At 36.3% G+C, this 72,089-nt stretch overlaps 4 protein-coding genes across 6 annotated transcripts in view; 1 reads left to right on the top strand and 3 right to left on the bottom strand.

Moving 5' to 3' along the window:
* Nucleotides 1–26,748, top strand: part of LOC311292269 (CUGBP Elav-like family member 5) — a 202,017-nt gene extending 175,269 nt beyond the window's left edge. The window contains exons 7-12 of one of the 2 annotated variants that reach the window (XM_084411901.1): nt 2,740–2,884; nt 19,629–19,838; nt 21,400–21,492; nt 22,788–22,931; nt 23,384–23,555; nt 26,643–26,748. In XM_084411901.1, coding sequence (XP_084268027.1) covers nt 2,740–2,884; nt 19,629–19,838; nt 21,400–21,492; nt 22,788–22,931; nt 23,384–23,511 — 720 coding nt within the window. In that variant the 3' untranslated portion in view covers nt 23,512–23,555; nt 26,643–26,748. Of the gene's footprint in view, nt 1–2,739; nt 2,885–19,607; nt 19,839–21,399; nt 21,493–22,787; nt 22,932–23,383; nt 23,556–26,642 lie in introns of both variants that reach the window. The other variant, XM_084411900.1, reaches the window with a different exon arrangement.
* On the bottom strand, nt 3,288–7,343 carry LOC311292278 (uncharacterized protein). Its single transcript, XM_084411910.1, has 5 exons — nt 7,027–7,343; nt 6,728–6,759; nt 6,329–6,571; nt 5,761–5,926; nt 3,288–3,794 (listed from the first exon to the last, which is right to left on the bottom strand). The coding sequence occupies exons 3-5, from the start codon at nt 6,426–6,428 to the stop codon at nt 3,572–3,574; spliced, it is 489 nt and encodes a 162-aa protein (XP_084268036.1). The 5' UTR covers nt 6,429–6,571; nt 6,728–6,759; nt 7,027–7,343; the 3' UTR covers nt 3,288–3,571.
* Nucleotides 26,749–43,549: 16,801 nt separating the features above from the next.
* On the bottom strand, nt 43,550–52,544 carry hsd11b1lb (hydroxysteroid (11-beta) dehydrogenase 1-like b). Of its 2 annotated transcripts, XM_084412399.1 has the most exons (9): nt 52,450–52,544; nt 52,376–52,394; nt 51,443–51,558; nt 49,982–50,112; nt 49,680–49,791; nt 49,122–49,213; nt 48,948–49,041; nt 47,407–47,572; nt 43,550–44,493 (listed from the first exon to the last, which is right to left on the bottom strand). In XM_084412399.1, exons 3-9 carry the CDS (start codon nt 51,516–51,518, stop codon nt 44,307–44,309), a joined length of 858 nt encoding a protein of 285 aa, XP_084268525.1. In that variant the 5' UTR covers nt 51,519–51,558; nt 52,376–52,394; nt 52,450–52,544; the 3' UTR covers nt 43,550–44,306. The 2 variants fall into 2 exon arrangements, with proteins under 2 accessions (XP_084268525.1, XP_084268524.1); XM_084412398.1 differs by lacking the exons at nt 52,376–52,394; nt 52,450–52,544 and having other exon boundaries at nt 51,443–51,736.
* A 699-nt stretch (nt 52,545–53,243) lies between these two features.
* Nucleotides 53,244–70,620, bottom strand: LOC311292477 (spindlin-W). The gene is made up of 6 exons (XM_084412184.1): nt 70,590–70,620; nt 67,196–67,416; nt 65,739–65,780; nt 62,445–62,692; nt 59,487–59,720; nt 53,244–56,050 (listed from the first exon to the last, which is right to left on the bottom strand). Exons 3-6 carry the CDS (start codon nt 65,756–65,758, stop codon nt 55,845–55,847), a joined length of 708 nt encoding a protein of 235 aa, XP_084268310.1. The 5' UTR covers nt 65,759–65,780; nt 67,196–67,416; nt 70,590–70,620; the 3' UTR covers nt 53,244–55,844.
* Nucleotides 70,621–72,089: the final 1,469 nt, after the last annotated feature.

Raw genomic sequence — 72,089 nt, 5'->3', positions numbered from 1 at the left:
CAATAATGTATTTTTAATATATACTGTATTTTTGACCAATAAATGTAGCCTTGGTGAGCATAAGAGACTTCTCTTATATATTTATATATATATAAATTATTATTATTATTATTATTTGGAACTTGATGCACCAACTTTAAAAAAGGATTTTCTTACTAAGTATGTTCGTCTCGTTTTGCAGTTAAATATCTAAACATTCTTAAATCAAGATCCATTTACTTGAGAAGCAAAATCACTTGAGATATGTATCCGAATTTAGTGAGTTTATGCTTAAAACAATACAAAATGATCCACCAGTGGAGTCAGAAACATAAACTTAATTCATAGGGAAAGTAAGGTTATTTTTATTACGTTGCCATTGGCAGATAATTCATGTTTTAAGCAAAAAACTTTTTCTTTTCTTTTTTTGTATGGCAAGAAAATAGAAATTTGTATAGAATTTTTTATTTTTTTGCAGTGCACAAACCATCCGATTTTTGGTAATAAATGAAGTAATCTGCGTGCTATCTGCTGGATATAAACGCCACAGCTGGATCGGTTGACACATTTCTATCACGGCACGGTGAGACCGCCCAACCATTTAAACTACAGCTACGGTCTGAATGAATGGCAAAGCAAGTAATTATTGTCAGCGGTTTGGACATCTCATTTCTTCATGCACCAAACACTTCCATCTTCCCAAGCCTTCCCCCCCCCCAAGACGTGTCAGCACGTCCTCACGAACATGCACAAACACGCGTGTCACCCCGTGAGCGGCTGGAGGCTTTGCATTGAGCTGTGCCTCTCGAAGCGCCTCTACAACAGTAATTGGCCCATGATGGAGCGCTGATTGCCTCGGAGTACCTGGGGAGTTCAGCACACATTAGCATTCAATAAAATCGCAGATGCATACACAAACACACGCGCTCCTGTAAACGAGTTTATCGCTGAGGCTTTCTCCTCGTCTTTGTGTCTCAAGGCTGGACGGGAGTTTATTTGCCATGTGAATTTGGTCAGCAGCAGTGTTAGCAATTCATTTAAACTGAGCTAAAGCAGCACTACTGATATTCTGTACCACAGTTACATTTATATGGACATTTTTATAGAGTTTGATGAAATTATTAATAAACAGCGTGCCACAGATGCTGTCCACAGAGTTACGATTAAGCTGAAATGATTTGTTTTTATTATATTCTCCGCTTCTAAATGATAACCATATTCATGTACAGTATACTGTTCAGTGGATTTGCATCATACTTTTCAGAGAATACCATGGTACTTTTATGTATATGTTTGCTAATGTTTCAAATGAATGTGGATTCTGTGTTGATAACCCATCTCTTCATGGCTAAACAAAGTAACATCATTAAGAATGCATGCTAATGGTTAACCCAGTAGATCAGTGTGGTCTATATCGATGCATGTATGGATTACACTCACGTCGAGCTGCGGTCAGTGGGTGTGTGTAGTTACAAGCGTCTTCTAGAAGGCTAATTTGCATCAGTTCCACATAAACAAATACTAATGTGTGTGTGTGTGTGTATATATATATGTATATATGAAGAGTTCAGATGCAAAAGCATCTAAGTGCCATCTGAAATTTTCTTCTAGAATGATAATTTTTATCAAGCTTGTATATTTAAGTTCAATAATTTCACTTAAATGGCAATGCAAATTCACTATTAATTGTCATTTACGTAAAATTACTTAACTTAAATATACAACCTTTATAAAAATGATCATTCTAGAAGAAAATTTCAGATGGCACTTAGAGGCTTTTGCATCTGAACTCTTCATATATATATATATATATATATACATCAAAAAGAACAGCATTTACAGTATTCAAAATATAAATCTTTTCTTACAATATACATTTTTACTATCACTTTTTATCAATTTAATACATCCTTGTTGAATAGAAGTACTAATTTCTTTCAAAAAAGAAAGAAAGAAAATGACTGACTCCAAATTTTTGCATGGTAGTGTATATTGATCATGTGACACTGAAGACTGGAGTAATGATGCAGAAAACTCAGCTTTGATCACAGGAATAAATTACATTTTAAAATATATTCAAACAGAAAGTCATTATTTTAAATTGTAATAATATTTCACAAATATTACATTTTTTCTGTATTTTTGCTCAAATACATATTACTTAGCCAATATAAATGAATGCTAATAAGCAAATGTGTGTATGTAAATGCTCTGCAATGGGGTCATTTCAGGACTCCGGCACACATTAGTTACTCTACACGTCTGCTTTGTACTGTTGTGTTTTCACAGATGATTGTTGCCATAGTGACATAATTACAATAATTAGCTATGCTACAGTGCATTTGTGTTCGTTAATTCATTTTAGGAATGTCGTTTGATCCAATTTATTTGAACACCTACAGACACATGTTGGATCTCCGACAGGGTCAAGTTATTATAACTAACAAGTACAGAGAAGTGCCATGCTGCTGTTATTTTTTGTGAACAAGATGCCATGATAATATTATGTTTTTGAACATATTTCTTAAAGTACCCTGGAGGACCGTGTAAATATCATTGTACATAAATATGGGAATCTTTCAGTAGTAATTACCGTGTAAGTAAGTAAGTACCGTGGTATTACCATCACTGTCCTGCAGTGCTTTTTTGTAAAGAATACTTCATTTCCAATAAGATCAGATATGTTTTATATTTGTTTTTGTGTTTAATATAATGTAGGATGTTTTCTAACGTAAGCTCTCTGTTGTTTGATTGGTTCAGCTGATGCAGCAGCAGGCGGCGATCATGGCGGCTTCTCACGGGGGTTATTTAGCGCCCAGCGTTGCGTATCCAGCGACACAGATTCACCAGGTGGGGGCGCTCAACATGAACGGCCTGCCTCCCACCTCCATGACACCTGTTTCAGGTGAGTCTGATCACACACTCATTTACATGTCAACTTTGTTTCAGATGTTCTTCCTAAAATGTCTTACAATTTACACTGTAAAACTTTTCACTGTAAATTTACAGTAAAATACTGGCAGCTGGGTTGCCAGCCACATACTGTATTTTTACAGAACTAGTACTGTAAACAGCATTTACAGTATTGTACTGTAAAACATTGTACTGTAAATTTACAGTAAAATACTGGCAGCTGGGTTGCCAGCCACATACTGTATTTTTACAGCACTAGTACAGTAAACAGCATTTACAGTACTCCACTGTAATTACCAAATACAGTATATACCACATAATTTTACAATATTAAACTTGTCTACAGCAATAAATTGTATAGTAGTCACACTATGAAAAAGAAAACAACATTTTCTGGGTTTAAAAACATTTATTTTGGTTAAAAGCAAAGATCAGAAAATTGCCTTCTGTGAACATGTTGGCTGAATTTTTTTTAAACATAAAATGCTATTTTAACACTTAACAACAAACAGGTAACACTTAGCACTTAATTAAAGGGATAATTCACCCAAAAATTTAAATTAGCTCATGATTTACTCACCCTCAAGTCATCCTAGGTCTACATGACATTCTTCTTTCAGACGAATACAATCGGAGTTATACGGAGTTATATTAAAAAATGTCCTGGCTCTTCCAAGCTTTATAATGGAAGTGAATTGCTGTTTCTGTTTTGAAGTCCATACAAGTGCAAACGAAATTCAAAGTCTTCAAGTCCCAATTCAAAGTCTTCAAGGTTTCGCAGAAGTGAGGACACCTGTAGGCTTACAGTGTTCTTTTTTTGCACAACTTGGCCAGTTTTCTTTGAAGTTACTTGTCCTTTCTTTGTTTTTGATCCACGTTCAGGATTGATGTCAGGAAATCGTCTAAAAGGCAGAAAAGAAAGGAAAAAAAAAACAATGAAATATTATGGACTGAGTTTATATATTTTGACAAAGAGAGACAGCACAAAGGATGTGTAAATAAAAACCAGATATCGGTTTTAACGACTAAACTGTTTGGATAAAACTGAACAACATGAAAAAAAAAATGCAATGTTGGATGTTGTGATCAATAACTGATATTTTTTCTGCCCTGGTTAAAATACATCAACTCAATGTGTCTGTTTACATGTGCACTGTCAACTAACTAAACTTTTGGAAGTGGGGTTGCCAGATTTAAAGTTTTATTCTACAACTTTTAATATCATCCCCTCATCAGGTCCCATCAGAGTATCAGTGGAAAGGCAGCCATAGACTCTGTTTATATAGAGCACACATTGCCAGAATCTAGCCCAAACCTTTGTGACAGAAATAATTTAACTTTAATTGCAAGCCTTGCAATGTTTATTGCATACATGACTACATGATAATGTTAAACATGACATTTACCAGACTAAAATGCATGTTTGCACCCAAAAATGAAAATTCTGTCATTATTGCTCATCCTTAAGACTTTCGTTCATCTTCGGAACACAAATTAAGATATTTTTGATGAAATCTGGGAGGTTTCTGTCCCTCCATTGACATCAATGTCATTGCAACTGTCAAAGCCCAGAAAGGTGGTAAAAACATTGGTAAATAGTACATATAACGACAGTGGTTCAACCTTAATATTATGAAGTGACGAGAATACTTTTTGTGTGCAAAATAACCTTAAAATAACGACATTGTAGAATAATCTCTTCTTTTACATGTCATTCTCCTACACTGTTTTGTGAGGATGAGTGGGCCGGAGTGTATTAAAGGATAACTCTTACCAAAGTGCAACCTAGGGTCTTTTTGTTAATCTACCCGAGGCAAACCTTCGTTTAAAAGCATAATTAGGATGGAAACGCCACTTTTAAGTTTGACCGTATTTTCGTTTTCGGTCAAATTGCCTTTTGAATGGGAGTGCTTGTGGCACGACTATGATAGCATCAAAAATCGCTATTTTTAAAACACTAAGAAGGCTCGACACAACATGAAACTGTGCTCTCAGTATCACCAGAGACTCTAAACTCCAGCATTGAGAACATTGTTTGTGTACACAGAGTTTACTAAAAAGAAAGATTTTGAACAACTCACGGAAACTGTGTCCGCCTACATTTTGACAGTCAAAAATAGTCGATCTAATAACTTTATTCTAGAGCTGCTGTAAAGCCAAAACAATCTATGTTACTGTAATTTCCTATTATCACTGTAAAGCTGCTTTGAAACAATCTATATTAAAAGCGCTATATAAATGAAGATGACTTGACACTGTTTACACTACGTCAACAGCGTTGGAGAATGACGTGAAAGAGTAGAGATTGTTGAATAATGTCGTTATTTTGGGGTTTTTTGTGCACAAAAGGTATTCTCATCGCTTCATAATATTAAGGTTGCACCACTGTAGTTACATGGATTATTTAAACAATGTTTTTACTAGCTTTCTGGGCCTTGAAAGTTACAAAGATGTTTCTGTCTATGGCTGGTTCAGAAACCTCTCAGATTTCATCAAAAATATCTTCATTTGTGTTCTGAAGATGAATGAAGGTCTTACAGGTTTGGAACGACATGAGGGTGAATAATTAATGACAGAATTTTCACTAATCCTTCAACTGAAAACAACTTGCACTGACATATCTGAAATATGTGACTGTCACTGTTTTGTCTCAAGATGCACACCAGTAATGTTTTTTCTTTTTTATATTTTTATAAAAGCTGCTTAAATACCCTAATTTTATTAAGGCCTAGACCTGTCTTAAGCTAAGCCCAGTATGGAAACCAGGGCCATATTGTTCATACCAGTAGTCAACATAATAAATACTGTCAAGACAAGTCACAATTCAGTCTAATATTTATATGAATGGCAAATATGCTAATGACTAACCTCTGAACAAACTCAAGGTGCTGCCTCTTCCTGGTACTGCAAGCTGAAGTTATAGGAGGAGGCAAACAGCGCTGCCAGGCCAGTGATGAAGTTAGGCTGTGATCCTTTCCACGTACACCTTGACCTTCCAAACGTAATGTCCAGCACTGGTTGCTTAGAGATTGACCTGTAATTGAAAAAATAATAATAAAATGAATTAATAAATAATATTAATAATTAAAATAACTATTGTGGGTTCCACTGTGGTTCGATGTAGTTGTCTATCTATTCATAGTTCTATAAATTAAAATTTTCACCTAAAAATTTAAATTGATTAGGGTTAGAACGTTAAAACGCACTGCCATATTATTTTGCTTGTTTTAAGCATAAACTCACAAAATTTTGACATTCTTTCAGAAAACAAGACAATTTTTACTTGTCTATTAAATGCTTCTTCATGTAAGAATTTTATATATCTGGACTGGAAACAAGAAAAAAACACTAATTAAGAAAAATATATTTTGCAGTGGAGTGAGTAAATGATGGCTTTTCATTTTAGGTTTAAACTACCCCTTTAATGTTTACATACCAGGAAATAAGGTGTAGTCGGACTCTCTGGCAAGTGTAGATTGCTGGACATCAGCGTTGCAAATTCCTGAAACAGTTTTTAAAAAGGACAGAACAGCCATGATCAACAGAACCAAAACATAAAAAAATATTACAGATTAATGAGATTTGTTGAATAATCTCTACTTATCTGCTTGAAGGATAACACCGTCTAACTTCTCTTTGAATTGTTAGTTGTAGGACCATGGCATGGCAATCAGGAATACTACATTTGAAAACAGCATTAGGAACATGGATTTTCTTGTGCTAGCAAAATTATGACAACGATTCAAAAGCACGATCACAGAACTGACAGCATTTGATAGCATTTTTTTTTTTTACCACATAGACTATAACTGTAACACTACTTAAAAGTACTTACATTAGCACTGGACCGTCATCAGATTACAAAGCCTGAAACGAAAAATATATCAAAAGCAGGTCATGCAAATAACATGGTATATGTTGCCTATTATGTGAAATATTGAAGTTAACGTTAACGTTACTTGGTAAACAGGTGGAACAGAGTGAATTGTTTGCGCGGCCGCGGTAGAAAACCGCGTTTGCAAAATCAAACCAAATAAGCATTCGTGAAATCAACGTATGTTAGAAATGCGAACGCAATATATATATATATATATATATATATATATATATATATATATATATATATTGGCTTACCGTATCACTCAGTTGAACAATTTCCATCTTCTCAAACTCTAAATCCCACTAATCGTCACAGGCGCAGGTTATTCAGATGACAAATTCTTCCATCCGTCTTCATGTAAAGTTAATGTCTCCCATTTTCTGCTGCGTCACAGGCAACTAATGTTTGAAACACGAACCGAAGCTCACAAAAGCTTAAAAATTGCTCACAGATTCGCAGACACTGTTTATCTTGATAACAGGAATGATTATTCTGTTCAGTTGAATCCCGCTGACAAATCAAGTTTGCCTGTAGTAGTCTGCTCGCGTCACATTTGAACTGAATTGAGCGCGAAAGAAATCAATCCCACAATGCAGTGCTTTTACAGTATGATACTGTATTACGCATTTATCGGGTTGAAAACAGAAATGTGCTGTATATTTACAGCTGTTCTGTAAAAGATACAGCCGAATACTGTATTATGGAAATACAGTACAATTCTGTAGGAAATTCGCTGTAAATTTACAGTAAAGTTTTACAGTGTAGCAGAACCGTTCAGAACTTTAGGAATGTGACATAGTTTGTGAAACTGGTTATTCAACACAACAAATTGTAGGGTAAGAGATATTTTTATCCATTAAACAGTTTAAGTTCTTAGAAAGTGATTTTGGTAACACTTTACAAAAAGGTTCCATTGATTTATTAATATATAGCTTCTACATCATTTATTAATCTTAGTTCATGTTTATTTCAGCATTTACTAATACATTTTGTTATCATTAGTTAGTGCTGTGAACTAACATGAATGAAAACTGATCAATAGTATTTTTATTAACTAACATTTAAAGGCACAATATGTAGGATATTTGGATAAATAAATACAAATTGGTTTAAAAACCAACAAATAGGTTCTGTACTCATAAAACGAGGCATTGGAAAGTTTGTAAGTACATCAGGAGTTTATTTAAATAACACTTGCCTGATGGCTAATGCTACCGCTAACCCGGACTTCGAGGTCACTTCCGTGATTTGGGAAAAGCACGTAAAAGTCCTGGCAGAAAGCGATGCATAAGGATGTAGTCGACACCCAGTTCCAGGAATGCACTAATATTTTGTTGGTAGTACCAGTTTGCAACAATTATTAATTAACTCTAAGTTGTCAACACTTGTTGGATATACTGGCTGTCTGCCAGGACTTTTACTTGCTTTTCCCTAATCACGGAAGTGACCTCGACGTCCGGGTTAGCGGTAGCATTAGCCATCAGGCAAGTGTTATTTAAATAAACTCCTGATGTACTTACAAACTTTCCAATGCCTCGTTTTATGAGTACAGAACCTATTTGTGCTACTGTAGAAGTTTGGTACCATTCTGGGCATTATTAGTGGGGTAATTTACGAGACACAACCTTGGATCCATTAGTGCCTGCACTAAGACATTCGGCTGATTTCTCTAAATAAGCTCTAACTTTAATAATGTTCGACCAAGGGAAAAAAGGCTTCTGGGGGGGGTGTTTGACTCGAGGTCATGGTGCAAAGGACCCTAGGTTGATTTTACTCTGAAAAATCCCTTTAAATCTTGAGAAATCAGCTATTTTAACCGGCTTGTGTCATTGCGTCACCTGTCAATGATGTCATATCTGCGTTACCGTCGATTTCCGGTTTTACATCCATAGAATCCATGGAAACACCAAATATGCTTTGATATGTAATGCATTTTATTAGACAGTTGAGCAACTGTTTGTATACTTTTAACAACAGAAAACTAATAATTTATATATATACAGGGGTGCACATAACTTTTTTGGTCTGGTTCTCAAGGGAGCACCTGGAGATACTGCTTGATGTCACACTTTACACGGCACATACAAGCTGTCGTCATCACTTTCCTCCTGAATGATCTCCTCACTATCTTCTTTTCTCTCTAACATGATAGATAAAGATGATGATGTTTTTTTTTTTATTAACATTAATGACACTGAAAACAGCAGGAATATTAGGCTGCTGTCACTTTAAGACCGAATGCACTGATCAAATATACTGACATGCATCCGGTTTCTTTTTCAACTGTTCACTTATGACATAACCGAGCAAATATTTGCCGGGACAGGTATTTTGACATCATTTTGTATGTAATGTGTCCGTTCAACTAGCCTGGAAATCCAGACCTAAATCTGAATGATTAATGGTCTGGCATCGACTAATGAAAATCGGCCAGCTAGAGGGGCCGGCACCAAGCATGCATTTGAAAATCTCACTGCACGCAATTGGATAACACTACGATCAATCAACAACAAGCCCCATACGCTTAGCTAACAGCGGAGCTAACTGGTAGATTAGACTCTTGCCGTATCCGGTCGGCAAAACAGCAAAAACGCCCTTCTTGCAAAGGAACGATTCGAGCGGCGTCTTCTATTCCTCTTTTAGATAAAAAGCCAAGTCTAACTCGTTCATTGTAGCAGCCAAAGCCGTTTCAAACAACTGGTGTTCATCCAGCCATCTTGCAATGTTGACTAATGACTTCGACGTCACAGCGCTGTCGTCTTCTGTTTAGCTCGCCTCTGGCCCGCCTATATCAGATAACCCGATGTGATTGGTGCAGCTCGGATACAAGGGCATATTTAATGAGCATCATTACTCGACGCCAGAGTAAACTCGCTGAGCAAATTCAACTTGTGCTCTCGCAAGAACTCTGGATTTCCAGGGTACCGTTCAAGCGCAAGTAAACGTGAAAGAGGATTCAATTTGGTGTTCAAGCGCTGTCTGAAACAGAGAACAGTACGCGAGTCCCGATAAACACGTCCAAATGATAAACTTTGACTCTACGATGATTAAACTTAGCAGTTAATACACGTGTGTGCCGAACCTTGGGGTCTAACACGATTAGTCTTATTGTTCGAATATTTAGTTTTCTTGATTTACCGTGAGTAATATATTTGCATCATGCCTCAGAGACAAACACTTTTTCAAGTGGCTAACATCGCATAATCAGAAAGAGCTTTTTTAGTAACAGTAATTACTTTTCTCTCCCATACAATATATTTTAAAACTAATTGCATGTCATTTAGCAACACAAGTCATCCAGCTTTTATTAATATAATATTCTAATACCGATCTAGCTTACTGCAGCGTGCTACAAATTATAACATAACTGTCAACACACTCAAATGTATTTTAGTATGATTGTTTTAACCAAGTAAAACAGTGCTGCGTTACCCCACAATTTGAATTAGTCAAATGAAGTGACCTGTATAAGTAATAATTCAGCACTCGCGGCTGTTTCATCTGAATGAGATAAAATAATGTGAATTCAAGTAATCAAACGTAACTGCTACAGAGTTGAAGTTCAGGGAAGAAGGAGGTGGGAACTGGCAAAGTTTAACAACACTTTAATCGTAAAATAAACATAAACAACAAAACGACTGTGGCATATAAGCATAATAAAAGCTCTGGGGTACTCGAGACCGGTGTGTCGCGCAGGCGTCTCTCATTAGCATTCGCTCCAGTGTCCTCGTTCCACTCCCACGGCTCTCGGCCCCGCCCTGCTTCACACCACAGTAACGGTAATAAAACTATAATAATACATTAGCTCACTCATGAACTTGATTTCTGTTGAGATGAAGATGACAACTCCCATGATCCCATACTCATTTACGGTGTCATCAAGCTACGCCTTTGTTATTGTTTTGAATAAGAGACCTCTAGTGGCGAAACTTACATACTGTGCCTTGAACAAAGATGAATAAATGCTGTAGGAAATATATTGCTCAGCAAATTAGACCTTATTACCGTGATTTCTTTAAAAGTACATTTGGTAACACTTTATTTTACAGTGTCCTTGTTATATATGTTACATGTACTTACCATAGTAATAACAGTAAATTATGCATAATTACATGCAACTAACCCTCAACCAAATCCTAATCCTACCCGTTTCCTATCGTTTTTGGTTACACTTCATTTTAAGGTGTCATTGTTACAGTGTAATTAAATAATTAAGTACTGAGTAATATTAAGCAACTACATGTACTTACTATAGGGTTAGGGTAGGATTAGGATTTGTTTGAGGGATATTGCATGTAATTCTGTTATTATTATGGTAAATGCATGTAACATATGTAACAAGGACACCGTAAAATAAAGTGTTAACTCGTTTTTTTGTGTGTTTTTTTTACAGTGTAGTGAAGTCACCTCTGTGAAACTAGTATACGCTGCATTTTTGTTACATTAGGTCAGTTTACTGCTAGTAAATATTCATGATTTACACTTCGTTTGTACATCAAACCGCATCTCACGTCGAATATCAGCTTTCACCTGATCAGTGTCATGGACTGGAACACGCTAGAGATTCCTATTGATCCGTAGGAATCGATGACCTGGATGTGAAGCACATCTCACGGATGCGTTTCAGATGGTGACCGCTGGTCCCGCACACACACACACACACACAGCTGCAGGCTCTCGCTCTTTTTAGCAGACGTTTAAAAAGGAGATACAGGATAGTCCGCTGGGTCCAACATGAAAACAAGCTCTTGAATTTGAGAAGCATTTAAAATCCATCCGCTGGTCATGATTTAGACTGCAGCTGTTTCTGGAATTGAGGTTCAGAAGATACATTGCAAGTTTATTTTGACCATTTTTTAGGAGTAAATAAGCATATACAGTTGACCTTAAAGCTAACACACATGTACTAATACTCCAGTTTTGATTTCATATGGTCTTTAATTATGTTCATGGAGCTCCCAAACAGGCACGTGGGTTTTAAGCGGCCACATTTGTTCGAGTCTCCTGTAATTGCACGCTGTTGGAAATGCCAGGACTTTGAGTGACAACCGTAATCATCTCACGCTCGAGCGATCTGTGCCCACACAGAACAGATGCTTTCATCTGTGCAGAGGATGACCTTTAGTCTGGGTGCTGTTCTGGGCTCAGGGTTTGCCTTTCATATCCTAATGAAACTAATGATGTGACCAGCAGGAAGTTGATCTGAGACCAGTGCGCTCTGATGCTTTATGCAAATGTGTCCGGGGTCACTTCCCCTCCGACAAACAGCTACTGATCACAATTAACTGAGTTTAAATCCCTCTCTTCCCCTCTTGCCTTGATTTATTCAAACTTAGCGTAGATTTGTATAATTCATATAATTCTAATTATACTGATAGTATATGATATCAATATTAAAGTTATGTAATATTACAATATCTAATATTATATAGTAGTAATATTAATATTATTTGAAGTTTTATATATATATATATATATATATATATATATATACAGACAGAGAGAGAGAGAGTATATATATAGATATATATATATATATATAGAGAGAGAGAGAGAGAGAGAGAGAGAGAGTATATATAGAGAGAGAGAGAGAAAGAGTATATATATAGAGAGAGAGAAAGAGTATAGAGAGAGAGAGAAAGAGTATATATATATAGAGAGAGAGAGAGAGAGAGAGAGAGAAAGAGTATATATATATATATAGAGAGCATGAGTGTATATATATATATATATATATATATATATATATATATATATATATATATATATAAATGCTACTGTAATGCATACATGCAGGCCCTATATATGCAGCTTTCATGGTGTGTGTAGCGTGTCTTGAGTTATAATACACAATGTTTCTCCTCACTGACCACATCAGATACTACTGTAGGTGAACACACACACACATTTATATACACAATAACACCATACACTCGCCCAGCATCCACTCTCCTATTGATTTGATTTTTACTCTGACCGCCTATTGACCTTTGTAGCTTCTAAACTGTGTGTGTGTGTGTGTGTGTGTGTGTGTGTGTGTGTGTGTGTGTGTGTGTGTGTGTGTGTGTGTGTGTGTGTGTGTGTGTGTGTGTGTGTGTGTGTGTGTGTGTGTGTGTGTGTGTGTGTGCAGTATCTTGGAGTCTCTGGAACAGACAGTAGTAGACATGGCAGACTAATTTATCATTGCTGCATGGGACCACAATGCACAAAGCACTGCAAAAGAGACAAAAGCTCTCCTGGGCCATGCTGTCCCACACACACTCCGTGCACATGCAGATTCCTGCTCCATAAAGAGTAAATATTTGGCTACAGCTGTGCTGTGATGTGACTTTCTGCAACATTAAAAGCAAATACAGTCATTACCTGTTTAGCTAGCAGTACGTACACAATACCCTGAGCATCGAGTTTTATAGGGCAGAATTTCACTGCTTCTTTTTTTTTTTTCATCTAGTCTTGCGACATGAGAAGACTTTTGACTGTCAGCATAAAATTTTGTCCTATTTGCAGCTTTTTCGGTCTAAGAACTGCACTCTACAGAAGTCTTTGCCCAAGTGACTTAATTAAGTTGCATGATTATCATAGGTGTATAAAAAAAACGGCGAGTCCGAATCCACTTTTGCTACAGTAGTTTGACGACGGGTAAAATGGTTGGTGCGCCCGGCGCATGGTCTAAAAGGGTTGTCCCTATTCTCTTAATGAGTAATAGGTGTGTTTTTGAACGTAACGTGCAATAAACCAATCAGAGTCTCATATCCGATTCCCTTTAAAAGCCAGTTGCGCTCGCGCCATGGCGGATTCGCTATTTACATGACGGAACTTGCAAGCGGAAAAACTGAACGAGGAAACGGATCTGCGTGTGCGCGAGGTTAAAGCGCGTAAGCAGACCTTCTACGGGACAAAGTGTGCGCACGTTGCGGATCCGCCTATAGGCGCATATTACAAACGCACTCTTTAAATAACAAAAAATAATAATAATTCTCCATTGACTTTAGACAACGTGGCGCAGGACGTGAAAATGATATACGTCAGGCTTAAACTAGCAAAAAAACACTTGTGTCACGCCTGGCGCTGCATTGTGCCGGATGTATGGTAGGGCCCAATGTCTCTGTTTTATTTTTTTCATACAATGGAATTCAGTGCGGTCCCATGTTATTTTGGACCCCATTGACTTTTAAGCTATTTGAACAGCTGAGACCTTCTTCAAAATATCTTCTTTCATGTTTTACAGAAGTATGAAAGTCATACAGGTTTGGAACAACATGAAGGTGACTGTTGTTATTGTTAACTAAAACTAAAACTATTAAAATTCTATATTAACAAAGGACAGTTGGCCCTGTTTTTACGACTTTGCAGAGTGAAGCATTATTTATATACTATTTTAGTGTCCATGTTTTGAATTAGCTTTTTATATATATATATTTTAATTTTTGTTTAAGTTTTAGTAATTTTGTAATGGGATTTTTTTATTTTTTTTATTAGTTATTAAATATTTCTATTCAGCTTTATTTCAGTTTTCGAAATTGTAGTACTTCAAATACTTCTTTATTTCTGTTAGTTGACAGTAAGTAAAATCATTTCTTATTTACATTTAATTTTTTTTCTTTCTTTTTTTTAATAAAAAGAAGGAATTTTCTGTATTAATTTTCACTGGTGTTTAATCATATTTTGAATCATGCATTTCTTTATGTTTCTTTACAGATATTTTTCTCACGGTGTAAAATAACACTAATTAAGTAAAAAACAGCCGGCAAGTCTCTGTATAGTAGCATGTGCTGGTCGTGTGTTTTGAAGAAAATGAGCACATAGTGTGTGTGTGTTTGTGGTAAAGGCCCTCGAATGAATCTCTAACTCTGCTGGTTGAATTTCATGTTTCACATAAGCGTAAAAGAGTAGCTCTTTCCTTTCAGAAGTCTGATTTATCTCAGTGTTTCACTGAGCGTGTGAATTCACGTTCAGTTCCTGTCAGGTGTTTGGATGTGAGAGCCGCTCTGTGTTATTAACACTCTCTGACTCACTGTCACACATTTCTCTCTACTCCTCCTTTATCACTTTCCTTTTCTCAATCCCGCTGGAAAATCCAGCTAAAACCAGACTGGCGATGGCTGCACTGCGTAGCACTGCATAATAACCGGTTTCTAGCTGACCAGGGCTTGTCATTAACTCCTTTAATGACCTTGTTTGAGATCCATCAATCAGAGAAGTTTCGGGGAATAAAGCTTCGTAGATGACGTAATCAAATGAGACGCTATAACAAGTTTGTATTTCTGTATTTTCAACAATGTACACAACCATTTAAACATTTGAGGTCATTAAGATTTTATAATGTTTTTGAAAGAAGTCTAAGGCTGCATTATTTGTTTAAAAATACGGTAAACACTGTAAATTTGAGAAATGTTATTACAATTTAAAAATAACTGTTTTCTATCGTAATATATTGTAAAATGTAATGTATTCCTGTGATCAAAGCAGAATTTTCAGCATCATTACTCCAGTCTTCAGTGTCACATGATCCTTCAGAAATCATTCTAATATGATGATTTGCTGCTCGAGAAACATTTATGATTATTATTAATGATGAAATGAGTTGTGCTTCATATTTTTGTGGAATACATGATGCATTTCTGTCAGGATTTAAAAAATATATATATAAATATAAATGTATTGCACTTTTGATCAATATAATGCATCCTTGCTGAACGAAAGAAATTATTTATGTAAGAAAATCATACTGACCCCCCTCTGATTTATCTTATATTCAATTGATCAAACAAAATAATATTGCTTTTTTTTTTTTTTTTTACAATTTCTTCAGACCCCTCAGGCTATTTGAGAAGGATCTCTAGTTTAAGAAATTCTAAGCCAGCCAGGATCTATAATATTCCTTATAATGACCTGATTTTTCCTGCAGGACCCTTAATCAAGATGATCTGCGAGTTTAACCAGGCCCAAACGCCTGAGATACTCAGAGACTTAGGGCCCTATCTTACAGCCGGCGCAATGCAGCGCCAAGCGCGACGCAAGTGTTTTTTGCTAGTTTCAGCCCGACGCAGTTATCATTTTCACGTCCTGCGCCACGTTGTTTAAATAGCAAATGCATTTGCGCGCCCATGGGCGTGCTGGTCTGACAACGAGGTGTGTTCTGGCGCATTGTTGGCGCGACTGCACCATTGACCAACTGAACCCTGGTCTAAAGTCAGTGGCGCAATATTATTATTTTTGTTATTTAAAGAGCGCGTTAGTAATGTAGTAATCCACAACGCTCTGCTTATTAAACACACAGGGACGCGCAGCAGCACACAAACATGCCAAATATATATAAAATACAAGGATTACAATGTAAAAGATTATTATTGTGTACATAAAGATATGGTGGAATCCGGCTTGTCCCGTAGATGTTCTGCTTGCGCACCTTTACCTCGCGCACGAGTAGATCCGCTTGCGCTCTGGAGACGCGGTCGGTCTTTCCACTATCATATTCCATCATGTAAATAGCGAATCCGCCATGGCGCGAGCACAACTGGCATTTAAAGGTAGGGTAGGTAATAATTTTTCTAAAAAAAAAACATTCCAAATTTGTTTAAACTGTCTTTATATACCAATACATAATTAAAATGTAAGTACTCTGAAAAAGAAAATATAAAAATCGAGTGACTGTAGACCTTTTAATCTGCAATAAACACAGCTCATTATTTCCATTCACTCCCACCCCCTCCCTTCTGAGCTCCTTCCAAAGCCACGCCCCCAAAACACATGAACGCGCAACGCCAAACGCTCAGGCTGGAACAAGACGCATTTATTCCCTGAGACGAGTGGAGAGGAAGGAGCGCAGTACATACAGTGACATCATGTCAGAATCACATGTAATAAAATACCTAACTTTATCACTATGAATATAAACAAATAAGATTTCTTTTAGTACTCACTATCAAGCTAGCATATCGATACTGGTAAAGTTTCATTCGGTAACGAGCTATATTTATAAGGCAAAACTAAAAACAGGTTGCATTGATACACGTTTTTCCATTACCATCAGTTACACTGTGATGAAGGTGAATTTCGTGTAAGATTCATAACATATACGGTGTTTTGCATGTAAGAGTTTCCATGATGAAAACATTGTTGACTCTAATGAAGACTAACGTACACTCCGAGTCCGGAGACAAGTACCGCATCGTCGGTTCGAGGACAGGTCCGGGGTTGAGGGCGAAGCAGAGGAGGTCGTTCAAGAGTGCGGGCAGGGTCCGAGGAAGTAGTTTTTGCCTTGTTTGCCTTCGCTGACTGCATGCAGGTGCTTTGAGCTGAATATTTCCGGGAACGGTGACATGTGATGAGTGCACGCAGGGCAGCGCGCGCAGTGGGGCTCGGGCACGAGACATGAAGGCATCTGATTGGTTCTTTACATTCGCACCGAATGGCAGTGATTGGTCAGAGTTTTTACTGTCCTGCAGCTGCTACAGAGGTCTGATTTTTTTCATTCCTTTTTCTAAACACATAATGTATTGACTACTATCAGGATGGAAGGACCATTTCACCCAGTATAAAAAAAAGTGTTTCTGAACAGGATTACCTACCCTACCTTTAAAGGGAATGGGAGATGAGACTCTGATTGGTTTATTGTAAATCCCCAAAACACACCCATTACTCATTAAGAGAATAGAGATAACCCTTTTAGACCATGCGCCGGGAGCGCTGACCATTTTTCCCGTCGTTAAACTAGCAAAGGTGGATTCGGACTCGCCCTAAGTGAACTTGCGCGCAGACCATGCGCTTTGATCGTTAAAATAGGGCCCTTAAACCAGTTTGGACTAGAAACCGGCTACTATGTTCCAAAATACAGCTATCATTTTAAGCTGGTTATTCTCTCTGGATTTTCCAGCAATAAAAAGGAGTGTTACGTAAGACCAGACAGCACAGAAATACATGATGTGTTTGATTTAACTCGGACTCGGATGCTTTTTTCTTTCTATTCGACTGTAGATCAGACATTAAAGAGCCCAGTCCTCAGAGAGACCAACACACACCCTTCAAAGTCTACAAACCACACTGAACACTACACAAAACACAACAGTCAGGAGAGATGATGATGTTTCTCTGGCTCTCTTTGTATTTCTGTGTGATTTCATCATGAGTGCTGTATATCCAGTTTAACACCTGAAACAACTTCTCTGTTCCTTATGCAAAACAGAAGCTCTGACATTCTGAAAACATTAAGTGTTTCACAGAAGAAATGTAGTAAATTATAACATAAAGGTTCATTTTCAAGTGAACTATTCCTTTTCCGAGCACCTGCTATATCACAGTTTGACTGACAGTAAAGTTGAAGCGTGTTGATTTGTTCAGTATTAGACACAGCCAGCAGCACGTCAGACATATTCAGAATCACGCTTTTTTGTTTGTGAGGCTTTGCGTTATTGTGTTGAAACCTGTAAATTACCTGAAGGAATATTAAGCACATGTACAGTAGTAGACTTGCACTACCGTTCAAAAGTTTGGGGTTGGTGACATGTTTCTGAAAGAAGTTTTTTCTTCTCACCAAGGCTACATTTATTTGATTAAAAATACAGTAAAAACTGTAATATTGTGAAATACTACAATTTAAGATAACTGAGAAGATTATATTTGAGTATATTTTAAAATGTAATTTATTCCTGTGATTCAAAGCTGAATTTTCAGCATCATTACTCCAGTCTTCGGTGTCACATGATCCTTCAGAAATCACTCTAATATGATGATTTGATGATCAAGAAACATTTATTATTATTAGCAATGTTGAAAACACTTTTCTTTTCTTTCTTTTTTTGGTCCCCATGAGAAAAACAGTTTATACTAAGCGATGTTTAAAAAAATATATATATATGCAGAATATGCAGTAAAAACAAATCATTATATCTATGGAAAGTCCCCATAAACCATGAAAACCCAACATGTGTGTATTTGTGTATAGGTGTGGCTTTACTTGTGAGGGCCAAATGTCCTCACTTATGTACTAAAGTATTATGACAACCAACTAGTGAGGACATTTTCCTGGTCCGCACAATTTAAAAAGGCTTATAAATTGGCCAAAACGTGTTTGTATTTAGATCTAGTGTTTTGCACATGTTTCTGTGATGAAGGGCTTGGGTTTGGCAATAGAAAATATCATAATCTGATCAATGGAAATCAATGTCCTCACTAATATAGTGAAACATATTAAACGTGTGTATGTGTGTGCGTGCGTGCGTGTGTGTGTGTGTGTGTCTACTTGTACATATCGTTGTGAGGACTGGTTTGCGTTTTAGACCATTGGAGTGAGGACAAAGAGAGTAAAGTGAGGACATTTTGGCCAGTCCTCACTTTCTGAGAGCCTTTAAAGGCCTGTTTGAGGGTCAAGACTTGGTTTTAGGGATAAGGTTATAATGAGGTTAAGGGTCGGTTTAGGGTCAGGGTTCGGGTTAGGCTCTTAGTTGTGATGGGTAAGGTTAGGGTAAGCGGTTAGAGATTGCATTGTGTCAATGAATGTCCTCATAAAGATAGATGTACAAGAATGTGTGTGTGTGTGTGTGTGCGTGCGTGTGCCTGAGTGTGTGCAATTCACTTAGAATTCCGTCTGAACACGTGTGTGTGTGTAGAAACCCCAGATCATGACTGAATTTGCCCTCAGGCACAAACTGGTGTTACATCCACAGTGTGCAGAATCAATATCAGCTGTCAGCACATTCTGACATGGAATCAATTACGATGTAGAATCAATGTGGAAAAGTGAGTTGAAACAGCAAAATATCATTAAAACTGCCGTAATTAAAAGTGATTGCAGCCTGTGAAGTTCAGTTTCAACATGACGCTAGTCTCGGATCAGTGATGTTTGTGTCCGTCTCAGGTCTGAGCTCTCCTCCAGCTAATCTGGGCTCCTCTGGCGTCCCGAGCATCGTGACTCCCATAGTTAACGGATTCAGCGGGATCCCTCACCAACCCAACGGTCATCCAGTCGAGGCCATGTACACCAACGGCCTGCAGTCGTACTCCACCCAGAGCCCGAGCGCAGCCGACACGCTTCAGCAGGCCTTCACCGGCGTCCAGCAATACACAGGTGCGCACACACTTTTGTGTTTAGGAGATCTCACTTATGTTTCATCTAAGAGTCAATATTTCCCCTAAAATTCCATTGAACTCAAAAGAGTCAATAGTTGTCATCCAGTAAGAGTAAAGAGCTAAAAAAAACTAATTTGGAGCGGCTCTGCTCATTTGACGAGTTCATATTGACTTTTGATTGCAGACTTTATCTTTGCGAGTTTGAGACATTGCTGAGATCTCTTCTGAAACTCTAGAGGAGACACGTGTGAGCTCTCTTTCTCAGGAGAAACATCTAAGACTCTCAGTTTGTTCTCCAGTTAATCTCAATGTCTAGGAGAAACAGGGTTCGTACAAGGTGCTTGAAGTACTTGAATTTGTCCTGGAAAACCCTTGAAAACAGCGATATTTATGAAAAGGTACACTCTCAGAAAAAAAGGTACAAAAGCTGTCAGTGTGGCGGTACCTTTTCAAAAGGTACACCTTTGTACCTAAAGAGTGCATATTAGTCCCTCAAAGGTACATATTGGTACCAAACGTGTACATATTAGTACCTAAATGGTATATATTAGAACCCTTTTGAAGGGCACTGTCCCAGTGACAGCTTTTGTACCTTTTTTTCTGAGAGTGTATACTTGAATTATTAAAAGACATGTGAAATTATTGCTTACTTTTATTGATAAAACAATCTTTTCACACAAAATCAACGCTGCAGTCATTTCGCATGGCTGTGAGCGCGATATTGCTCATAAATATCCACGGATATGATAGTGTTTTCATTCTTCGGGTCAATCATATATTCACTGGAGAAAAAAATCTGCTTTTTTTTTTTTATTTGAAAGAAAATAAAGATATTCTTTGATAAATTAGATCTCTGATTGTAGTCCTTGAACACCAAGAAAGTAGCGCTTGAAAAGTCCTTGGATTTTATTTTACAGTATCTGTACGAACCCTGGAGAAACAATCGAGGTATTTGAGATATTACAATGTTTAGATATTGTGTTTGAGATTTAGTGTATCTTTATGTTGAGATCTCGTCTGAAACTGGGGTCTTATTCTCAGGAGACTCTCTAGTTGTTCTCCATTTAATGTCATAGTTGTCCAGGAGAAACCATAGATATTATGTTTGAAATATCATGACCTGAGCACAGTTTGAGACATTTCTTCAGAAACATTTGCTCTCCATTTAATCTGCTTTTTAGCAGAATCAACTGAGATGTTATGGAGATCTGATTTGTGTGGGTTTTTTTTCATTCCATAGAGTAGATACACACAAATGTCACTTTCATAGAAAAAAAATAACTTTGCTCATGGAGTGTTATTGCTGGTAGGTGACTTTGCTGTGATTGAAACCTCAGGTTGTATTCGAATTTCCTAGATATTACATCTATCATACGGATGCCTAGAGATCTGTCATTTTAAATCAGTTTGATATATGATGAACATGCTTTCAGATTTCATTGCACTGTGATCCTGTCATATTTCATTAGCATATAAAGGTTAACCTTCGTCTTGTCCTTATTCTTGCCTCATCTGTCCCTCTCTCTCTCTCTCTCGTATGATTACGCTTATGACTTCAGCCATATATCCTGCCACAACACTGACCCCTATAGGTCAGACACTGCCACAGCCTGCTCAGATCATCCAGCAACAGCAGCAGCAGCAGCGGGAAGGTTCGTGACGGATATCCTTCATTCATTTCACTAAACTACAATGAGCCAATGAAATTCAGATCAGCATCGAAGGGTCAACCGCTTTCCTGTGTAGATTTTAGAATCTTCATTTTTAGTTAGGGGAGAGCGGGGCACAAAGTAACGCTTTTTGACTTTCTCAGTTTGTGTAAATCTACTTAGGGTTCAGAGTATTTATTTTTTCCCACATTAATTTCCCACATGTCTAGTACAATTATGTGGTTTTGTTTTAATAATACAGTGTATACTTTTTTTCTTGATATACCCAGGAAGTGAAATGTGACAACATGCCCCATAGGTGGGGCTCATTGTAACATGACCATATGACAGCTTAAAATGCTATCCGATCTAATCAAACAAACATACAAGACAAACTAAAATATTTTCTCAATAAAATACAATTGATAACTTTTTCATATAAAATAATGCAATTTTTTAATAATTAAATATAAACTCATTTTTGCGTTTTGACTACGAACACTGGAAAACACAGCTATACAACATAGTTCAAAACATATTAATAATTAGTCATTTCTGAACATTGACTCTCAGTCTTTATTCACCTTTTTCTCATGTTTTCTCAATAGAATTCATAAAAGTATAGAATAGAATAGCATATTTCTAATAGGGGCACATTGTAACGCAGTGTGACAACATGCCCCACCTGCACAAAAACCCGGCTAGAGTCTTCTGCTAGCGAAGCATTAAAGAACCATATCAACTGTTAAATAATATATTGGAGATTAAAATAATATCAGATTTGTCTCATTTTAAATAAACACAAAAAATAGAGATGAAAAATTAACTTAAGTAAGAAATTTACTTTTGCTACGGTTTAATAAATGTCTACGGATATCTTCCAAAAAAAAAAATAGAATTTTGGTGGAATTTTTTCTCTATATAGTGTTGATATGGCAACTAGTAAATACACTAAGTTTCGTCATGCTAGCATGTGTGGAAGTATTTACAACAAGTGTGTTCCAACTAGCCCTGTTACTTTGTGCCCCGCTCTCCCCTACATCACCATCAGGTGTTTCCTGATTGGCTCGTCACATTTGAACTGTGTAAATGTCACAAATCCTAAAAGATGAAAAGAAAATCTCAGTGGAGCATGTTATGATTTAATTGTGTTTCCTGTGTAAAATGCATTGGTTGCCTATTTCACTGATGCACTAAATAAATAATAAATCGCACAGCTAAGTCATATGTTTCATTTGTGTTTGAAATACAAGTTCATGTTAGCCACAGCGTATGGAATATGTGCGTGTCTGTTTCAGGTCCGGAGGGCTGCAACTTGTTCATCTATCACCTGCCGCAGGAGTTCGGTGATAATGAGCTGATGCAGATGTTTCTTCCGTTCGGATCCGTCATCTCGTCAAAGGTGTTCATGGATCGAGCCACCAATCAGAGCAAATGTTTCGGTCAGACACTGCTCCTGCTTTCAAACACACTCTAGATCTATATATGTACCTCTTTCTGATCAATACTGGCATTATCCAATACTGGCATTTTATACTTTTTTTTATTTTTTATTTTAAATATACAGTTGCTTATATTTTTGTTTTGTTACCATGCAGAGTTCTGTTTATTAAAACAATAAAAACACACATATGGCTTCCTGTATAAACACCTAATGTTAGACTATCATGCGTGCATTGTGTTTTAAACCATGCATTATGTTTCAGTTAGCATATTATCAGCCAATTGGCAATTAACCCCTTTGATTTGCATGCCAAAGCCATTTTTTTAATGCATTCAGTGTTTGCCAAATCATTTTTTTTGGACCCAGGGTGCCAGGGCCTCTGTGTGTGTGTGTGTGTGTGCGTATACACATAATCGGCACAGTCTCATCCAGACTCTATCTTCTCTGCAGGCTTCGTGAGCTTTGATAACCCCGCCAGCGCTCAGGCTGCCATCCAGTCCATGAACGGCTTCCAGATCGGCATGAAACGCTTGAAAGTGCAGCTGAAACGGCCGAAGGACGCCAGTCGTCCGTACTGACCACAACCAGGGATGCACACGTGCACTCTCAGCCATTAGGAGAGGTAGGACACAACACACGGATCAAAAAGTCAATATTTTAATGATGGATGCCAGAGCTGTCCATCATAACATGTTTGGCTTTCTTGACTCATTCTGAGTATTTCATCCCTCTTTTGCAATAAATTAGTTATGCTGATCCAAGTAGGCTCAGTCTGTCTTAAAAATATTTTGTTCTCCAGTTGTGCATTGGCTTAAAAAAAAAAAAAAAAAAACATTAATAATTGTTTATTTTAATGCTTATTTTATGATAGTCTTTTCTCTAAAGGAAAGGTCAGTTTAAGTTGCTTTTGTTAATTTACAGACATGTTAACGTTTTGTCTAGATAGTGATGATTTTGAGAAGCATGCTTCTCAATATCTCACGCAGAATTGCGTGAAATAAAGTCTCATTTGCGTGTTATAAAGTCAGAATTGCGTGAAATAAAGTCTCATTTGCGTGTTATAAAGTCAGAATTGCGAGATACAAAGTCAGAATTGCGTGAAATAAAGTCTCATTTTTCTCGCAATTGCGACTTTATATCACGCAATTCTGACTTTATAACACGCAAATGAGACTTTATAACACGCAAATGAGACTTTATTTCATGCAATTCTGACTTTGTATCTCGCAATTGCGAGTTTATATCTCGCAGTTCTGACATATTTTCTCAGAATTGTGAGATTGAGGCCCGGTTTCACAGACAGGGCTTAGACTAAGCCAGGATTAGACCATAGATCAATTAGGACATTTAAGTAATTTTTATAAACATGCTTAGAAAAAAAACATTACCGATGTGCATCTTAAAACTAAAAAGGCACTGATAAATTTTTAAGATCAGTCAGTGCAAGTTTATTTCAGTGGAAACAGCTCAGACTTACATTTTAGTCTAGGACTAGTCTTAAGCCCTGTCTGTGAAACCAGGGGATAAAGTCCAATTCTAAGGGGAAAAAAAAGACGGACTTTTTTTTTTTTTTTTACCTCATAATAGTTTATCTCACAATTCTGACTTTATATCTCCCAATTGCTTATTATAAAGTCAGAATTGCGTGATATAAAGTCGCAATTGCGAGAAAAAAAGTCAGAATTCTGACTTTATAAGACGCAATTGCGACTTTATTTCACGCAATTATGACTTTATATCTCAAAATTCTGAGAAATAAAGTCAGAATTGCGAGATGTAAACTCGTAATTGTGAGATAAAAAGTCGCAATTATCTCTTAAAATGTTTTATTCTGTGGCGGAAACAAGCTTCCATAGCAAACAGATAATATCAGGCCTTATTTTTTTATTTCGAACAGTAGAATTTTTCTCAATACAATATTGTATTCCGAGTATTAAACAGGTACATATCCTTTCTAGTATATACATTATAAATCATAATTGAAAACTAATACGGCATACAAACTGATACAATACAAATTAATATTCAGTTATCATAACTGTAATAATATTTTGTTTTATAATATACAAAATCATACATTTATAATGTATAATGTTTTTGACAGCAATCTTTCTTTTTTTTTACAAAAAATAAAATAAAATTATTGTTGTTGTTGTTTTTATACTTTGTTGTTGTTTTTATAAGTTTTGAGTATAAGGGTGTGTTCACACTTGTAGTTCGGTTTGCTTGGTTTGTTTTGTCCGGACCAAAACCAAATACATTTAGTCCTGGTGCGCTTAGTGTTCACATTGACATTTTAACACCGAACCTAAAGCTACTGAACGTCATAGAGATGCGTTCACAATCTGATTGGTCGGCTTTTATGATGTATATGTGACCCTGGACCACAAAACCAGTCACATGGGTCAATTTTCTTAAATTGAGATTTATACATCATCTGAAAACTGAATAAATAATCTTTCCATTGATGTGTGGTTTGTTAGGATAGGACATTATTTGGCCGAGATACAACTATTGAACATCTGGAATCTGAGGGTGCAAAAAAATCGTCTTTAAAGTTGTCCATTTATGTTCGCGATTGTGCTGCATTCACTCACAAAAATAAATGTTTTATATATTTACGGTTGGAAATGTACAAAATATCTTCATGGAACATGATCTTTACTTAATATCCTAATGATTTTTGGCATAAAAGAAAAATCGATCATTTTGACCCACACAATGTATTGTTGGCTATTGCCACAAATATACCCGTGCGACATCATGTGACTGGTGACGTGATCCAGGGTCACATATTTCGCGACAGAAACAATGCTGTGTTCTGGGCTAAATGTGTGTAGCTACATATGATGGTATTCTGACCAGCTGAGAACTCATTTCTCACCACAAACGAACCGCTCCAGTGTTCGTTTGAAAGCGAACCGAGACCAGCTTTTGGGCCAAGTCTCGGTCCGCTTGTTTGGTTCGCTTTTGGAGCGCACCCGAGTGCGACTGCTGCATTCACACCAGCCCAGATGATGTGAAAGCACCCTAAAATGTGTAAAGGCGTCAGGAATCCCTCCGTCACACAAACCAAGATCTGCGGTGAGGAGACGCGCTTCTGATGCCTGAACTGAACTGTGATGAGCAACATCACGACTATGATGAGACAAAACAGGTGTGCTTGAGCATTCTGTCCTTTTTAGTGTCTCATCTTCCTGTTTTTGGTGCGTTTGCATGTCTTTGGTCCGTGTTGCGTTCATATATCAGTCGAACAGCACCAGAGTTAGTTTGGAAGCGGATCGAGACTCGAGTTTGGTGTCACCAGGGTTTAGATGGTATTCACACTTATTCAAATGAAGCGCACTAACAGAGCAGTCGCACCAGGGTTCGTTTTAATCCAACCAAACACGCCAAGTGTGAACACATCCTAAAAGAGTGTGCTGAATGAAGTCATCTTTCCTTTAAAGCCGCAAACGTCTCCGATAAACTCTCCCGGCAAACAGTCCAATGTTTTGTGGATGATGCAATCTATCAGCGCACCTGCATCATGTCATCTCTCCGAATCCTTCCATCATGTTGAATGTGATGTCAAGAGTTTTAGCTTCCCACGGCTCTCGCTGTGACTGATGGCTCCTGGTTCCACATCCAGGTATCAAGCTGTCAAAGCCCGTCTCCCGAGTCAAACTCATCTGACATCTCTCTCTCTCTCTCTCTTTCTCTCTGCCAGGTTTTGAACAGTTGTAGTCTTGACGTTTTGACGGATGGAAACTTTTCTTGAAAAACTAACACACGAAAAAAAAAAAAAAACGACACAAAAAAAACACACGAAGATGCAAACAAAGGGAGTTTTGAGAAGCATATCGGATTTAACGAAAGCGTGTGTTTCCACAGCGATGAAAGACTGGCGTGCCGGGGGCGAAGACGAGGACGAAAACAAATAAACTGGAAAATGCTATATACCGAACACTTTGAAAGAACAGTGCATGGCTGGGACTGGTAGAGTTACTAAAGCAAAAGACGGATCCATGCACATATCAAGAGACAGTCGTAGCTTTTATTTGCGAGGAATAATGAGGGTTTAACGGTACAAATGTGTATATGACACTGACGCAGTATAACTCTCTCTCTATCTCTCTCTCTCTATCTCTCTCTCTCTCTCTCTCTCTCCCAGAGGACCAAATCTTTTTAATCTCTGTCGGTACCGTAACCATGTACAAAATTACCACCGATCGATTATCTTACGCTACATACATGCTACTTCATATAATATGCCAATTAAGAGTTAGACACAATTAATTCAGGGTGTATAGTGTAGGTATACGGGGGACTTGAGGTGTGTTTTATTGAAAACCTTTTGCGAAAAACCTAGTTTCCGGGTGCAAAAGCGTCTAAAGGACTTTGATAGATGATGTTTAGTGGGGTATTTTAGGCTATTGTTATAGACTATGAAGTGTGTTGATATTGAATTGGGCTGTTCATCTCCACGTCTCGTTTCAGAAAGCTGCCGGCTGGAGAAAAAGGGCATTTGATCCTTCGCGATATCATTTAACTCATGCACATACTGTAAACAAAATGACCACAGCGAACATATACAGTAACCAGATATTTTTGCCAAACAACAGCTCTTGTTTCTGAGCTTCACAGTTTCACAAGGAAATATCTCTCTAGTGATATTTTCCCATGCACCACCAGAACACCCAGTGGCTGCTTTTAACACTGTATCTGAGGATTTCATAAAGTCTCAATGATCTTTGGATTGTTATTGACCTTATCATGTTAGCTTTTATAATTATTAGGGCCAGAGCACCGATGGTGTGAGGACCCTCTTGGAATTGCTCCGTTTATTATTATTATTATTATTACATTTTTTATTTGTCAGCTCACCGAGTGCACTGCAAGGCTTACGTTAAAATTACTCTGTTTATTTTATTGTACTTTTTTGTCAGATTACCAAAGTACACACAGCAAGATGTAATTAACATTACTCACATTATTTTATTTTATTTATTTTATTTTATTTATCAGCTTACCAAGTACACAGAGCAAGATGTAATTAACATTACTCTCATTATTTTATTTTATTTTATTTTATTTATCAGCTTACCAAGTACACACAGCAAGATGTAATTAACATTACTCTCATTATTTTATTTTTTATTTATTTTATTTATTTTATTTATTTTATTTTATTTTATTTATTTTATTTATTTTATTTATTTTATTTATTTTATTTTATTTTATTTTATTTTATTTTATTTATCAGCTTACCAAGTACACACAGCAAGATGTAATTAACATTACTCTCATTATTTTATTTATTTTATTTATTTTATTTATTTTATTTATTTTATTTATTTTATTTATCAGCTTACCAAGTACACACAGCAAGATGTAATTAACATTCTCTCATTATTTTATTTTATTTTATTTTATTTGACTTTATTTTATTTTATTTTATTTAATTTAATTTTATTTTATTTATCAGCTTACCAAGTACACACAGCAAGATTTAATTAACATTACTCACATTATTTTATTTTATTTATTTTATTTATTTTGTTTATTTTATTTATTTTATTTATCAGCTTACCAAGTACACACAGCAAGATGTAATTAACATTCTCTCATTATTTAATTTAATTTAATTTAATTTAATTTAATTTAATTTAATTTAATTTTATTTTATTTTATTTTATTTTATTTATCAGCTTACCAAGTACACACAGCAAGATTTAATTAACATTACTCACATTATTTTATTTTATTTATTTTATTTATCAGCTTACCAAGTGCACAGCAAGGCTTACATTAACATTACTTTTATTTTTTATTTTTTATTTATTTTTTTTACATTTATTATTACATACATTATTTATAATAAAATAAAATTACACAGCAAGTCATACTTTAACATTACTGTCAATTTATCCGTTTGTTTTATTTTATTAGACTTTGCTACATTGTATATTAGCTTACTTACCGCTAACGTGCGCGTTGCATCAAATAATGCATAGTGCTGAACATACAGCGATCACTATTTACAACTATTGAACTGAATTGTTGCTCTAGTTACTTCTGTCCTAAACATGTGAAAACATCTGAAGATACCTGAGGCTTTACTGAATCCTCCAAAACGAGGTAAAACAGCCGGAGAAAGATGTTTCTGCAGTGATGTTTCCACTGTGAAAAACGGGCTGTTTTGAGATAGAATTCAGGAAAATCTTTCGTTTAGAAACAGCCTAAAATCGTGCCATAGTTAAGCTTTGAATTTGTTTCAGTGGCTTACACTGATATGCTGTTTGCCAGAAGGGCCTTCTAGAACATTTATATTAGACAAATCAAACCATTTTACAGCGTAAAACACAGCACACGGAGATATCACGTCTCGGAAAACCACGAGAGACACTTTTAAAGACAGTAGTTCTCTTCTATTCATGCTTTATTCAGGTATTTCATGCGTTATTACACTTAAATGAACTTCGTAATTGCTCATAGTTACACTGTATTGTGCATGCCTATGTAAACGTAGTACTAATGTAGAGCCAGGCCACAGTTACGGCCTAAACGGCCAAGAAAAACGAGAGAAGTGATGTAAAGGAACAAAAAATGTATGAAAAATAGTGTTTAGAGGTGAAACCATATAGAAACAAACCAGCGAGGCCACATCCCCACCTGCGAAACATGCTAACATTTATTTGAAGTCAACATGAAATCCAAATGGACCCTGTTTACTTTCTTCATACACGTTTCTGGTGGTATTTTGAATGATTCACCAGTGCACACAACTGCAAAAATCCCAAAAGATCAAATTAAATGGCGAACCCCACATTTCATGTTCTCTAGGAAGTAAGATTAAACCTAAAATAGGTTGCAAAAGCCCCGTCATGTTGACTTTCACTGTTAAAACTGTTTGGACCAAACCCATTTCATCAGATTTCTTTCTGTCTTCACACGATCAGTCAGCCGTGCAAATGTGCCACGTGCCACACAAGCGCAATTTCCTCCAATCAAAACAAGTCATTTGCTCTGTGCAGTCGGACCATTAATATTTTGTCAGGAAAAGAGAGCTGCCGCTCGTCTAGGAGTCAAAGCTGAAATGACTGGACAACTTTACAGGTCAAACACGGTACGTGATTTAATATTAAGGCAGAAATGAGCAAAGTTTTGCAGGATGGATGATGTGACTGATGTGTCAACGCAAAACATCAAACTGTTATGACAGGTTTCCCTTCAGGAATGGATTCCCTTCACCAAAACATGTTTAACATCATTTTAATTATATATATATATATGAAGAGTTCAGAAGTGCCATCTGAAATTTTCTTCTAGAATGATCATTTTTATCAAGTTCAGTAATTTCACTTAAATGGCAATTAATAGGTCATTTTCATTGCCATTTAAGTGAAATTATTGAACTTAAATATACGAGCTTCATAAAAATGATCATTCTAGATGAAAATTTCATTCTTCATATATATATATATATTTGAGATGTTTGACATTATTTTCATGACAATTTAGCACATTTTCCTGCCAGGCAAATTTTCTTTACCGTAAAGCAAAAATCATCTCATCGTTATTATTATAATTGTCGAGATTTATAATTAATACCATTTTCAGTTAGATTCGTATTACTGTAACAATATCCAAAATAAAACGTTAAAATAGCTGTAATAAAATGCTGTTTAATTTAAATCAGAATAAATTAGCAACAAATATAATAATGATGTATAAATACTTGACTTTGAATTAAAATTTGATTATTCACAATCGTAATGTTTTATTATGTTAATGAGAATCTGGGAGGGAAATGGCCTTATTTGCCATGAAAATTGTCCAAAAAGGCACACACACACACACACAAAAAAAAGTTTTCTTTTTTCATCCATAATGCAGAATGGATCATAAAAACTAGGCCTCACACACACACACACACAAATGCACAGATAATAGTTGCACAAACATTACTGTGGCTCAAGCGGGACGCCTGCCATCTGTCTGTCAGAGCTGAAATTAGTAATCAGGGACAGAGCAGGTTTTCAATTAAACACCAATCAGATGATCACAGTGGAAGGTGACTATATAATCAGCATTCAAGGGCACTTCTGTTCACTTCCATTCAGTCAGTTTTTAACACTGTGAAATTGAACTGTTCAAGTGATATCATCATTCTGAGACTGGACCCAGTGAATCACGGATGTGTTTGGAAGAGTGTATAGCGTACTCTTCTTGCAGTGTGTCTGTGTGCTGTTCTTTTCTGTCTCTGCTACATTCGTCGAATGCACAGTATGCAACAAGGTAATACCCTAGCAACCGCACCGCAGCCCATTAAATTCACACCCTAGCAACCACCATTTTCACAGATTGACACAGTGGTGTGCATTACGCAGTATACTAGTATTCTATTCTGAACACTGCAAAAATTATTTCCTCACTCAGTATTTTTGTCTTGGTTTCCAGTACAAATATTCTTAAATCAAGATACATTTCCTTGAGAAGCAAAATGACTTAAGATATTAAATTTAAAAAAAATTGCGTTTTTGCGTAAAACAATTTTTTTTTTTTTAAGCATAAACACACTAAATTTAGATACATTTTTCATGAAAGCAAAACTTAATATCTGAAAGGTGCTGTATGACTGTGCTAAATCATAAAAATACCATACACTCTCAGAAAGTACATAATTGTACCTTTAGGGGTACAATGGCTTGTCACTGGGGCTGTACCCTCATATTGTACCTTAACCTTTAAAAGAAACAGTACATATATGTACCTTTTAATGATTTTTGACCCTCAAAAAGGTACATATGTGTACCTTGAGGTCCAATAATAAGCCCTATGGGGTACGTTAGTGTAAATTGTACCTTGGGGGGGCAGAAATGGACTCCTACTGTACCCCTATGTGTATGGTAACTAAATAAAATAAATGATTAAAACCCTAAATTAAATTGTTCATCATATAAACCGCTCAATTCATATGGATTAGTTTTACGATCTCTTTATGAACTTTTTGAAGCGTCAAAGTCGTAGTTGCGTAGCTGTCAATGGAGGGACAGAAATCCTCAGATTTCATCAAAAAGGACTTAATTTGTGTTCTGAAGACGAACGAAAGTCTTACGGGTTTGGAACGACATGAGGGTGAGTGATTAATGACAGAATTAAACATTTTGGGTGAACTATCCCTTTAAGTAATTTTGCTTCTCAAGTCGCTAAATGTATCTTGATTTAAGAATGTTTAGATATTTGTAGGCTACTGGAAAATATAGGATATAAAATACGAAATAAATAAAAAATCAACCACAGAGCATTCCTAGCCGCGCGGCAGCCGTTCCACGCAGTGGCACATGTGTCTGGATGTTTCTAAACCTGTGGCTCATACTAACATACATGCTGTACAAACGTGAATTCTCATGCTCTATTTCAATTTTTATTCTATTTATTGCCAAAAAAAAAGAAAAAAAAGAAGAGAAAACTAGTTCTTTCATAGCTTGCCCTGCCTATAGTTCTTTAAATCACTCTTTGTGCATGCTAATTGCTAGAGACGTAGAGAGACATTTTTATAGTAAAAGACATAGAAAACATAAAACTGCACCATTTTTTTTTTGGTTTTGGTTTTCAGCCAATACCTCCACGGGTAACAGCCGAAGCTTCAAGGCTACTTAGCGGAGGTAACGGTTTAGAGTTTTTAACGTGTTATCATGCAGTAAGGATATCATGGAAACATAGCGCTGCGCAGAGCGTCCAAACCAACACCGTGTGTTTGGACTCGCTGGACGTGCTCTTCAGGGTTTGGGCTATTTTGGGAGTATGTTTTACAAACTGTGTTTTTTTTTTTTCTTGTTTTGTTTTTTTATTCATATGATGTTACTACCTGAACTAAGCCATGTCCTCTTCCTTCATACTCCCCATCTACTGCCATAGTCCTCTGCTAGAGCCAACGCTGCATACAGTATCAAAACACACAAACCTCAAGCTTTCAATCCATGTTTGCTTTCTTTCCTGCATTTTTTTGATAGAATGATTTGTTCCAGTCAATACTCGGAATGTTTTGTACAGAAGAAAATGGTTTGATTTAGGATGTTATAGATTAATCTACTGGAATGATATTCCTATGAATGGTTGGACTCTTTATATAAATATATACGTCAAGTTATTGAATGCATAGGGATGGGCTCATGAAATCTGTCTTCTGTATTTGTTGGGAATATTGATAGCACAGAACGCTTCTTTCAGGTACAATGGGGATTCATGCAAAAGCTCCCGCGCGTTTTCAGTCACGACTGATCCGGGATCAGCTCTACGTATGAGAACAACACAAGACCTGGATCGCGACGGAAAACAACTCGGGTCGGCTTTGCTATATGGACGATTGTGTTATATCTTAGGGTTTCTTAGCACAATATACAAACAGATGTAAGCTAAATAATGAATCTATGTTTAAATGCTATGGAGGGAAGTGTGGGACACAACCAGATGTTCCCGTAACATCTGCACGACGAGTTTAAGAGGTGTAAAGGAGCAAACCTTCCTATTGGTTTCATTTCTGAAGAACAACAGACCAGTTTTGTCCCATTATCTTCCCTCTTGAACTTGCTGCTTTGACAATTAAATGTGTAAAAGGTTTTAATTACGGTGTTCTATTTATTGTTTCGGTCATTAATTTATTTGATTATTTTTATTATTAGAATTTGATCATTTGCATTTGTTTATTTATATATTTATGTATGAACTCTTAAGTTTATCATTTCTGACATAATGTGTATAAATGATGCTTATTGGGGCTTTTTCTGTCTTTCTTCTTTTTTCAATTTTACAATAAAAATGATAAATGCTTACCAGCACTCTCAAATCATTCATTGTATAAATATGATCAATAAATCATGACAACATATGTAAGTTCTACGAGATTCGACACGATTTCAGTTTAAAGGGGTGGTTGATTATGATTTCACTTTTCTAACTTTAGTTAGTGTGTAATGTTGCTGTTTGAGCATAAACAACATCTGCAAAGTTGCGACGCTCAAAGTTCAAAGCAAAGGGAGATATTTGCTTTTACAGAAATCGCTTTTTAAGGACTACAACAAACGGCTGGTAGAGACTACACAACATTCCTCCCGGGTTAGTGACATCACAAACCCTAGAATTTACATAAACCCCGCCCCCGGAACACGATTTATAGATTATCATGACAGAATATGCTAATCAATGACTAGAAGATAACTACACATCAGCTACATAAATTCGTTAACTAACCATTCAGAAACGTCCTGTTGCATTCTACATGTTGTCACTTCTTCTTGAGTCTCTCCATCATTGTCTGAATCCGGTTTGAACATAAAAGGTTAAAAGTTTGTGAAATTTTCAGTGCATGTCTGTGTGAGGTAAAAGAACAAGAGCTCTTGAAGCTCCGCCCCCTGTGCCGGGAGCAGCAGCTCATTTAAATTTAAAGGAACAGACACAAAACGGTCCGTTTTTGCTCACCCTCAAAAATGGACAATTTTAACATGCTATATAAAAATATCTGTGGGGTATTTTGAGCCAAAACTTCACATACAGACTCTGGGCATGGGCGTCGGAAGAAAAAAAAAAGTGGGTGGGTCCTCCCCCAGAAAAATGTTTACTGGAGTAAATACCATTTCATGTATTCTGGTGCCTTTTAATTAAAACAAGTAAACTAAACTCCACTTCACGTTGGGCGGTTATTTGCCTCCACGTCGTGCATTAAATGCACAGCTATCCGTGGATTATCCCCCTAATACCATGGTCATGGTCACAACTTAAAGCTGTTATTGATGTTTGCAACGCAATATTTGACTGGAAGGGTACAACGGGCGGTTACTTTCGTCAGTTGCGGCTCGTTGAGAAATATAATGTAGCGATTCAGCGGAAATGGAGTTTAATTTATTAGGGAATTCCTCAAGTGGGATGGATTTGACTGACGGCGCTATGAAAAGACAAATGCGCTGAATCAGAGACGGTAAAAGTAAGTGGGTCCAATATCACTGGTCTTAAAAAGTGGGTGGGTCTTGTCCCACCCATATACAATGGTTCTGACGCCCATGACTCTGGGGACATCAGAGATTTATTTTACATCTTGTGAAAAGGGCATTATACCACCCCTTTAACATAATTTAAAGGGGATGTAGAATTCAGAAACTCTTGTTATTGGCGACACCGGTGGCCGTTATGTGAACGGCCTCACTTTTCTTTTTCTTTTCTTTTTTGCTCACTGCTCACTTACAAGAGACTGAACTGAATGTGATTCAATGACCCGATATATTCACGGCTCATTTCTTTTTTGTTCTTTGCTTAAAAGTAAAAAGAAGATGGAAATACCTTTGCACTTTGCAGCGATATAGGAACATCTAGACGCCGTCAACGGTACGTTCAGATGAACAGGCCTTATATGTGCTGCACACTTTCCTCTCAACAAAATAAACACTCAACAAAAATGACAGAGCGTTAAAGAAAGCATCTGATCGTATCGATGTGGAACATGTTTGCACCATTCCTGCGATTCTCCGGCATCATGTCGACAGATGAGGTATCTAAAGTTATACACTGTTATGATAGTTTGATTATAAAGTAGGCTATATTTGAGACAATTATACATCTATCTATGTGAGACTATAGTTTGAATTAATCCCTTTTTTTTGTGCATGATACACTGACATTATAGTACAAAATGTCTCTTTCGTTTCGGCATTATCCTGAACAGTGTAAGCATTTGTATTGTGTCGTTGAACGGAAGAGAGGCTCTCGCGAGCGCGTGTAAACATCACATCTTTTTGATTTTCCCGGCAAAAACGACCCTCCTTCACATAAAAATCATTCTGCATGCTTTCATAGACAACATTGGAAGTCGGGGATGGTCTCGTTTTTTTAATTTTCGTTACAAGCTGCTCACACATTTGGCAATAAAAAGCGATTAAAGGAACATTCTATCGCCCCTTAAAGTTGATGTGACTTGTACAAACAATTTAATTACTGTAGCCTACTTAAAATTTTAAGCCAGCACCTGAACTTTTTTAGTGTTGTGTCGATGCAGTCGCCATGTAGACATATAGCAAAACAATGGAATAAATTATGTTTGAAAGCTTTTAAAGAATTAACAGTCAAACAAAGAAACACATCCTGATTAGAATTATGGGGGGCATTTTGTTTAGATAGCTAAATATGTAATACAAGAGAACTTTAAAATTAAACATTACATATTTTTTTCATCAGGATGTCAGCCAGTTTGCATGCACACAATAATCAATATTAATAAATGTTAATAGGTATGTGGGATATTATTACACAAAAAAAAAATCTAATTCCGCCTAAAATATCGTAATTTAAATATTTTTATTTATTTATATTTTGTCTCTTCTGTGCACCGCCATAATGCTGTATATAATTTTTTTTTAAATTAGTTTAACCTTTACAGACATAATTTTTGAAAATGTGACAAATTGACACATTGACTACAAACCAGATTCTCTTGTAATGTTAAGACATTATGTTTAGACACTGGCCTTGTATGTACAAAAATACTGGTGTATAATGTTGTGTGGGGTCATGATATTTGCTATAAGGACATTTTTAGCTATTTTTATTCTGAAAAATTAATTAATATCATATAATAATATATTGTGTGTAACCGTTTAAATGGTTATAGCACAATTATGCGTTTAAGAGATTTTGTGTCATTATTATGTGTGCAAATCACAACTTTGGCAATTCTTATTTGTTCCACAGAAGAAGAAAAAAGTCATGCAGGTTTGGAAGGACATGAGGGTGAGTAAATGATGACAGGTTTTTATTTTGGGGTGAAACATTTAAAGAGATGAAGTTCGAGATGACCTCTGCCCGTTACTCCACGTTTATCCAATGAAAGAACGTGTTCCTTTCCTTTCAATGTGGCAGATATCAAACAGCAGTGACTCTTAAATACATTTAATGAAGAAACTGATGTGGAGGATGACTGAAAGCATCAGTTCATCTTTATTACTGTCAGTTAATGAGAATCAATCTCACTCTCATCTCATCTGAACTCTCTCAGGGTCACACATTATGAATTAGGGATTATCATAATGAATTGTCTTAATATGACCCTTTCTTAGCAGAAGGTGAAAGTCTTGACATGAGTTAAAAGTTTGAGGGCTCGGTCTGCAAGCGATATGAGAGAAAAATACGACTGAGAGCGATAAACAGACAGATTGATTGTGTCGGAGCGTGAAGGACAAGCATCTCGTCTGCCGAGCCCTTATAAATCCTGTCTGTGGAGTAAAACAACATCTGAAGTTTAATAAGTTTGACTCCGTGACAGATCCGTTGTTCTTAGATGTTTCTCCTGAGAGAAAGAGAGTTTCAGAAGAGATCTCAACACTGTCTCAATAGAAGCATTGCTTACGCACATGTAAAATAACATGATCATCAAACATTAAACCGCATATAACTCAGAACTGACTGAGAAGCTTTGATGGACTTGATCTACTCCATCTGTGTTTTGATCATCGCTCTCAATCCTGAAACTTACCCAAGTTGGAACATAGTAGTGCAAAAATAATATATAGTGAACTATAAGTCATGTTCACTTAAAGAAAACATACAAGTACACTGAAAAAATGATTAGTTGAATTTAATAAAAAAAAATTATCGTAAGTGGTTGCATTCAATAAATTTTACCTACATTTAAACAAATGCATTAAGTTGAACTTAATACATTTTAGTTCAACTTAATGCATTTGTTTAAATGTAGGTAAAATCAATGGAATGCAACCACTTACGATACATTTTTTTAATTAAATTCAACGAATAATTTTTTCAGTGTATATACTTGCAGTATAAAACTACTAAACTAGTAGTTTACTGAGAGTATACTTCAAAGTGTACTTTCATACACTAAAAAATGTGTTTGACTAGTAAGCTATCAGTATACCCATAAGTTCACATTTAGTTGAGGTACAAACGAAAAACTTAGTTGCGCAGCCTACTCAAAGTTTACTAGTGTTATACTTAACGTATCCATACTTTATACACTAAAAAGTGGGCCAATTTAGTTCTAAGTAGTATTGAAACGGGACACTTGCAAGTCTAGTACATTGATATTAGTATACTTGCATAAAGTATACGGTTCCACTTTATTTTGACTGTCCACTTTAGACGTTCTACTAAGTGACTTTGCAACTACATGTCAACTAACTCTCATTAGAGTATTAGTAGGCAGTAGTAGACTGTCAGTAGACTGTTAGGTGTTAGGGTTCGGGTTAGTAGAATATATGTAACTTATAGTCAGTGGAATATATGTTGGGGGACCAACAAAATAAAGTGTTAGCAAATATTAAGCAGACAGTCTACTATACTCTAATGACAGAACTTGACATGTAGCTGCAAAGTTACTTATAGTGAGTAGAACGTCTAAAGTGGACTATCGAAATAAAGTGTTACCAAGTATACTTAAACTTTACTAAAGTATACTTAATAAAATGAACTTTTTTTGCACTTTGATGGATCTCTGCTCAGATGAAGTGTTCATTTGCTCATCGCTGGTTTGCTGATCTCTCATCGGCTACTTCATCCTGAATCAACAAAAACTGTGGTTTGGACAACAGAGATCCCACTAACAGCCGTTAGATCAGAATCAATCTCTCTGCGAAGAACTTCCTCTCCCCTCTTGCTATTCTTTATCATTCGTGAAGAGATTGTTTAAATGAGACATCGATCCGTTTACGAGCTCTTTATCAGGGACATACCATACGAGGTCATGACCTCCAGATGTCTGACTAGTAATGAAACGTTACTCTAAACATATATAGCCTATATGAATACAGGTTTGTCCTTAAACCAGCCGCGCCTAATCACAGAAAAGTTTATACGGGGAGGCAAATATACTACAGCCATTTATAAGATTTAATATTTCAGCTGACGTGAAATTAGTAGCACAAATCTAAGAGGAGCCACATTCAGTTCTGCCTGAAAATATCTCATGATGTAAATCCTGACACGTCCTTGAGCAAGAAATACTAGCGGTGACAGGATAAAAAATATAATTCCCAACTCATTGATTTCCTTTGGTCACAAATCTTTTACCCTATAGCGCCACCCTGTGGTTGACTGTGCAATTTAATGTTCTTATATTCTATATAACTACACATAAAGAGTATTTGGACACTTAAATCACTCAAATTCTGCAGGATCTTTTCTCTCCTCTGGCTTTTATTTGTACTTTTTATTTAACTGGTGTTTTGGTGATCTTTTCAGTGGTCGTATATTGTCAAATGTTTACTTGCAAAGTGTGTTTGTGCATCTTTCTTTGCCATAACCACACTTTCTTTTATAATTTGTATGTAATGCAATGATGCAGACATTTTGAAGCAAGGCTTTAAAGGGATAGTTCACCCAAAAATTAAAAATCTGTCATCATTTGCTCGCCGTTCTGTTGTTCCAAACATGTATGTGTCCAAACACAAAATAAGATATTTTGCAGAAAGAAATACAGGTTGAGGTTAAGTAAATGATGACAAATGTTGAATTTTTAGGCGAACTATCCCTTTAAGTGTCCAGATATGGTTTGATAGTTAAAATAGTTTTGGGGCAACTGTAGCCTATAATAATTATTTTCTTAACATTGCTAATTTCATCAATTCGTCTCTATAATGAGCACTGAATGCATTTGAAAGACAAAGTATTTTATTTGATTGTATTTTAATCTATTTATCATGATGTTTAACGCTACTCTCTTTTTTTTTTTAATGGAGTGATGTACATGTTTTCCTGTGCTGTTGAACAGTGTGGTTTATTGCATTGCTGATTGTGAAATTTGGCAACATCATCACACTTGGCAGAGAACTCTTGGATGAGGTGAGGTCACCATGGCAACGCGGGAGCAGTTGTGACGCACAGGGACCCTCTGTCACGTGTTCTGATCGCAGTTCCCGCGCCCGTCCACTAGAGGCAGTTGCGATCTCATCAACCTGATGCTGACAGACATTTAAAAGTAGATATGTTCTTCTGTCTGTGTGTGTGTTTTTAGAATAGCAGATGTTTTGTCCAGTGGCTGATTTATCATATTTCCACACAAGCCGTTACTATTATGTTGTCATGCATATTCTTGTGCATTCAGTTCAGTGCTAGTCAATGTGTGAAAGCAACAAAAACACACTGGGAGATGATGGTGAGTAAAACAAAACTCAACATTCAAAAGGTGTTTCAAAAATATACATTCATACAGAAATTTGTACTGCAGAACCCTTATGAAAAGTAAGTCGCTTTTAGAAAAGTTTGAGTAGTATAAGTAGCCTATACTTCATGTAGTTAGTTTACTAATATTAATGTACTAGAAGTATACTTGTAAGTGTACTGTTTCAATACTACTTGTGACTAAATTGGCCCACTTTTTAATGTAGCCTATAAAAGTATCCTTTTAACTTTAAGTGTAACAGTACTAAACTTTGAGTACACAACTAGTTTCACAACTACATTTGTACTGCAACTACTACAAGTTAATTTATAGTTAAACAACTATGAGTTTACTAGTCAAATACTTGTAGCAATTTTTTTAGTTTATGAAAGTACACTTTGAAGTATACTCTCATTAAATGACTAGTTTAGTAGTTTTATACTGCAAGTATGCAAGTTTTCTTTAAAGGAATACTTCACCGATTAGCGTTAAGCTTTGTATCAGTAGAAACCCGGTAGTATTTTCGAGTGACCGTGCTTCCCTCCCTCATGTCCCCCTGAGACGAGAGATTTCTGTATTGTGTGTCGGGAAAAAAAAACTCAGATGACGCAAAAATCTTCATTTAGCTCATCAGAGGCTCTTTTGTCCAGAGGCGAGAGACTCCAGCCAGTAGGAGGAGCTCGTCCCGCATGTGTTCAACCCGCCCATAGGGGGATCTCACGATAAAACGCCGTCTTTTCAGTTTTGAGTCGACTAGTAGCCTAGCTGTATCATTTCTCCCGATACTGCCCTCTGTAACCGGTAGGCGTGGCTTGGGAGTGTCCTCGTAGGGACGCGAAGCAAGTGCATTCTGGGAGTTGTAGTCTTTCATCCACATGAGCCAAAAATACATTTTCTGGCTTTTCTCAGTCTAGAAGGCACCAACTCCTAAAATAATTTCACATTTCTACAACATAAATGACCCAATTTTCCAGCGGTGAAATATCCCTTTAAGTTAAGTCCATCAACACCATCAAAGCTTCACAGTTGTGTCCTCCTCATGGGTTCAACATTTCATTCAGTAACATTAGGTTTTTGATTTATATGCTGTTTAGTGTTTGATGATTGATACTCGCGTTGTTTTACATTTGCGTAAGCAATCTTCTATCGCTTGTTTCTGCTGCTTCTTCACCTGTTTTGATCAGGAGATTCTGTACTAAAAGATGCGTGATAGCGCCCCCTAACAGAGAAACATGAATTGGCGGAAAATTGAGTTGTGGAAAGAGTAAATTCTTCTCAGAATTAGGAACACATCTGTTTTCTTTATAAATCAATATTTTCAAACAATGTCGGTTTTTAGACAGTATGTAAAACTGTGTGACACAAAGTATTTAATAGGCTACATACTACAAGCCAAATATTCTTAGAATACTTAATTATACTTTTAATTAGGAAAAGATTGAGTACAAGTATAGGCCAAATATACTTAGACCTTTCTGTCAGTAAAAGTCAAGTATACTTAAGTGCAACTTTAAGTATATTTGTGACCCTGGACCACAAAACCAGTTACATGGGTCAATTTTTTTGAGATTATGATATGATAAACTGAATAAATAAGCTGTCCATTGATGTGTGGTTTGTTAGGATAGGGCAATATTTGGCCTTATACGACTATTTGAAAATCTGGAATCTGAGGATGCAAAAAAATCAAAACATTTGAAAATCTCCTTTAAAGTTGTTCATTTATGTTCGCGATTGTGCTGCATTCACTCACAAAAATAAATGTTTTATATATTTTATGGTAGGAAATTTACAAAATATCTTAATGGAACATGATCTTTACTTAATATCCGAATGTTTTTTGGCATAAAAGAAAAATCGATCATTTTGACCCATGTATTGTTGGCTATTGCCACAAATATACCCGTGCGACTTATGACTGGTTTTGTGATCCAGAGTCACATTTGTGAGAAATACATACAAAGTAGACTGAAAGTATTTTTTGTTTAAAAGAAGTATACTAACACCACACTTAAATTAACTTCTTTTTCGCAAGGGAATGTCATTAGAAACCAGAGCCGGACAGTAACGGAGTACATTTACTTGAGTACAGTACTTAAGTACAATTTTGAGGGATCTGTACTTTACTCGAGTATCATTTTTGGGGAGTACTCATGACTTTACTCAAGTACATTTGAGAGGCAAATATTGTACTCTTTACTCCACTACATTTCTATCCATAACCGTGAGTACCCGTTACTTCTTCTAAAAAAAACTAAATCTCGGAAACCCTCAATTTGTTGTTTCCCTCTCAAACGTGATTGGATTGTGCAGGCGCCACTGATTGGGACAGCCTATCAGCAATCACCTTCAGCTTTCCGCCAAAGTCAACTCCATGGTCAGATTTAGATAAGAGACGAAACCATGGACGAAACAATGGATGAAGACGCAGCAGGTCCATCCCGGGAATGTGCCAACCTGTGGCCCCACCTCACCAGACTATTTCAATTTTCTGAACAAGTTAGTTTTCGCTTCAAGTGTTTGCTGTGCTTACCAATGTAAGCACTGTGGCAGTAGTAATGCAATATTTAGAAAATGTACTCTTGTACTCTTGATACTCAAGTACTTTTAAAAACAAGTACTTCAGTACTTTTACTTAAGTAGACTGTAGTACTTTTACTTGTACTTGAGTAAAATTTACCAAGGGGTATCTGTACTTTTACTCAAGTAATGAAGCTGTGTACTCTGTCCGCCTCTGTTAGAAACCAAATTGCTGAAAGTCTGTTCATATGTAAATTCCCGCTCGCTGACGCTCTTATCTGCGTTCCCACAGTTCTGTAGATCTACTGACCTTGAAAGTTTTTCCCAGGTCAAAAGAGCAGAAATAAAACAGAAGTGTTGAAATACAGCAGCTGAGCGCATAAAATCAAGTAGAATCCAGTCAATATGCCATTTATATATTCTATATGCTATCTGTCATTTGCTTTTTAACAATTTTGTAGCTTAATGTTATCAGCGACTGACAGACGATGACAATGCAACACATTGACTTTTAATGGTTTTGACCTTGCCGTCGTGGCTGCTCATTAACTATGTGACCCTGTAAGTTTAACACATGTAATGTTTGTATTATGATTACACTTTTAAAACTTTGATATTGGCACAGAGCAACCAGAAAAATCATTTAATGGTTTGAGACTTTCAGATATTTAATTATAAATTATACAAATGGAAAATAATTTTCCCAATTGAGTCTCTGTGAATAAGCAAGTGTTTAATTTGAGATTTCACATGCTTCAGTGGTTTTGACAAACTCATGCTCAGAGTCCCACGGCATTATGGGAAACGGTTTGGGTCTCCATTTAATTTTGTATTTTAGGAGAAAAAAATATCCACACGTAGGAAAAATCTTTTTATGTTTTTGCAAAGCCCACAGGTCTGATGTTAATACTTCAGCATTTGTTTTAACAGAAAGACTGCGGATACAGACACAGAATCACAGACTGACGTCGTGTTTAATTAGTTACACACACACACACTTTAATATCACTGGAAGTGTAAAATCCCAAATGCATAGAGTCTTGGTACAAAAATTAATTGAAAATGTCAGACAAATAAATACAAAAACATTTTAATAATTAAGCAGTGGCTCTCTCAGAAGTCTAAGAATTTTTTTTTCCATAATTGTAATTAAAAGCATTTTGTTCATCTTGTGCTGAATGATATTTAGGTAACACTTTTTCTATTAGGTCTCATATTAATATCAGTTAATGCATCAACTAACATGAACTAATAATGAGCAATACATTTAAAAGCCTTTGTTAATGTTAGTTAATAAAAAATGTTTATGTTCATGTTCACAGTGCATTAACTAATGTTTACAGATACAACTTTTGATCTTAAACACGTTGAGATTAACGAAGATTAATAAATACTGTAGTAAGTATTGTTCAATGTTAGTTCATGTGATAGTATGTAAATGTTAACTAATGAAATCTTATTTCTGTAACTGATTTTATGATGAATTGGTTGTATTTTACTATTATTTACAAGGATTTTGCTTGTATTTTGGGTCTATAAATTGGGGTACAAAATACAATACAATTAATACAAATAATGATTCAAAGATTTTTCAATTTCCTAAACGCACTTACGACGTAAAAGTCGACTCAAGTGTGCATACATCATTCACTCCTCACTATATGGAATAATAGAAAATCCCGTGAATGTCTGAGTTGTGCACATGTATTAGTCTTTGTTGTCCATGCTGAGGCCTGACAGCACGAGATCTTTCAGGAAGGGGAAGACGTTGTTGATCAAGCAGGTGAAATAGTGGAACCAGGGGTAGAAGGCCTCTTTCTGACGGGACGCCCCGGCTTTGATGATGCTCAGAGCCGCTTCGCTCGCAGGATAGGGCGCCATCGTGGTGAATCCTCTGAGAGAGATTCGAGAGAGAACAGTTATGGGGGATTCTCATGAAAACACGTCCAGGTCATTTTCATCACTTAAGCAAGTTGCTATGGATTAAAAGCATCAAGCAAACACTTTAATGAAGCGATACAATAGTGGCCAAAAGTGATGTTCGAGGGGGGGTGTTTGTTTTTATCACCCTACAAGTGAACCTTAAAAATATTAGGGAAATACTAAACTTGGTTAAGGCATTCATCTGACAAAATTATTTGGGAAAATGCAAACTACAGCTACAGGTTTTATTTGACTATGCCTATTTAAGAAAAAAAAGCATTCATTCACTTTAACATAATCAGTCATTACTATTTCATTGGTTCTCTCTTGGTTTTGCATGTGTTCATAATTTGGCCAAAAATTATGTCTGCATTAATTTGGCATGTTTTATTGCAGTATCACAAATAAAACAATCAACTCCAATTATGTTTTATGTTTATGTTTATGCATTATGTTTACAAAATCTAACCAATCTTTAGAGTCAAGATGCAAATTTCCCTTGGCTGAACTCGGCCACTATTGTATTTTGTACAGTATTTAATTTATTTTAATTTTTTTAAGAAATAAATACTTTTATTCAGCAAGGATGCCTTAAATTTTTCAAAAGTGACAGTAAAGACATTTATACTGTTACAAAAGATTAGTCAAAGAATGCTGAAAAAAAAAGTATAATTTTTATTCACCAAATAATATGAAGCAACAGCACAACTGTTAATAATCAGAAATGTGTCTTGAGCAGCAAATCATCATATTAGAATGATTTCTGAAGGATCATGTGACACTTAAGACTGGAGTAATGAGTAATAAGAAGTGAGCAGCATGTAAAAAATATATATTTTTGAGAAAATCATGTTCATGTGTGGCTAGAAAAAACAACAACAACAAACGGAGTCACTGAAATGGGGCCATCAGACACATACTAAACATTTGCAAATTGACGTGCTTCGGTTGTGTCAGTGTGTGTGAAGTTGCTACAATGTAAAAAAATATATGATCAATAAGTTATGACAACATATGTTTTTACATTGCTTTAACTAAGTTATACAAGATCAACTCATTTTTTAAACTCGGTTTAGTGTAATTAAAGTTTAAATGAATTAAACATCCAAGTTGAGTGTACTTAAAAATGTAAGTCATAGCAACTTTTTTTTTTTTTTTTTTGTGTAGAATCATCATAGAATTCATGATCCATGAACAGATCAACAAAGTAACAAGATAAATGTGCCGAGGACAAACTGCAAATGAATTCATAACCGGCTTCCTAAATGTATCTTGAGTGATGTACAGAACAGAATGGAAACATTGATTGCATTTTGGACCACAACAATGTCCTCGAAACGTTTGGACAGAACAAATATTTAAAAAAAAAAACTTATAAAAAAAACTGTAACACACTTTATAATAAGGTCCCTTTAGTTAACATTAGCTGATGCATAACCTAACATTTATCATTGTTACCATTTATCTATCATTAACAGATCCATTAAATTGACAGATGCAACATTTGATTTAAATGTATTGTGTTGAAATTAACATCAAAATAAATGCTTTTTCAAGTATTTTTTCATAGTTTATGTTAAATAATGCATGTTAACAAATGGAACCTTTTTGCAAAGTGTTACTAAAAAAAACTTGAACTAGTCATTTTAAACATACTAAACTGCATTAGAACCAAAGTGGTACTTTTTTCTTTGTCACATCTTGTTTTGGTTTTGTTTCAAGTCTGTCATGTGATCCCCTAGTCTAGTCATGTGATCCTGCCATGTGTTCCCTTGTCTTTATGTGTCATGTTCTGATTGGTTCATTGTCTTGATTGTGCACAAAGAGTCTTGTGTGTATTTAAGCCCTCATGTTTGCCTTGTTACTTTGTCAAGTATTGTGTTTCCTGTAACCACTGTTGGGTGAGTTTGTGTTTGTTCAAGCCATGTAAAAGCCAAGTCAAGTCTTTGTTTTATGTTTGCTTGGTTTTGGAAATAAAGCTGCACATGGGTTCTCTAAGCTTGCCTTCAGTGGACTTCTTACCCGTCTTAATGTGATCTTTGTCAAACAATTGAGCTAAAATGTGTACTATTTTTAATATATAAATCATTGTAAATATATAATAGAAATAAAATGTTTTGCATGTCAATAAATCATTCTTACCATTTTAAAGAAAAGATGTCCCATAAAATAGTACATGATGATTATTAAAATAAAAACTCTTATGAAAATTACCATTAACCTGATGTAACACTGTAACAGCAAACTGTAAATTCAGCATTTGTTAAATATGAGATATGAGATACTGCTTGCTGTATGATAGAAATGTTGATTCAAGAAAATGGTTGCAAGATCCTAACCAATTATGAATTACTTGATGAAGGTGATGATCATTAAAAGGGATGTTTTCTTCAAGTTTGCAATATCTGACCCTGGACCACAAAACCAGTCACACGGGTCAATAAAAAAAAAAAAAAAAGCTTTATACATCATCTGAAAGCTTAATAAATAATATTTCCATTGATGTGTGGTTTGTTAGGATAGGACAATATTTGGCAGAGAATATCTGGAATCTGAGGGTGCACAAAAATCTAAACATTGAGAAAATCTCCTTTAAAATTGTGCATTTATGTTCGCGATTGTGCTGCATTCACTCACAAAAATAAATGTTTTATATATTTACAGTAGGAAATTTACAAAATATCTTCATGGAACATGATCTTTACTTAATATCCTAATGATTTTGGGCATAAAAGAAAAATCCATAATTTCGACCCATGCAATGTATTGTTGGCTATTGCCACAAATATACCCGTGCGACATGTGACTGCTTTTGTGATCCAGGGTCACATATCAGAAGTGCTAGATTTAGTCAGTGTCATCAGTTCTGCAGTGGGAAACTAACCTGATCTTATTCATGGCCGACTCTGTGTCGATCAGTCCGAGGATCATGATGGACACCGACACGTTGCTCTTCTGGATTGCCAGTTCACTCTGCATCGCTCCGAAGAATCCGTTCATCGCAAACTTAGTAGAGGTGTACGGAGCCACAAACGGACTCGCCAGCTTACCTGGATCAGAGAGGAAAACAGCGTTAACCTTTAGTCATGTATAACTGTATGCGACTGACAACAACAAACACCTTTACACAAAGAAATGAATCCCAGTTCACAGGTGTGATTGTGTTCAGAAACCAGTAGCGGCCTTTGCTGTGTTTCAACAGTTTCACTTTAAGGGGCCTACATTTGTGCCACAAAAATTAATAAAAATGCCCCAAAAATTCAAGATACGGGGCAAAAATATCTCTGTGTGAGTCTTAATTTTAATATATATAAAGGATATAGTTACACGAGCTAAAGTTCAGCACGTTTGCAAATGTCATAATTGATTTTATACAACAATTCACTAAACATGAAGTTACTATTAGGTGACAAAAGAAGCAAGTCTGATTTCACAGTACTCATAAAAGAGCAGGAAAGAAGTACCCGGATGAGCTGAGACTTACGGTGAGATTCTGGAGTGTGCATAAGATGGACACTTTACAATCCCATAAGGCCATGGGAGCGGATTTGCGAATGGCGGTGAAGCGACACAACTGATGCTGATGACAACAACATGTCGATTGTAGTACGTCCAGATTACATTCACACTATAAACATACTTTTTTAGCTGTCGTGAAGTAATTACTTGTTCAAAATACGTACCTAGGGGAGACCGGGGACAGTTGCAACAAGTCTTATTCCTCCAATCAGAAACAAGCTAGAGTGATGACACTCACACTGCACATGCACAGTTAGACCCTCCCCCACCGAGAAGACAGAAGACATATTCAACATCTGCTGCTGCATTTATTGAGGTATGAAAGTACATGTATTTTTGTCATACTGCCCTGACATTTTGTATGAATTAATCAAAACTCACTTAGTTTGAATTATTGTATTGTTGACTTCTAATTGACATGGTTAGCATGCGTCAAAGTCAGTGTGTCTAGCAGGCGAATGATGTTCTGTCGTGGCTGATAGGGTTGGGGACGGTTGCAACAAGTTATAAATTGCATGTTTAATAAAACAGTTTGTTGCATTGCAAATTGTTCAGTTCTTCCTGTCTGACACTGAAACATGGAGAGATTGAATAGCATCTGTAACGCCTGCACACTGAATCTATGTAGGCCTATGTTCTACACATAAACAAACAAAACTCAATAACTGTTATTTGATAAATAAATAAATAATACTATAATATTATAGTAGGCCTAAAACAGTTAATATTTTCAGAATTCTATGCTCATTGAATTCACAGTTAATGAATGAAATGTAAGGTATTTTTAACATGTTGCAACCGTCCCCTGGGTTGGTTCATCCGAATTGCAAAGGCTGTCTCTGCCCAAATCATAGACTAGAAAAGTGCTTTTATAACTAGATTAATATTAACTAAAGTTAGACTCGCCTGCCATTGAGGAAACTACGATGATGGAGCCAGCGGATGTTTCCAGCACAGGAAGAGCTGCCGCTGTCATCTGTGTGTAACTCACAAAGTTCACCTGCAACGAGTCAGATCAGTGTGAACAGAGAAGGGAGAACTCCACAGGAGGCGACAGAAGCCGTTCTCTCAGTGCTTGACCTGCATGAGTGACCTGACGTGATCGGCGTCTCTGTTCCAGAACTCAACGTTCGTGTTTCCGACATGATTCAACACTAGGAAGTCCAGTCCTCCTGCAGGACAGAAACACACGACATGCACTACCAGTCATTAAATAAGGGTTTTATATTCTTATACTCACAAAGGCTGCATTTATTTGCTCAAAAATACAGGAAAAATTATAATATTGTGAAATATTATTACCATTTCAAAGAACTGTTTTTATATATATTTTAAAATGTAATTTATTCCTGTGATCAAAGCTGAATTTTCAGCATCATTACTCCAGTCTTCAGTGTCACATGATCCTTCAGAAATCATTCTAATATGATGATTTGCTGCTCAGTTATTATCAATTTATTGTTTATATTCAAATAGAGAATGGTTATTTTATAAATTGTAATAATATTTCACAATATTACTGTTTTTTTTTTACAAATAAATGCAGACTTTGTGAGACTTCTTACAAAAACATATTTAAAAAAAATCTTAATTATTGATAGTGTATATTATTGCATAATATATTGAATCATTTCTCACCCAGTTTTTCCACAGCGTATTTGACGACTCTCTCGGGGTCAGCGGGGTCAGACATGTCTCCGGTCATATACATCATCTTCTGCGCGCCCAGTTTCACACACTTCTGCGCCACCTGGACACCCACAGGACGGACTTTCATTAAAGCTCATTAAAGCCTTTGCTTCCATACAAAATGTCATTTATTGCTACCCTTAAAAGTCTAAAACTTCACAGCCTTACAGCCTCTGCATTACTTTCAACAAATAATAATATGGGCATCTACTGATTAAAGTCCATAAGAAAACGAAAAACGTTGAACTGACCTTTTTTAAAGCCTCTAATCGTCTCGCAGTGATGATGATCTGAGCCCCAAACTTGGCGTAATGGTAGGCCATCTGCTCCCCGATCCCTGAACTGGCCCCTGTGATCAACACTCGGGCCCCGCGAACTGACTCTGTGCTCAACAACACACGGCTCTCAGTGAAACTCTCAACCAACCCACCGCTTCATCTTCATCACAAGATTTATTAAGGCTTGAACTCCCAAGAAGGTTAAAACAAAGTTAGGACCAAATGAACTAAAGGCTATGTCTCATATTTGATACATGCATTTCTAAGGCCTCTAAATCATCAACATGATCAAAATGCTGAAACCCTGTTGCACACACGCTAAAAAAGAAAGAAAATATAAACTATCAATCAGACGACAGAAGGCAAGTAAAAGCCTTTTAGTATAGGCCTAACTGTAAAAGCGTCCACCTTCAGCTCGTGGTTCAAGTGTCTTTCTGATGTTAAATCTGCACTGATTTTTATAAAGTACCTTTTATATAGGCTAGTAATATTTCAAGATGAACACTTACTAGACTGAAGCAACTTCATTTGATTATCGTGATTTTACAAAAAATCATTTAAAAGTTTGAGTATCAAATATGATCCATCAGGCTTTTATTTGTTCATCTCTCGTTGTATTGAATTGCATTACATATGAGCTTTTGATCATAAAACTAAGCATTTAAATATCATCTTACTAAGACATATTATAGGGAGATATAGTGATGACAGATATGTATATGTGGTTTATGTCAATGATATACTGTTATAAAGATCTCATTGATTTACATTACAAGCTATCAGAAGTTTGGGCGTCCTCCATATTCTCACTATATCATAAGCCATATAAAAGCCTGATGAATCAAATATGATACTCAACAAAAACACTTATACTTGTATATTTATAAATTTCTTATATTTTGTTAGAAGGTTTGATAGACTACCATTTAAAAATATATAGATTTATCTGAATATTAGTCAATATGTCAGGCTTTAGGGTAAAAAGTTACTAATTTCCTTTTAATTATATATATTAGCCTACATAAAGACAGCTTTAATTCTGTTTTTTTATTTATTATTTTGTACCTACAAAAGTTATAATCTCTAGATCATCAGGGCACACTATTTTCACCAAGGTTATGCGAGTTACATAACTGTAATAAATGAGTCTGCCAACAGTTTTCATGACTTTAGCTAGTTAATGAACTAGTGAATACTTGCAAACGTTTTGAGTTTAAGATTGGTAACAAAGCCTGCGCTAAACCATCTTAAAAATATAATAATGCCTTTGGAAAATGCAAAGCTTTCTTCATATTTATTCTCGGTTTTCATTCTGCTTTTACATGCATAAACTGCCCTCACACATATCGGGATTTCTCAAAGTAGGCGACTGTATGAGTTATGCTTTAATAATAATAAAAAGAGTATATATTATTGTAAATCTGTTGTCCTGACCTGGATCAAACGTATCTCTCCACATGTAGGCCACGAGGGCAGCGCTCAGCAGAAAAAAGCTCAAATACAGCTTCATTTTCACTGGTATCCTCGATCAGAAGCTTGATGTCTGGATCCTGTGCGAGAGCATTGAGAAATGTGTTACAGATCCCGAACAGAGTCATAAACCGTGCCTGATCACCCAATCACCCTGAACCTGAGTCTGGATCATGATGACCGACGGTTCAGGAGGCTGAAGGTCTCTCAGTCAGTGTTGTTTACTTTTACAAGCAGATGAAAGAAGAAAAAATCTAAACTGCGCTATTGTTCTGTGTGACATCATTTAAATAGCTTTGTCTGAACTGTAAATGTTTTAGCTCAGATTATTTTGAGTTAGTGCACTGGATTAAAATCAGGGTTTTATCGTTTACTGAAACCATTAAAACATTTCGTTAATCGAATAAAGCTTAAATAAAATAAAACCAATATTAGTTGAAAAGCTAATGAAAAGCTAAATGAAAATTTGAAGTGTTACCTTGGCAATAAACTTTAAGTTGAAGCACTAAAATTATTAACAAAAAAAAAAAAAAAAAACGAAATAGCAATATTAAAAAATAATGAAATTACTAAATATTAAACTAAAAGGAACATAAAAGCTTATTTAAACATTAATAAAACTACAATAACACTGGGTCAATCTCAGGACAATCTGAAGATACAACAATTCTGCTTTATCAAATCATAAATAAAATTACGCAATTACAATTAAGTTACGCCTTCCACAAACAATATAGTCATTAACCGAAATAATCTTTTCAAGTACATTTATTATATGTTGTTGTATGTATAAAAATGTTTGTAATGTTTGTAAGGCTTTCGAATCTTATGAACTATGAAATAGCCTAAAACATTAAATAAATTGTGCAATAAAATACAGACCTATCTGGTAATTACCTGTCCCCCAACCCTAAACCTTTCCTTAAGCGTACCTCTAAAAATAAAAATATATACTGTAGTTTCATAACAACCAGGATGACTTAAGGCATCTGGTGATCTTATTAGATCATGCCTTATCACCACGTGGTGATAGTGAAGATTAAAAATGCAAGGAAAGTGAAGAAGGAGCCCTAGTACTAACCCTCGTGATAGTCTTCCGTGACGTAATGGCGCTTCGAATTTTGGGTAGAAGTCTGGTTTGGCAAAAGCCGGAAGTAAATTCTTCTTTTTTTTTCAATCATTTTTCCCATATGGGATTTTTAAATAGTCTTTGTTAAAGAGTTATAAGCCATGAACCAAGCCAATCAGCTACGAGGTGAATCACAACACTGCAAACTTTGATTTAAAGCAAAACGTTTTTGAAAATCTGACAAGGCAAGACTGTGTACTTAACGGCTTTAGTGAGGGAAAGAACTACAATCCCATCAAAATGTTTTAGTATTTTGATTTTTGACAGTGTAGACTAGAGAGATTGACTCGATTACATCATTTGCAGTGCTTCATGGGAGTGGGCGGAGTTAAAGAGTTATTTTGGCTTTTTTATTGTGGAATTTTCTGTACAGCATCATGGGTAATGTAGTTTTTCACCAGGAATTCCACTGTTAAACAATTCTTTTAAAAACAAGCTGAAATAATGTGGGCTTCAACAGAAGCAAATACCATCCATTAACAACCTCGTAGATTACAGTATTTCTGTCTTTAGAGGTTTATAAATTATCATTCAAAATCAATTTCTCTATGGAAAAAAAAATGGGTGGGGAAAGAGTTAAACATAGTGAGTTACAAGTAAAAAGTCAATAAACAGCAAAACACCACCAACAATTTTCAGTGCAAAAAATATCTCTTTTATTATTTACGATAACATCAAACAAACAGACAGGATGAATATGTCACCTACTGAAACGTAACTTTGGTAAAAAAAAAAAAAAAAAAAAGCAGCAAAAGATTAAACAGATTAAATAGAAGAACCAGAGGAACCGGCAGAAGCTCGCGGACCACACAATAAAACACATTTACAAAGAAGCCAGAAAGAGAATTACTCGTTCACAGTTAGGAGAAAGAAAAACCGCAGAAGCCGGTTGAGGCTCGTCGTGAAACCTTGAACTTTTCCAACGGCTTGAAATCATCCAAGATTTGTCTACACGGGGAAAGCAGAAATATAGTACAAGTGTTTTTAAAGCACAACGGAGAATATACAGAAAATATTCCACCTGATGTCATCATGGCAAACAGACCGGAAACTCAATCCATATCCACAGCTGAAAGTTCAACAAGTCATTTAGAGAAATGTGCATTTCACTGAACAATACTTTCCCCTAATCCCAAAGAGGGCTGCCCAAAAGATTTACTGGCGTCAGGACAAACGAACAATTTATCTTCTCCAAAAAAAATAAATTAAACATGCTGTGTGTTTTTTTGATAATGACATACTGAATATCTAACAAGAAGAAAACTACACAATAAACAACTGATGAATCTGAGCGAAGCGCTAATGTACTGAAAACAATTCATAAACCTTCGGTCCGTCCGAGAGATGATGATAACCACATGCAAACCACAGCAGGAAAATGAGTTAAGATCAGCAAACACACCCAATCAGAGAGCAGCGCTGAACATCCAACATTTACATATCAAATCCTCATGTTTACATTACATTTACATAACCAAATTAATTTATGTACAGGTCTTTTGAGAGAAGTGGTTAAATTGGGTGTGATCGAATTAAATTCATTTGCAAAAAAAATGCAATTAAAAAAATTAATAGTGTTAGATTTAAACCATAAAAAAATGATAGAATTTGCATAAAAATGAAGTAGATTCTTGGCAAACTATGGCCATTTTAATGCAAAATTTTGTTTCGACGCTTTCAAGCAATTTTCCCCTGTATATTTCATTTTGGTGATGCCAATCAGTAAGACACTCCATGTATAATTGACTCATTTTGTAAAATCTTTGACTTCCTGCGAGACACATTGGAGAATGCTTAACAGTGTAAGAATAAAGTGCAAAAACTACAAGCAAAAAAAAAAAAAGGCCAAATCAGCTACATGAACTTGCTCATGTGCAGTGTTTACAACAAACCGTGACGCAATGCCAAAAAAATAGCCACAAAAGACATTTAAAGTTTTGCTGTTTTATCACTTTAAAAGTGCTGTGATGATAAAGCTCGTCGTGCACAAGGGGAAACGTATCCCCAAGTCAAGTAAAAGAACAAAACTGACGCAAGGTGAAATTGAGCTTCTCATCATTTAAGACCTGCCTTTATTTCACAGTGGAGGCAATGGAGAAGATGTTTAGATGTTTGTAGAGGTCTAACAGCTCTATCCAGCCCGCTGGATTGGACTCGTGTTTTACTAAACCCAACGTCAAATCAGACCGATCTTGTTTTTGCAATAACTGATTGTTAATCAATTAGAAACATAATTCAAACTGCTGTGCATTGTCATATCTAACTGCATTGGTCATCTTCCTACAATCAAAAAAGGAGACTGGTTTCATTTTTGCTATGCCTGACATTCAAAATCGCAGCTGTAGTTCGTGGCTTGGTGTTAGAAACAAGTGCTATGCAGTCAACAAAAAAAACGAAGGTGTAACACAGATGATTTCACACGGGACAAATCGGGCAACCCTATCCGTAGAGCGTTTTACAGTGTGACGCCGCAATACAGGACCTGACGATGTCACTTTAGTCATTTAATACTCGTCTGAGGTTAAATCGCTCAAGAAAACCATTTCCAAAACAGTGCTTCCTCTATGCTACATCTGTTCAAAACCAGATATAGTCCTAGTTTAATGCCTTTACTGACTGGAGTTTCGCTTTTAAAAATCCAAAAACCATCTTTTAAAGGTGGCCGAAAGCAGAAACACGTCCGTCTCGTTGCATATCTGATCTGATTTTGGGGGGAAATCGCAACTAAAAGAGCGACACAATGCCAACTCAAAGGTTTCAACTGCATTTCTGGGAGCAAACGTTTGTTATGAAGCATATTAGTTCTATAAATAGATCAGTTCGACAGTTTCATTTGTAATCAAATGTCTCTCTGATGTTACAGTCTTTTTTTTTTTTTACCAGAACTATTTACAATTCAAAACCAAGAACCTCCTTCGCAGTCTCGCGAGACCGAACATTCATACACAAGTCTCGAAAAACGAGACTGACCTTTTTCCAGGGTTTACGGCTGAATCGAAGATATTCCATGGGATTATAAACACCAAATGATGCCCAACTCGCACGTATAAATACACTTGTTTTGATATGACAAATTGTGGACAATGGCATCAACTCAAAATAACAAACCCTGTACACGTACGCTTCATTCAGTCCCTCCTCGCATGGCAGACTGTACAACGAGAGGCGATGATACTTAAGCTACGAAGAGGTGAAGCGGTGGGTTTGTTTCGGGTTTCTTTGTTTTGTCTGTTTCTTTTAGGTGGTCTTGACCAGGTCGTACACGTGGATGTGGAAATCGTCATCGTATTTGATGTAGTAGACAGACGGCTTGGCGGGAACTTGATAGATGACGAGGCCTGTTCTCTTTACTCCTTTATCCGTCACATACTCCACCTGCTTACCCACAAGGCTCTCGGTTTCCTCGCCGGGCTTCCTGTCTGCGGGCAGCAAGTGTTTATTCTCTGCGGAAACAAAGAAATGGAGACCGTAAACTGAAACTTCACTTCATTGCACAATGAGTCGGAATTAATGATTGAATTCAACCTACCTATTTTATTAATAGAATAGAATAAATGGTATACAAAAATTGGTTTTTAAGGTGACATTGTTACAGTGTAATTATATATTTAAGTACTGAGTAATATTAATTAACTACATGTACTCACTATAGGGTTAGGGTAGGATTAGGGATTGTTTGAGGGTTAGTTGCATGTAGTTATGCATAATTTACTGTTATTACTATGGTAAGTACATAATATGTAACAAGGACACTGTAAAGTAAAGTGTTACCCAATAAATATGCATGTTATTAATTTAAATATTTGTATTTTAGATAATTATATACAGAACTTCAAATGTTTGTAAAAGAAGTCTCTTATGCTCACCATAACTGCCTTTATTTGATCAAAAACACAGTGAGAACTACAGTAATATTATAATAATTGTTCATATTTGAATATGTTCAAATGTAATTTATTCCTGTGATTCAAAGCTGAATTACTCCAGTCTTCAGTGTCACATGATCCTTCAGAAATCATCCTAATATGCTGATTTGCCGCTCAAGAAACATTTCCTATCATTTGTTTCAGGATTCTATGGTGAATAGAAAGCTCAAAAAGAACAGCATTCATCATCAAGGTAGAGATAATGAGGTGGCTGATAATGTAGAAACTGACAGACCGTAGAGAAATCGAGCCAGATAGATAAAGATAAAAGATCTCTCAGGCCCTGTGTACACCTGGTGTGTGTTTTGGTCGATCGGATCACAAGCGGACGACACTAAATACAGTTATAAACGAGGTCTAAAACGTTTTGAGATTGTCCACTTTCGACCACTTCCAGAGGTAGTGGAAAATGCATTTGATCAGATTGCTTTTGTAGTGTAAACTCTCATGTGGTCGAATGTGTTTGAACAGACACAAAAGACCGTCTACTCTCCTTCTACTGAACTAATGCATAACATTATGTGAAGCGCTCTAGCCAGACGAGATTTAATCTGTCAGCTGGAGACCCAAGTTTGGTTTGAAGACGAAAAACATACCAAGCACAATGTTCTCTCATCATTCCTGATTACTAACACACACTCGGGCTGGTCTTACGGCTGTCAGAGCAGAAACTAAAGCTGATGCTCTCCGTGTGTTTTTCCATCATCTTCGATCGTGTTCATATATAATTGCATGAGCTTATTTCATCCATTAGATCAAAAGATTAAAAAAAATAAAAAATAAAAACCTTCCCCGTCCATAGACCCTCTCCTCGAAGAAATCAGGGACAGAAGTGGTTGAAAGTAGGGCTGAACGATACATCGAATTTTCATCGTCATCGCGATATGAACTCGCGCGATGAACACATTGCAACAGACAGCCTGACACCATGAATAAATGCCTTGTTCAGATTACAAGATTTTTGTGTCTGTTAAGATAGTCACGGTGTCAGATTACACGATTTTGACTACTAAAATCTTGTTGTGTGTGGACAAGAAACATGTCAGACTACACTTTGCTTTCCGACCAGTCATCACGTGCCGTCGCACGCACGCACACACACACACACACACACTCTCCCTCGCTCGCTCACTCGCTCACACACACACACACACACTCTCCCTCGCTCACTCAGTCACGCTCACACACACACACTCACTGTTGCTCGCACTCTCACTCACTTACTCAACCCGTCCTGGAGGGCCGTTAAAAAATTAAACATGCTAGTCTTTCTGTCGTGAAGCATCACAGACGCGACGTAGGTTGTCGCCCACTATGACACACTATACGAGATGAAACGATCGAATCTTGCGTCCCGACGCCCGTTGTCGTTTACGAATCCCCACGACACCCTACGTCAAATGGATCGTGCCAAAATCGTGTAATCTAAATCAGGCAGGTAATAAACGTTTGACCTATCATCACGCAAAGAACCTATTAAAGTACTAAGACATGGGAACAGTATAGCTAACATTCAAATTTGAATATTTATCGCAAGTCATATCGTCATCGCAATATTAAACAATGTTATCGCACATCGCACATAGGCCTGTCACGATAACAAATTTTGCTGGACGATAAATTGTCCAAGAAATTATCGCGATAAACGATAATATTGTCGTTCTGAGACCATTTTCATTTAATATAATTATAATGGCATAATAATGCAGGTACACCTTTTCAAAGATCTATAAACTTTTATTTCTAAAGAATATTAAACATTGAAAACGGAAAACATTTTAAATATCCAAAAAAATGAACAAAACAACCAAAAACAATAAAAGCAATGGACTCTTAGTGTCTGTTAACAAAATAAATGTCTGTTAATAAATAAAATGGATGTAAACAAAATTGCACTTCAAAAAATATTAAACATTAGGCTTTAGACATTAGGCATAAATAGTGATACATTCCATAACAGGCAAAACTGACAGTTAGGACCTTTGTTAACAAAACAAAAAAAGCCTCAACAAGCCATATCGCACAATTTTGCACTGTTACTCCTGTTACTTTGTCCTCCTGTTACTTTGTCAAGTGATTGTGTACTGTCGGGAAGACGGAGACGCGCTTTATTGTGTGTATATGCTACGCACTGAAAATACTTGGTTAGGATTAGGGGTGAGGAGTGCGTGCGTATTACACGCCATAAAGAGCGTATCATATGCACGCAAAAACTATTTTTGGCGTATAAATGGCACGAGAAATAACATTCGTGGTATAGATACGCATTTTCATGTGATCGGGCTCGCTGTCGCAACTCACAACTAGCGTCTTCTCTCTCTCCCGGCAGTCGCCGCAAACAGTCCCGCCGGCGCTTTCCCATACAAAGACCATGTGACTGACAAGAGAGTTCACTCCTCCTATACGCTAAAGAACCGAGAGTGGTCATCCAGTCTCTTTGGTAGAGACTGAGAGAGAGAGACGAGGAAAACAAACAAGCATGCAAATGGAATTATCGCGGCCGGAAAAATTATCGAGCTAATTTTTTTTTATCGTGCGATTAATTGACTTATCGACTATCGCGACAGGCCTAATCGCACATCACCTCATATCGTGCAGCCCTAGTTGAAAGTGGACAAAAGAGACGGATTAAAACACCAGGTGTAAACAGGAATGTGTCTCCCTCGTCTACTTGTGATCCAATCGACCAATATGCATCTTAATACCAGATGTAAACAGGACCTAAGAGATGCTTCATAGAGTCACAGAACCAAAAAAAAACAATCTTGGTTTTGAAGCATTGCTCTGTAAGGCAGAGCAGCAATTTAAACGTGTCTGCTAGTGCTAATTGCATAAATTTGAATGTAACACTTTCTAGTATCATAATATAAAGTTTGAAATTCATCAAGCAAAAAGGTGAGTAATATCAGATGGAAATACAGTAAGGTTTTATTAAAAACATCAGCTTATTTACCCGCTTCAGGTAAAATCCGGAGGTCTCCGTCTTTGTAGTCGTCCCAGAGCTGGTACATGTAGAGCACAGGGTCTTTCTCGTATGTGATGTAGTACCAGTTGGTCATGATGGGCGCTCGGGACAGGACCATCCCCCTCCACTCGTTCTTCTCACCGTCCTCCTTCTCAAACAGATGCTCCACGGCTTTTCCCACCAGCTCCTCTGCGTCATGAGGAACCTTGATCTTGTTGTTCACTACGAAGGGTTAGGAAACACAGCAAAATGACAAAAAGAGGTTGTGTGTTACAGTGATTTTACACTTGTTAACAGCTCTTGTGGCTTAAAAGCTCTGAAATCTGACTGGGATTGAATGAACCATGTTCAATCACACTGAAATACGCAACGCATGTAATTGGTTGAATTAATGCAACTATAAAGCCTTCCTGTAGCTCAAACAGTAGAGCGTTGGCGCTTGCGACGCCAAGGTCATGGGTTCGATTCCCAAGGAAAGAAAGAAGTGATAAGAATGTAAATGTGTACCTTGAAATGCAATGCAAGTCGCTTTGGATAAAAGCATCTGCCAAATGCATAAATGTAAATGTATAAACAGCAATATGATCAAAGTTACTGTACCTACACAGTTCAAATGTCTGGGGTCGATAAAATATTTTTATTGATTTCTCTAGAAAATGTGTTACATGGTATAAAAAGGAGGGAAATAAAGTGAAATGTATTCCTGTGATGGCAAAGCTAAATTTTCAGCAGCAAAAAAACAGCATTTATTTATTAAGTGAAATAGGAATCTTTTATAACATATAAATGTCTTTACTACTGAAAGTATTAAATTTCTTCAAAAAAAAAAATCTAACAACTATTCTTTCACTATGCAAAATAGTTAATTAGACTAAGATATAATCGTTTTTTATAAACTAAAGCTGTGCAAAACAAACAGGCACCAAAATTCTTGTCACAATATTTCATATTCATCCTTTTCTAGATGAACCCTCATTTACTTTGCAACATATGGTGCTGTTTTCATATATTCTCAATTGTGACGGCGTAAATCTATGCATACAAAACAGTGCCATTTGAGTATCACCATGATGCGATTATACTTTTTATTAATAAAAACTGAATGAATCAGTGAAAACCGTTTTAGTTTCAGTAAAGTAAAATAACCCTGATACGATAATCATTCTCCATCATTATTCCAACCACAAACATCATCAAAAACAAATGTCTTCCAATTCAGTCTTTTTCATTGTGTGCTTTAGTAGTCAGTTCATTTATTTTCCCTTCTGTCTATTTTAACTTTATAATGATTACTGGGGAACAGATGTGCACATCATTGCATACAGGAAAAAAAAAACCCTACAGGGGCTGCACGATATATCCTTTTATCATCGATATTGCAATAAAGATAGTCACATTGCAGGATGTGCGAAGTCAAGTATAGGAATCGTAGTTGAACCGTATGGACCAGGCACCGCGGTTCGAAACGCACGTGATTCTCGGATTAATTGCAGTTTAACCATCATAGAGCAAAGTTTGCTGGTGTTGTAGGTCCTGTCAGTTTAAACACTATCTGAGTGAAAGAAGACGCGAAAGAGAACTGGGAACACCGAATTCAGTTCTCTTTCTCATTTTTTTGTGCATGAAAGGACACACAAAATGCCCATCTCGGCTAGTATCCTCATAATAAACAGTCACTTATGGCTTATGTAATAATATGTAAGGATTGCTCAATTCAATTTGATAGAATTTACTATTAATTGAAATGCGTAAATCGTAAAAAAAAGGGCTTATTTTAATTTATTTTTGTGCATATGCAGACTTTCATCTCTCTTGTAAGCATAATGCAATTTATAAGCATTTATAGTTTTATTGTCCAACCTAAAAGTATGTTGGATAATATACACAGGCTATACTGTTGAAACATTATGTTTCATAAACATTTTTTTAATATTTTCTATATATTTTGCACTTCAGTCATGTGTCATACGACGAATATATTATAATAATATAATATATAAGGATATATGGCAGAATTATTGTTATATTCATACTTATGAAAGAATATACTCCAAATAATTTGCATTTAAAATCTTAGTTGTGATTATAACCAAGATTTTGGTTGTGATTTTAACACAGTTGATGTCAAAACTCACTTCTCAGGTTTGTCTTAAAGCAAATTAAAAACTCCACATAGACATAAACAACATTAAAAACTTAACAGACCACCTAAACCGAGCGCTGGGTTTGGTGGGGGGTAATTGAGAATGAATGGGGGGAAAGTCACATGAGAGGAGGCAATGCCTCCATCGCGCTATGATTGGATATGATCGTTATGATTGGTTCGCGCGATAAATCCCGCCTCTTGTTTTTGTGAGTGTTCTCGAATCGGCCTGAATGAAGATAATGATGGCATTAACAACTGAGAAAGAAAACGGATGCGTATTATTACATTAGATACATGCATTCGGTCTTAAAGTCAATAATGCTAATCAAACAACTAAATACAAAGAGAAAATCACTTTTGTAGCTTTATATAGTAAAGAATATGCAGTGTTATTTTACATTTGATTATTCCATTTCTGTACCTGAATACTGTAAACATAAAGCACTGTTTATTTCATTTGTATCTTTGTTATACTGTGTCTATGAATCGATGTTTTAATTTGTTTATTATTTTCTATGCAGATTCACTCCCCTACAAAATTATAGAATGATTAATTATTTCCAAACAGAGCTATTCAAGTCATCTGTTGAAATTATTTTCACAGACATTTTTTTTTGTGTGTGTATATCATGATAAATATCCTTATCTGGATATCCAGTTTCTCATACCGTGACATTTTGGTCATGCATACACTCACAGAGTTGTTTTAGTTGCCGTTCATGCACTATAAATACTGCTCATCCTTGCACATGTGCTACTTCCTGTTTCCTGTTTGCAGCACAACAGATCCACCTACTCACCCACTTTCTCAGTGAGAACTTGCAGGTTGGAGACTCTCTCATCTTTAAAGAGCTCGATGCCATAGACGCAGTCGAAGCCGTCGTACTTGACCATGAACAGGGAGGAGTTGACGCTGAGGCGGTCCAGCACGGTGCCCTTCCACTTGGTCAGCGCGCCCTTCTCCCTCCAGCTGTGTTGGATGCGTCGGCCCAGCAGGTTGTTGGGATCTGGAGTGAGACTGTCGCTCAGCTCGCCACTGCTGCGCTTCCTGACGAGAGGAGAAAAACAGATTTTATATTGCACAGCATTCTCTCTTAGATGATATCAAATGCGTATGGCTCACGTGACAGATACACATACTGTACGTTAATCTAAAGTGGTATTAATATGAGTATCAGCAGTCTAAAAATGATGCATGATTTAAAACTGTTGGTAAAACTACAATAAGGTTTCATTAGTAAACGTGAACTATGAATGAACAGCATTTATTAATCTAAATGAATGTGAAATTCAACGTTTACTGATACATTATTAAAATCATATGTTGCATTTGTTAACATTAGTTCATGCACTGTGAAATAACGTGAACAAAGAATGAACGACTTTTAGTCAAAGATTAATAAATACTGTAACAAATGTATTACTCGTTGTTAGTTCATGTTAGTTACTGCATTAACTAATGAAACCTTATTGTTAAGTGTTTCCAAAATTTGATAAAGAATGAAATACAATTTTTGCATGATTTAAAGTACACTACACTAATTGTATATTTTGAAAGAAATTATTATTCATCAAGGATGCATTAAATTGATCAAAAATGCCAGTAAAGACACTTATGTAAGGGATAATGTATAGCGAGGTGGTTGTTATAGCGAATAACAACCCCCGACAGGCTGAACGGGACCCCGACGCGAAGCGGAGGCTTATTACCTACAAAATAAATAAATAATTTGACACAAAATATTGATTTAAAAACGATTGTATTGTAATAAAATGTTATAACGCAGCCTTGGTGAGCAGAAGAGACTTCTTTCAAAAACATTTAAAAAATCGTACCGAATCCAAACAGTAGTGTACAAAAAAAGAAAAAATTTCATAATCTTTCATCAATATGTAATAACTTGCTAAGCCCTCCAATTTTTCAACCACCTTGATCTATTCTGACCTGCAACAGCCACTTTTCACAATCCAACCAATTCCAAAACAACTCCTGCCCTGTATTTTTCTTTAATATCCTATTTCACTCAGAAACACATCAGATTACCAAAATAAAATGGGTTCACACGGACTCTACAGGCGCCTAATAGAAATTGGGAGTAAAAAGTTGACTGTGACTGAACACACAGAAAGGACTAAAGGCGACTGCCAACTAACATGTGTGTTCTGCGGCTGTGTGTAAGTAAATATCAGCATATATATATACATCGTTCAAAAAGAGAAACAAAAACTGGGACTGCAGATATACAAACCGTAAACAAAGCAGCGCTGTTGAATATCAATCACGCTGATCACTTTCCTTCCAGTCGGCTCATGTTATTATGAACATTTTCGTGCATTGGTATGCTCAAGTAAGATTGATGTCTGTGCCGTCTTGACTTCTAGGCTTTTCATCGCTTTCACTGACTCGTTCGCTAAGGTTAAGCTCACACTACAGGACTGTAAAGACTACATGAATCACTGTGGCGCTCACACTACACACAACAAGGCTTCTTGTCATCTGTCGTCGTCTTGTCGAAAACGAAAATACGGTCAAACTTAAAAGTGGCGTTTCCATTCTAATTATGCTTTTACACGAAAGTTTGATTCGGGTAGATTAACAAAGAGAGCCTAGGTTCAATTTTGGCGAGAGTTACCCTTTAAGCCCCGATCTTTACGAGTTGTGTGCGCGTCACTGAGAAACATGGCGGAATACCACAATACTTAAAGGTATTTAGCAGTGATATTGCTTGACTTTTCTATTTACAGCAAAGTAAGCTAATTGCCTGCACAGAATATGATGGCATTATTATACAATGTAATATGTAACGATAAAGTTTGCACGTGGCTTCATAAATTAATTAAAAACATAAAAAGAAAAGCACACTTGAAGCACTTTGTTCTTTCTTTGTTCTTCATTTTCTAGAACTAGAGTTTAAGAAACTTGCTCTATTTTTGTGTAATTAATTAAGAGAAAGTGCCGGATGCCGTCATAAACACGACTTCCCACCTCGTAAGTACGAACTTCCCAGGAGGACTTGAACGCACCAATACTCAACGAGCATCAGTGACCTCAACGTGCGCCGTTTTGGACGTTTTTCGTCGCAGACTTTGGAAATCTATCCGTGATAGCAACATCCAGTTAAAAGTCATGTAGTGTGAGCTTGCCTTAAGCTGAACAGCCAATTAGAGTCATCGCTCTCTCTCAACGATGAAGCCAATGCCAACGGATGCCTATTTAACATGCTCAATCGGCCTAAAAAAGGGGTCCGACTAAAGCCAACGACGCAAAAAAACTGGGCCGACCCAATGGTCAGTAAAACTACCAACCACTAACAACCGACTATAGTTCAGCCGAGTGCATGAGTTCAGTCAGAGCTCAGTTTAATAATTCACTTCTACTGGGGAATGTCTGTCACTCAACAATTCTAGCATTGAAAACACATTCCTGGAAATATCACAGCTTAATCCGGCCTGACACCGAAATATTCTTTCCAGCCTAGTCCTGTTGATAATCTGATATGAGCGATGATGTGCACAATCATTATTAGTCAAGATCGACCGATGTGGGCAGATTCTGAAACAAATTTCTGGAGAGCAACGTTTTATATAACACAGTTTAATTACAGCAAATGAGATGTATACTTGAACGCTTATTAGTCAATGGCTGAAAGTCAATGTGCCTTATCCACTGATAAGGCTATAAGTAGTTTGTGGAAGTGATATGAGACTATAACTGACACTTAATCTGTGAACCAGCCAACTGGTTATTAGTGATAATGTCAAAATAACCAAATATTATAATATATAACTCAACACAATCAAATATATGTGATTTAGACTGATCTGCTAATGAATCAGAACTGATTCAACCAATTCACTGAAAAGAAATCAACTCAAGAGAACGATTCACCCACATATTGCACATCACTATGGCAGTGATGGTAAACCATTGCACTTCCATATTTATAATGGTAAAATTAATGTACTATGGTATTTACAAGTTGCATTAATTTTGGTATCCCTTCAATATCATCATATACCAAAGTATCATGGTATCATCGGTCTGATACCATCATTGTTCAATGTTAAAGTGTGTTTATATTAGATTTACTCACCTGCCCCTTTTCTTGGACATGTTTCCAAAACCTCAAGCACGTCTAGAAGAGAAAAATGACAAGACTTATAAGTAAACCAATAGGTTTGCTTGTCTTCTGGCAAGACACTACAAGTAAAAGTTGTAGTCAGTTTTGGGCTATTTTGCTTTCAGACTACTGGAAAGAAAACATCCAAAATGCACACTGAAGTGCTTGTTTTATTATTCTTTTTTACACTTATTTGCGTCTAAAGATTTCAATTACAATAGATATCTTTAAAGGCCGTTTCTCAAAATTATTTTCAGAAATCTCCACTTTTGCAGCACTTGCATACACCAAACATTTAGTCTTATTTTATTCCTAACTAAATTCAGAATTTGTTTTTATTTTACACAGAGTTTTATTTGTAAAACATTTGCCTGATTTATTTTATTTCTAAAGACATGGAGTACATTTTTATTGGAGTGATATTCAATAATCGCTTCTGTAAAACTATGTCAACAAAATGAAAAAAAAAATGAAAATAATTTTTGAATGTTTCAAGGTTTAGATTTCTGTTCTGGAGATGTATGTTAATAATCAGATAATACCTCATTTGCATATTTAAACATAACTTTTCAGAAATCATGTGATACAAAGCAACTGGACTGTGATTAATCAAATGGGGAAGTGTGGTGATAGCTGTTAATTTTAATAGGTTTTTTTTTCTGGCTTTATTGTAATATCATAAGATATAATTTAGGGCTAAGAGCAATAATACATATGGCACAACTGCAGATATTACTTTCATTTCTGCATTTAGAAACTGATGGGAGTGTCAACATATGGAGGTTGTCGACCACATGGTTTTGACAGCTCCATTCAGTCCTTAAGCCAAATCTGCAACATTGTTCATGTTACAATGCTTCAAGTCTTGTTAATCAGGTGTGACCTGTGCATGTTACATATGTAACGCCACGTTATCTTTTGTTATTTTATAGCATTGCCATATTAATCTGGCCTCTGATTGGACAATGACTCAACAGCGCCCGTGTTGCATAATTACATCGAATCTGCGGCATGTATTCAGGTGTTTATGGTTTAATATCGCGTTAAGTTGATGTGAAACCCACGTAGAACATGAGACGTCCACAATATTGCGGCATAGGCTAATAGAGGCCGGTTTATTTTTCATGCCTTAATGGTGCAAGCTGTGCTGTTTCAACATATATCGGCCAAAATGTAACACATACATCATAACAAACATGTCAGACATCAGTAATGCAAGTAAACGAGTGTTTAGAGTCTATACAAAGCCACAAAATCGGGTCGTTTCGCTGCTTCACATGGAAAACACCAACGCAGCTATAAAACGCTGGCGTTTCTGTCCTTTGCGCAACCGGTAAACTCCGCTTTACCTTCGTGTTTTGTCTTCATACATACTCTTATTTCTACGTGCTCATATGCTTCTGTATAAATCGTAAGAAAAGTACGATTACCTGGCCTCTATTTTCATGTCTATGATGGACTTCCCTCTGCAGATCCTCATGTATAATGCTCGTCCAGACGCGAGGCAACAACCTGGCACGGCCGGTATAAACTACAATTCCCAGAATGCATTGTCAGGGAGAGTAAAGCAAACAGCGGAAAGGGCATTCTGGGAAATGTAGTTGAGGGTGTGAAAGGGGCGGACACACATTCTTCCTGTGTCCGACTGCAACTGTGTGAATGAGAAAATAAAATCCAGCTAAACAAAGAGTTATTAACGAAACACCTGAATACAAATCATGAGAGATAATAAAATCTCTCCGGATGTTATTTTTTAATATTATGAGTGGGGAAATGTTTACTACTTTTATAAGCACTCAAGGAACTACAATTCCCAAGATGCACCAAGACTTTTCTTTGTCATTCCGTCGGTCAGCTTTGGAGGAACAGGCCTTTGCTTTATTCAGAGCGTTTCTTTTTGTGTTTCAAAATGTGTGCATATGTTGAATTAAACGTTAGGATGCATAAATATTTATTTTAAAATAAAATAGGCCTACACCATGTTCAGAAAAAATGCTTGAATTACACAGCATTACATCAGCCTCTGCATTTCATATAATTATATCTATAGGATCCAACTTTCAGATAAGCCTGTCTATTCCTTTAAAATTGGTAGTAGCCTACTAAGTCATAAAAAAAAAACTAATATTATCTATAAGATACAAAATGTATAATACCCAAAATGTTATGTAAAAAAATATAGGCCTATATATATTTTAAGTCTTTTAGTTGTACTGTTGACATTCAATTTGTATTTAGGTAAAACTGTTTAAAATAAGTAGAAAATAATACTATGCAAGGTATAGTTTGAGGCTAAACCATTTTGTGTGTGTGTGTGGTTTGTCATACTAATGGTTTTAGTATGATTCTACTCATGAAGCAAAAAATATGCACAATGCAGCTTTGCATATTCCAGTTTGCATACCTGGCTGAAACTGAAAGTCACACATGTATTGAAATGACATTTCTTGGACCCGCACCATTGGTCATTGTCCAGCAATACTCTGGATCAGGGGCCATTGCAGTATTGAATATTCTCCACAAGAGGACACTAGTGCTCCATCCTCAGATCAACAGGACAGAACCAACACATATAAACTTACCAAAAGCAGTAAAGATGTCGTCATTCACTGTTCAGAGAAGTTTTTATTCTTATTTTATTAGAACACTCCCAAAAGGTTTAATGTGACTGAATTGATTTCTGTGCGACTCAACAGCAGTGATTAAAACAGTTCAAAATCAGTTCCATGATATAGTTCATTCTGACCACAACCACATACCCAATTATAATAGGATGTCTACACTTACGTATGTTATTCCAAGTGTTTTACTTTCTTTGTTTTTGTGTTTTACATTAAAGTTGCAAATCTTTAGCTAATTTTTTACATCCAAAAAAAAAAATTATTCTGTCATTAATTACTAACCCTCATGTCGTTCCAAACCTTAAAGACATTCATTCATCTTCAGAAAACAAATGAAGATCTTTTTGATGAAATCTGAGGATTTCTGTCCCTCCATTGACAGCTACGTAACTACGACTTTTACGCTTCAAAAAGTTAATAAAGAGATTGTACAACTAATCCATATGAATTGAGCGGTTTAGTCCAAATTTTCCGAAGAGACTCGATCGCTTTATATGATGAACAGATTGAATTTATGCCTTTATTCACATTTAAACATTTATCACACATTAGCTGTGGTAAACAGAGTAAATAGTGACCGAATTTTCATTCGTGGGTGAACTTAACCCTTTAACAGGGATCTGTAGACTTTTTATATCCACAATGAGAGAAAATGAGATGGACAGAATTTCTATATAATATATAATATTTTCTCATAATTCACGAATACTGAGCATTTATCTAAAACAAACCGTTTTATCGTGAACGCTTGTCTTTGCTGTGCTAAATGCAGCCTAAACGTGTCGTCTTATTTTCACCATTTAATTTCTGTAACTCCAGGTCCTGAATGCTGAGCCATGAATCACTCGACGAGTGAAGATCCGCTGGGGTTTGAAGGATGTCTCATGCCTCTTGACTGAGTCAGACATACAGGCCTTGTGCAAGTCTCAAAATACCTCAGGGCAGAGCCAAAGAAATTCTCATTTTTGTGTTGTTTTCTTCATCCTGCTAATACAAATGCAGTTACTGACATATTGGATGGCTTTTTTGGAGGTCATCCTGACAGTCAACATCTTCCACCATCCTCCATAAAGCGACTCAGAGCCACCAGAACAAACAATGATGGGCAATAAGAGCGTTTCCCTGAGGCGGTGACTCTCAACAACTGAACTAAACTGTTCCCTGCGTGAAATGTGAATTTTGATGCTCCTATTTTTGTCCATGTATTCTTCGTGCTGACTTCAGTCTACTGCACTGCTTATATGAATCCTACGTTGCAATCCGATTCGCATATATGTTTTTTATGTAACAAAACGAGTTCAGAACCACCACTATAATGTCACCGGACATTTTCTTGGTTGTTTTTGCCTCGACATATCTGAAAAGAAAGCTGCTTATGTCAGAAGAGATTTTTTTTTCCTAGAAGAGGCCTAAATAAAGTTTGTAAGATGTAAAACATACATAAACACAAGCATCATGGCACTGCGCATGTGTACAAGGTATTCTTTATTTCAGATTGAGAAAATAGTCAGATTCAAGCCGATTCATTGCGTTCAGACAGAATGCAATGATTGGACGAAAATGTTTTTTGGTCCTGAGACTTCCACAGAAGATATATGTCCATTTTTTTTAAACATTTATACCACTTCTATTATTGATTGCTATCAGGATGTGAAGAGAGCTTCAACCTGTATAACAAAAAGTGTTTATAAAACAAATTGCCTATACCCTTTTTAGTGTAGCGAATAGTAAAATCCCTTAGGATAAAAGCACCTGCTAAATGACACAGCTGTTAAAAATTTAATATAAAAGTAACATCTGAAAAAGGATAAAAAAAATTACATCTAAAAAAAAAAAAAAAAAAAGGTGCTATGCAAAACTCTCCGCCGTTCACACGTTCTGGGTGGTTACTATAGGGCCTTATTATGTAGGTGGTTGCCAGGGGGTTGCTAGGGATTTCTTGGGTGGTTGCTAGATTATATACTGGCCCAAGTCAAAACATATTCTGGTAAAATCATATCAGTAATAATGAAATTCTTCCTCCAAGTAAAAGGCACTAAAACGTGCTACTTACTAAGTAATACAATTAATCTTTCTTTTTGCAGATATGCATGCATGATACATTAATATAGAACTCAAACTCATCTATATTACCTATTTTACACAGCTTCAGTTTTAATGTTTCTGGTTTCATTTTTTATTTCATTTTTTTTTTATCACTCACCTGCTCTTTCAATGACTTCCACATCCACGCTCTGTCCTCGAGCGGATCAGTCGAGTCTGGGTTTGGTTCTTGTAGCGTTTTCAGGGTCACTGTGAGCCGCTGTGTGAAAGCAGCAGTGTTCAAATGTAATCGCATCTTTGAGTCTCTGTGCAGAAATTATGCGGCGTAAATGTTCCTTCCAGGCCATCAAGCACCAACCAGCCTTGATCTTACATAAAAACACTTCCCATGGGAAAAATACATTCCTCTGAAAGCTATTTACATAAATAAATGCGGAGATAGAAAGGGTTGTAACGTCTGGCTTCTAGCAAGCACAACGATGAAGCTGCGAGGAGAATTCCAAGATGATAAACCTTTTATTAAACTAAACACACGCAGGCGATGATAATAGCAAATACTAAAATATTTAATAAAAAACACACTAAGTGTTAACAAGAACTGACCAGGAGCGACAGAAATATAGGGCTTAAATACACAGTGGAAACAAAGGAAACTAAACAAGAGACAGGTGGCAATAATGAGTAATTAAATTGGAAACCATGACGACTAACAAGGAATGAAGACACAGGCAATCAGGAAAAAGGGAAAAATCAAACCAAAACACAACAGAAACAAACCTGACCCTAACAAAGTCGGATTTATATTTTTAGTTTCCTTTCCACAGTAATTTCCACTTGCTCTTATTTTTCTTTCCTTCCCATTTCCATATTTATTTCCATTTCTTATCCCCCCCCCCCCCCCCCCCTCTCTCTCTCTCTCTCTCTCTCTCTCTCTTCATTCCAAGGTTGGAACAGGGTCATGTGACCAGGAGAACCCATACAAGTATACTATCTCCTGAGAAGCGCTGGGCAGAAATAGAGCACCTCCTTCATTCTCTCTCTCCCTCTCCTGTGCCACTTCTGTCTGTCGTTACGGAGGGGATTTGTCTTCCCATTGGGTCTTCCTCTGTGGACGGACGCCCACCCTTTCATTTTCAATCCTTATCATGGGATCTTCCTCTGCATGCGGCGGGTCTGTGTGCATACAGTATGACTAATGTAACGTTACATGTGTTTGTCTTCTATATCCGCAGGGCAAACCCAGCTCCATCCCTCTCTCACAGACCCACCTTCCCAATACTGAACACTAGCAGGGATGGATAGGATGAGGTGTGTGATTCATTGAACGCTCTCTAGAGATCTGATCCAGATTCTCACGGTGACTTAATGTTTCCTCACAGGGTAGCAACATGTTATCGGACACGTTAAAGGATACATGTTCAGAATGACATACCTGCTAGATTAGCAGTATGTGTATATGCACAGAATGCAAACTGTCAGTATTTATGGAATACTAGGATTACTTACTGAAAAGTGTGCAGCACACAACCAGATCACACTGTGTAGAATAGTGTATCTCATAATGCAACGCCTTTGAGTGCGACAAATGTACAAATGGAAACAAAATAAACTATTTTTTTAATTCATACATTTATTGAATTTGAATGAAAAGAAAGCTGCA

This window comes from Rutilus rutilus (genome assembly GCF_951802725.1).
Source record: "Rutilus rutilus genome assembly, chromosome: 6".
Lineage (NCBI taxonomy): Eukaryota > Metazoa > Chordata > Actinopteri > Cypriniformes > Leuciscidae > Rutilus > Rutilus rutilus.
This window is presented reverse-complemented; position numbering and strand designations above follow the sequence as displayed.

Excerpts from the sequence above, each read along its gene's own strand:
- LOC311292278 (XM_084411910.1), bottom strand. The coding sequence starts at position 6,428 with ATGGCTGTTCTGTCCTTTTTAAAAACTGTTTCAGGAATTTGCAACGCT. Across the intron at positions 5,927-6,328 it reads CGACTACACCTTATTTCCTG|GTCAATCTCTAAGCAACCAG; the intron begins GTATGTAAACAT and ends TTTCAATTACAG. Across the intron at positions 3,795-5,760 it reads CACCTTGAGTTTGTTCAGAG|ACGATTTCCTGACATCAATC; the intron begins GTTAGTCATTAG and ends TCTGCCTTTTAG.
- hsd11b1lb (XM_084412399.1), bottom strand. The coding sequence starts at position 51,518 with ATGAAGCTGTATTTGAGCTTTTTTCTGCTGAGCGCTGCCCTCGTGGCC. Across the intron at positions 49,214-49,679 it reads ATACGCTGTGGAAAAACTGG|GAGGACTGGACTTCCTAGTG; the intron begins GTGAGAAATGAT and ends TCTGTCCTGCAG. Across the intron at positions 44,494-47,406 it reads TCGGCCATGAATAAGATCAG|AGGATTCACCACGATGGCGC; the intron begins GTTAGTTTCCCA and ends AATCTCTCTCAG.
- LOC311292477 (XM_084412184.1), bottom strand. The coding sequence starts at position 65,758 with ATGTCCAAGAAAAGGGGCAG. Across the intron at positions 62,693-65,738 it reads ATGTCCAAGAAAAGGGGCAG|GAAGCGCAGCAGTGGCGAGC; the intron begins GTGAGTAAATCT and ends TCCTCTCGTCAG. Across the intron at positions 59,721-62,444 it reads AGTTCTCACTGAGAAAGTGG|TGAACAACAAGATCAAGGTT; the intron begins GTGAGTAGGTGG and ends AACCCTTCGTAG.